The sequence below is a fragment of the Dermacentor albipictus genome, chromosome 4 (assembly GCF_038994185.2).
Source record: "Dermacentor albipictus isolate Rhodes 1998 colony chromosome 4, USDA_Dalb.pri_finalv2, whole genome shotgun sequence".
Taxonomy (NCBI): Eukaryota; Metazoa; Arthropoda; class Arachnida; order Ixodida; family Ixodidae; genus Dermacentor; species Dermacentor albipictus.
The window spans coordinates 116,961,470-117,022,417 of record NC_091824.1 but is presented as its reverse complement, the minus strand read 5'-3'; the positions used below and the strand labels follow the sequence as shown (position 1 = coordinate 117,022,417).

At 46.1% G+C, this 60,948-nt stretch overlaps 4 protein-coding genes and 1 long non-coding RNA gene across 10 annotated transcripts in view; 3 read left to right on the top strand and 2 right to left on the bottom strand.

Moving 5' to 3' along the window:
• Positions 1–4,572: 4,572 nt before the first annotated feature.
• On the bottom strand, positions 4,573–9,770 carry LOC135914682 (zinc finger protein 658B-like). 2 transcript variants are annotated; one of them, XM_065447627.1, is made up of 4 exons: positions 9,567–9,770; positions 9,128–9,204; positions 7,907–8,463; positions 4,573–7,545 (listed from the first exon to the last, which is right to left on the bottom strand). In XM_065447627.1, exons 3-4 carry the CDS (start codon positions 8,424–8,426, stop codon positions 6,404–6,406), a joined length of 1,662 nt encoding a protein of 553 aa, XP_065303699.1. In that variant the 5' UTR covers positions 8,427–8,463; positions 9,128–9,204; positions 9,567–9,770; the 3' UTR covers positions 4,573–6,403. The 2 variants fall into 2 exon arrangements, with proteins under 2 accessions (XP_065303699.1, XP_065303700.1); XM_065447628.1 differs by lacking the exon at positions 9,567–9,770 and adding an exon at positions 9,271–9,473.
• A 3,604-nt stretch (positions 9,771–13,374) lies between these two features.
• LOC135914698 (acid-sensing ion channel 5-like) lies at positions 13,375–36,309 on the top strand. The gene is made up of 12 exons (XM_070537980.1): positions 13,375–13,559; positions 15,007–15,061; positions 16,780–16,913; positions 17,567–17,679; positions 18,560–18,720; positions 19,919–20,017; positions 20,161–20,275; positions 27,811–27,889; positions 27,989–28,034; positions 34,290–34,309; positions 34,374–34,446; positions 36,076–36,309. Exons 2-12 carry the CDS (start codon positions 15,059–15,061, stop codon positions 36,307–36,309), a joined length of 1,077 nt encoding a protein of 358 aa, XP_070394081.1. The 5' UTR covers positions 13,375–13,559; positions 15,007–15,058.
• A 9,059-nt stretch (positions 36,310–45,368) lies between these two features.
• Positions 45,369–47,183, top strand: LOC135914660 (uncharacterized). Its single transcript, XM_065447592.2, has 2 exons — positions 45,369–45,734; positions 46,385–47,183. Exons 1-2 carry the CDS (start codon positions 45,390–45,392, stop codon positions 46,664–46,666), a joined length of 627 nt encoding a protein of 208 aa, XP_065303664.1. The 5' UTR covers positions 45,369–45,389; the 3' UTR covers positions 46,667–47,183.
• A 3,286-nt stretch (positions 47,184–50,469) lies between these two features.
• Positions 50,470–60,948, top strand: part of LOC135914658 (uncharacterized) — a 79,541-nt gene continuing 69,062 nt past the window's right edge. For all 3 annotated transcript variants that reach the window (XM_065447589.2, XM_065447590.2, XM_065447588.2), the window contains exon 1: positions 50,470–50,678. In XM_065447589.2, coding sequence (XP_065303661.1) covers positions 50,490–50,678 — 189 coding nt within the window. In that variant the 5' untranslated portion in view covers positions 50,470–50,489. The remainder of the gene's footprint in view (positions 50,679–60,948) is intronic.
• Positions 60,074–60,948, bottom strand: part of LOC135914659 (uncharacterized) — a 77,142-nt gene continuing 76,267 nt past the window's right edge. For all 3 annotated transcript variants that reach the window (XR_010568369.2, XR_010568371.2, XR_010568370.2), the window contains one exon: positions 60,074–60,538. This is a non-coding gene — a long non-coding RNA (uncharacterized lncRNA). The remainder of the gene's footprint in view (positions 60,539–60,948) is intronic.

Sequence of the window (60,948 nt, the reverse complement as noted above, 5' to 3'; positions counted from 1 at the left end):
AAACTATACACATGATACAGATGATGCACCAATTTCGTTATTTCTCAGTTACCTATTAATGATTGGAATTGTAGGACACAGCTTCTACACAGTGTGGACATTTAAGCAATTTCAGTACCTGCTCCTGTAGAAAGGAGCATCACGTTCAACCAAATTCAGTGGGTGAATTTATGGAAAGCATGGAATATTGTGGTCGCTGCTTGCCTGCGTCTTCTATAGATGCCAGTACACAGTTTGCCCTCGAATTGTCAATGGGTCAAACTAGGCGCTCTCCATGCAAAGCATGTACTTTGCACCGTCAGACTATCTGAGTAGACCGTGAACATTTTGCTGTATTCTTTTTCAGTCCAGAGTCTATATTCAAGGTATGTTGAGATTATGTTTAAGACTACTCAAGACACGTACCAAATGGCATCAAAAAATGTGGGCGAACGCTACGGGAAATAAACCCCTTCCAGTGTTTGTGGTTTTCTGCAGAGTTCAAGGATGCTAACTGAGAAAGGGATTATCTTCTGAAAGCATTTTCTCATTGAACTGTTGTCTGGTGTACAGCAGACAGGCTGTAAACAATGCATGCACCCAAGACCACACAACCTCTGCAGGAAAGCGCGCATGCAGAGAGGCACAAAAAAAAGGAAGATACGGGTCATAATTGCCAAATGTTTTTCAAGAGTGCAGATAAACTGCTGTAGTCTAATCAAATGTGTGAGAGAAATTTGAATACAGGCAATCTTGCAAGGTAACCTTACTTTCAATCTGCAAATTTTATGGAGCGTACTGATGCAGTGGGCAGCTCAAACGCCACGCCATCAACGCGTGCCACCTGCTATACTGAGACATTTCATTGTATGCTATCGCATGAAAAAGTGAAAGCATTGAAGAAGGTGACAATGCAGACGGGCAAGAACTAACAGCGAGCAGACATCCTGCAGCCTGGCCAATCTTTTTGGTCTTTCAAAAGTTACGCTTGAAGCTGCCTACTTTTTAATGTAACCGGTATAATCCACAAATACTGTTCTCACCATGCTAAGGCAGAGTACTGGACAGGGTTCTAATGTGTCATTACAGGCTACAGTAGCAATACATATAAGAGCCATGACTACAGCATGCACTTAACCAACTCGCATGGTTGCACCAACACTGGTGACAAGAAAAGAAAAGAGAGAGAAAGAGAAACACTCATCTTTAAACGTACACGAGGGCTACTACAGTTTGAGTAGGCATGAAAAGCACACCGTACTTCATAGGAACTTTTTTCATATCCGATAGGTACCCAACCGTCCACTTGCTGGACTGTTCTCCCTCTTCACTCTAAAGCACGACTTCCCTGAGGGGGCAGGTTTGGCTACACAAAAGCCTGCCATCCACGAATGCCACAGCTGTGGAATCTGTGCAAGCAATGAACATTTCAGTGTTTCTGTTTGTTTTGTGTTTCTTTTTTGCAGCTGTGTGCCACCAGAAACACACAGCTGTTGCTGCAATGGTGTACAAGTACAGCGCACGCACAAAACAATAGGCACATTTTTATATAGTTGTCGCAATGAGTGTAAACACTGCTGGAGGTTTTGGCTTCAGCTTTCGTCTTAGTTTTTTGCACACACTATTAGACACTGTACGTGCACCTGGACAGGTCACGACAACATGGGAATGTTAGGTTAGTGTGTTTCATAACGAAATTTTTGTGAGCATGTAACTATTTCCTGCGAATGTATAGTTAGATATCAAATTTTTAGAATTTTGCAGATGAAGTATTATGACAAGGCAGTACATTAGCTGCAAACAGCCTTCTATTTGGAACTGTCATCAGAGTAACATGAAACATGCTTAGATAACGTCTCTGAAAGATAATTTCTGGTGCTCTAAATAATCTTTAACCATGTGCAGATAATTATTTGTTTCTCGACACTGCATGGTGCCTGCCAACTTTTTGTGAAGAGATTTTGGACGTTAGCAACACTGAGACATTCAGCAAGTGCAAATGACTCCAGCAGCTTCAGCAATCACATTTTCCACCTGCTTGCAATGATTCTCTAGCAAATGAGAAGTGAACAGGGTAAATATGCAAAACGTGACACAAAGCGTCTTCACTACTACATATGACGGAGAAAAATAAAGAACACTTCACAGAAAACAGTCATGCAGAGAAAGCAAAGAGACAATCTATCAAATGGCAAATAAGTTTGGCACTGCAAACTATATCCCTAGAGCATCAAAAGGGACACGTTTATCGGAACTTTCATGAGGTAGAGCTGTATCTTTGGTCAGTATCCTTAACCTTGTTGCCATAAATTTGGCACACATACAGACACATATGACAGCACAGTTAGCACACACATGGACACAAGTCACATTACTGTTAAACAAAGACAAGACACTAAAACAAGTGGCAGGATAGGATGCACATTTCTCTTCTATGCAAGAGGAACGTTCACACAAATGCGGACACCCGTACATCTAGTGGAATGTAAACACCACTTCCTTGGAACGCTCGTGAACATTCAAGCATTCCAGTGTCTGCGAAGCACCCAAGAATGTTACAGTAGGTGTGACAAGTATCATGCCAGATTTGGTACACCAGGGCTCAGAATGAAAACATTATTCTTTGCAAAAATCTGCATACTACGCTTCACCTGCTTCACGACTAAAGCAGCTACAGAGCCGCAGTTGCTCCGTTGTCACAGCAAAATACATTATGCTGTCCTTGCTGGATAAAAGTGATTTCTGGTTACAGTCTTGTGATCGTGTTCAACGTGCAGTGTAGCAGAAAACAGCACAGTAGAGCGATTATGCTACATGTCCACAGTGAGACAAGGTGACAAAGCTACATGACTGACTCATGATATCCTACGGAGAACAGCAAAGCTACCCTCTGCCCTCATTACATAGATCTGCTAAGGTATCGCAATTTCTCTTAACAAAAAGTTATTGAATGCAACTTTTACACGCAAAATCATTGGCAATCAAATGCCAACCTTGCCACACCTCTACAGCCATTCTCTCCCTTTAGTCACTCTTACAATGCTCATAGGTGTCCCACTATGGATGTAGAAAAATGTCTACCATGCTATGACAATCGTCATGCTCAGTTTTGGCGTTGTTGTGATGGTACTGTCCTGGACACATTTGAAAACATAGACAACCTCATAGCTGCAGGCATTGAAACTTGTCAAAACCTCCGTAACTTCTTGGAAGCAACACATCCAATGTTGAACCATGAGCTGTGAAAGGCCACTTCCCTCACTCTAGCAGCCACATTTATTGTAAGTCACGAAAGATAAGGAACTCAAAGATGTGAAATCCCTATTTTCCTTCTTGCAAGTTCAAATTAGTACTTGCAATCTGAATGCTTCTTTTTAAAACTGCTCTTTTTTTTCTCTCTCTGATGCACTGCAGTCAATCTTCTGTGCAAAGCAGCCTGAAACAACTTAAAAACATTGCAGACTAACTGGTGATGACAAACAGCAGGTGCCAAACCAGACAAAAGTGGGTGCAATGTCCTGTCTTACCTCCATAGTTTGTATGATTTAGCCTGGTTCCTTACGATATGCAACACTGCAGTCTAATGTGCCTTCCACAGCTCAATGAGAGGATAATTCACACCCGCAAGGACGATGACAAACAAGAGTGACAAACAAACACTGGTTTCCACACAAAGTACCCTGAGTAATGTGCAAGCGCAAAAGTCTCTCACATTTGTGTAACGTGGCATAACTTCTCCACTGACTGGCTCCCTAATAGGACCAGTGTCAACGGTCATTTCATTATGTTGCAAAATAAAGTCGGTGCTCTTTGCAATGAGCACAAGATTAAATTCTTCGGTAATTTAATTTTTTGTAAGCCACTGCTGCTTTTATCTGGCAGTGGAGCTATATCAACAACGGAAGCCTTGCTGCGTGAAGAGATGTTCTCGCTAGCCATTTGTACAGACAAAAACTCAATATCATGAAGATGGATATGATGAATTATCTGATATAACAAGGTAAATCTAAAATGTTTTGTGCCGGTATCGATGCGCAATTAATATATGCTTACAATGAATATTGGATGTGGCAAATACATTTTCAAGTGGATGAACCTTCATCATAACAAGGGTTTGACTGTATTAGCAGTGTGTGGAAAATTTTAGCACACTTGTACTAACAAAGTGTGGAAACAGGCACAATGCATAATTTTTTTTTCCAGATGTTTCAACAAAAACAGTAACAAAAGCAGTCTCAGTGAAAATGCTGGATTGAACCAGAAGCATCTAAACATTAAGAGGAAAGCCACATTCAGGAATGCACAACCTAATTTTTTTGGTTTACTAACTGTGCACTATTTGCAGCAGGCAGTCACTTGACTTTCATGTCATTACTTCAGGATTCAGTTTAACACAGCTGAACAAATTCCAGGTTTAATTGTTAATATTCACGCACATCTTTAGGTGACCAGATTGAAGCGACAAACAAGATTAAACAGTAAATAAATCAATGGAAGTACAAGAAAAAGGTAAAGTCAACGCACTACCTCTATAAAGTGCATCTGTGCTTACAAAATGGTAATTTCACTCACACAACATAAACATTTCGGCAATTACACTCTCAAAAAAGTAAAATTATATTAGATTTGAATGCATTTATACTATAACACAGCATTAATGTTTGATGCACAAGTTCGAATACCACAAACGTGTGACACATAATTGGGGAGCATCTCATGCTCATAAGTTACACCAGTCCATTCATGGAGGCCAAATACAAGAACTCTAGCAGACTAGGTAAGTGCTTTTGATGACTTTATATCAACACGTTGCTAATTTCTTATATTTTCTTATATGTTGCCACTGCATTCCTATAGGGAGTATTCACATGGCATCACATGTGCCATTTTGTTGTCCGTTCATAGCTTTCACTGTGCAGTTAAGTGGATCGAGATGAAGTGCAGCTTTTCGCCGTGCTGGCTGTACAGCAATATGGCAGCCTTGATGATGTCAGTGCATACCTCCTATACCATAGAAAGAAAATAAAGTATGATGTACTGCATTTACCCAAATAGAAATCAACCCATAAATGGCAAATTTTTTATCTCTGAGGGCTTGGGGAGGGGGGGTCAACGTGGGGATTCTAGGTCCAGGTGAGCCTGCATTCCCTACTGTTTGAAGCTTATGACGGGTTGTTTGTAATATTCATGAAATATTATCAATCACAAACAAAATTTGAGACTTTTGTGTTTTGCAAAGCATTTAGAGAAAGTAAACCTATAAGCATTTTTGGTTCATTTGTTGCATAGCTTCCAACAAGGGCATTTTAACTACCTACTGCATGCTGCTTACATGAGCTATCCTTATTTGTGCAAGTAGCAAAATGTGAATGAGTAAACATTCATAACTTGCATGAGTTCTCCTCTATGATGCAATTTTGTCAATACCCGAGTGCGACTGCCAGCCAAAAGGAAAGTACACATAGTCCCAAAACAAAAGAAAGCCCTTATTGCAAAATCAAACAGAGTCCGCATAGTGCACCTAGAAGTAATTGTAAACACATCGAACCTGACTACGTTAAGAATGCTGACGCAACCAATGACCCACAAATAAGCTACAAGGAAGCCTTTCCACATTGTTTGCCGAGACCTCGAGAAAATGTAACTAATTTAAAATGTCCACTACAGTACAGCAGCGACATGCACAACCTGCACAGAAACAACCAACTCAACTACATCATCATATTTACATGCAATTTGCCTTGAGTTTCAGCAACCATCCAAATCAAAGTAGTCGATTGTTCTGTGTTACTGATAGCCTATGGTTGCAAAATAAATAAAATACTGGTTTGTCTTAATGTTCTATTCCACTGCAGTTATCTATAGACTTATTCAACATGATGCCAAAAGAATGGCTGTCACCTTTCTACATAGAGCGAGCAATGCCTCAATTTCCAAGAGGAAAGTTAATAGGCATTATGGAGGCCTTCCATCACCAGCCTTGAATCAGCCAAATACAGTTTCTACAAGCAGCATAATTCTTTTTCAAATTGGCTTCAGTTCTGCTAAACATTTTGTCACTCACCACTGTCACAAGCAAGTCAACTTGCCTTTCAGTTGACGTTTAAAGTATTTCTCTACTTTGGTTAATTGGCTAATGAATAAGCTCAATGATAAAAGTTTCACCAGCATAACTCCACAAACTTATGACCAATTTATTAACAAGATCCAGAGTAGAATTTTTCAAGAGTTCATTTACACATTTGTTAACATATTCCCTTTTACAGCATTATGAAGGAGCGAGCAGGATTACTTCACTTTGAGTTGAATTACACCTGGGTAAATACAGTACATTCCTACTTTGGCTAATTGGTGAGCCATCTTCAAAAGGAATAAGAGCTCAAATGTGCCACAGTCACGCAACAAGCATCAGTGGGAATGGTGCCTAGTCAACGAGTGCCTTCTCGTTGCTGTGCAGTGCCATGTGTGCCTTGAGCGCTGCAAACTGCAGGAAGTGCTGGCCACATGCCGAGCACGAGTATGATGGCTCACCCATGTGTGCCTTGAGGTGGCTCTTTAGGGTAGAAAACTGCGAAAATGCCTGGCCACACACCTCGCATTTGAAGGGTTCTGGACCCAGGTGCAGCTTCATGTGGTTGCGCAGATGCGTCTGTCGCGTGAAGGTCTTTGAGCAGATGCTGCAGCGGAATGGCAGCGCAGGCTCTAGCGGCTGCGGGGACAGCTCACCGAGGTGGATCTTGGAGTGCGCCTCGAGGTCCGCCGCCTGCGCAAAGGCCTCACCGCACAAACGACAGGCAAAGGACGCTGCCCCCCCTTGCTCGTGAATCTTGACGTGAGTCCGCAACGTTGAGGCCTGGGCGAAGCCAAGGCCACACACACCGCAAGCGAAGGGACGCTCGCCTGTGTGGATGCGCATGTGCGTTTTGAGCTCGTAGGGGCGTGAGAAGGACTTGGCACACAGGGCACAGCGGTGTGGTCGCTCGCCTGTGTGGATCTTCATGTGGCCCCGCAATGTTGATGCTAGAGTAAAGTCCTTGCCACAAACATCGCAGGAAAAGGGGCGCTCGCCTGTATGGGTGCGCAAGTGATTGCGCATGGCTGATGACTGGAAAAAGCCCTGGCCACAGACGTCACAGACAAAGGGCCGCTCGCCAGTGTGGATTCGTAGGTGGCGCTTCAGGTCATAAGAGCGCAGGAACTGCTTCTGACAAACATCGCACTTGTGTGGCCGATCAGAACTGTGCGTCTTCCGGTGGGCTCGCAAACTGTTGCTCGTGGAATAGGTCTTGCCACAGAGCTCACACTCGTGCGGTGGCTCTGAGGGGATGATGCCATGTGGCAACTCTTCTGCATACAGCCGCAGCTCCTCTTCGTGCTCCTTGAGGTGGCCCTGTACTGAGCAAGGAAGTGTGAAGGGTCGGTCACAGATGCGACACAGGGAACTGTTTTCGAGCTTATGTGTGAGCTGGTGCCTCTTCAGGGATTCCAAGTACAGGAAGTGCCTTGGGCAGAAAAGGCAACGGTGTGGTCGTCGTTTCCGATGGAATTTTGTGTACTTCCTCGACCCTGAAATTGAGACAGCATTGACAACAAAAATGGTGAACATGAGAACCTGTACAGCACAAGCTGTGTAGCATCCTAGTACATGACTGAAGGTTGTGCAGAAAAATGTTCTAGCTTTGAACAATCAGAGCTAGTAGCAACAACATTCAATGCACTCAGGGTTAAAACTAAACTGCTATGAGATGCGTCTGATAACTTGCACAAAGCAAATTTCACACTTCCTTTCTGGGGTAAACTAAATATAAAGGCTGTGTGATGATCTTCTGTAGCCACCGACAAGACTGTGTTGTGAGCACAAAGAAATAAAATTTCTGTAAACACTTGCATGAACTCATGTACCTCTTTTGTGTTTAAAAGCACTCACCAATAGCTGCTTGACGATAAGGGCCACCATGCCGCAAATGAAAGACGCTGTGAATGCTGATGCTCTCAAAAGTTGGAAAGAAGCGGCCACAGACATCACACTCGTGCTTCCTGGAAGGCAAGTGAGATGTCCGTGCATGCTGGAGGACATCTGATGCAGAGAGGAAACCTTTTCCACAGTAGTAGCAGTAGTGCAGGGTCTCCAAAGACGTCACAACTTCGTGTTGGCAGAGCTCTAGGCGGAAGCGAAAGTCACTCTTGCATCGATCACAGTGAAGTGGAAGCTTCCGTATGTGCTTCTCTGTCACGTGACTTCGGAGAGTCTCGGGGATGGCAAAGCGTTCTCCACACTCAAAGCAGCAATATGGCTTGATGCCAGTGTGTATGAATAAGTGCCGAAAAAGAATGGCTGCACTTGTGGTGGAATACAAGCACAATGGACAAAGGTAACTCTCTTCCTGGTCGCCATTGAGCTCGTCGACTGGAGATGGTGGGAGCATTGAGGTACTCAGGTCTTCCATCGCACGCTAAGGTGGGCTGGAGTGCCTCAGCTTTCTCCTGGAGAGGAGGCATAATGCAAAAGAAAAATGAGTAAGTGGTGTTGTTTATGCTTTCCCATGTAAGTGCAGCAGAAGCATTTGGCTGAATTCAAGTAGATTGCCATTTAATCTGCATAGTGCTACTAGTAAAGCCCACTTGAGCACTCCAGATTTTCTAATTAGAAAAAGAAGAAAGACAGCCGCAAAGGCAGTATGTACTACTGTACGCATATCTAGCCTGCATTACCCAATCGCTACTGTTGTAAAGATTTTCTCGTAACTGCTCAAACATATACATTTGCAATGCGTGCCTCAACACTCGAGAGGTAAAGGTGGAAGGCAACGAAAAAAATTTAATAAAGCGGCATTTTCCCGGTGGTTACGCTACACAGCTAAAGAGGTACAGTGCACTTCCGATGGTATCACGGCAAACCATTCAAAATGGTTACCGCGCACAAGATAACCTCCAGGCAACACAAGAACGCGTCACGTATTTGCTTTAAAAACAACTCATCAAAGTCCAACTCCGTGCGGCCCGTCAAGCGGCTGACACAAACGAATCGGTCACATGCGCCGGCAAGATCGCCGGCGATCACTAAACCAATCACGGCAGCCAACGCGCATCGAATCGATGTACGCCAGCGACGAGAGGGACAAATCAGCACAAAGACGGCTGCGCTTACCTGACATGTACTGGAAGAAAATCCGCCAAGTTCGAGTCGGAATGGAGTTTCATCCTATCGTTCGCTTCAATGCGACACTGGAAATGGAGAAGAAAGGTCGGGGTTGAGGATGCGAACCCAAATTTTCGACGCGTTTTTCTCACAGCCTGACACCAAAAGCAAGAATTTCTCGAGGCACGAAAGCGGCACAGTTTCGTTGCCTTTGCACGATTTCTATCTTATCTTCCGAAACTTAGAGATAAGAACAGGGGCAAATCAGTCTTCGAAAGAACATGCCGACAGGCCAATATCACAGAGAAAGAAATGACGCGCTAGACGCCTGAACCCCGCTCCTGCAACGAATAAAAAAAAAACGGCTCAAGGGAGACGCATCGGAAAAGAAAAAGGAAAAGCGCAGCAGAAAAAGGGAAGAAAAAAGGATGTGGGGAGCCTGACTCACAATTTTTTTTCTTGCTTTTCGGACGCTGCGACGTGGTGGCGCTGTTACCGCACCCTAAGAACAACATGCGTTTTATCTAACATTCGTTGAAAGTTGTAGGCAAAACATGTTGGAAATTTTTCGTATCAGAGAAAGGGTGAAAGCCAAAGCACATCTAATTCAATCGTCAGCGCGTCTGATCGCCATGACAACTGCCTGCAGCGCTCCCTCGCGCCGCGCACTCGTGCCGCATGGTAACGAAAATTGCCTCCCTCATCGAAAACGAAACTGACTCTCAGTGCGCTTACCTGTGCGTTTAGGAATTCGCTGCTGTGGACAACGGATGCCCAAAAAGCTTCTCTTTATTTTTCTTCAAAACTCAATCCCTCTCAGCCGTTCGATAAAGTCGTGCTTCCAGGCCGTGCAGTAAGCATGTCTGACTGAGCTTAGTTTGACCGCTCAAGACTGCCCAAATGTGCTCTCTTTCAGATACTTGCAGTAGTATCACCTAACCCTTCCTCGTAATGCTCACATTTATCGATCAGGCCTGAACCCTCCGAAAGGAGCACCACCTGCAGTATCTTCCGCTTGCCTCTTTAAATCAATAGAGCAAGAGGGTCGAGCGATCTTCCTAGCAACGTTGTTTGTTTCGCTAGCTTGATCGCAGACCTTCAAATGTTTTGGCAGCAATTAAACCATAAATTTTACAAAATTCGCATACAATCTCGGCGTACGCCGTTCGTGCTATCCAGTGGTCGAGTTTAAATTTGTCCTTTTTTTTATTTCTTTTTTGCTTACCTCACATGTGGAACCGAGCCCTGCAGGCCCTTGAGAGAACGTACGTGCCCTTAGCAGGCGACGTCTACCTTCACTTTTTTCAGTGACAACCAAAACTCTGTATACTGCGAACAGGTGTTAAAAAATAGACGTGTTGACCGAGAGTTCGAATAAGTGAATCCAGAGGAGAGTTGAAAAGTGAGGATTAAGGAGCCCACTCAAGAGAGGGCACCAAAGGTTAAGCACCAATAGGTTAAGGCCTGCTATTGCTGCCGATTTAGAAGGCGTTCAATGGCGGCGCGCTTGTGGCGGCCTCTGGGGCGCGGTGCGCAGACTGCTCGCCGCAAAAGGTCTATATGTCATGACACATAGAGTTAATATAGTATCCTAACTCTACCATGATAACAAAAAGAAAAAAAAACCTGTCCGGAACAGCAGCGGTGGTGGCGGCGTGTTGTGGCGCTGTGATCAGTTATATTGTTATAATGCCTTACGAAGGCTCTTGTGTTGCGGAGCCAGACATACTCTCGGCATAATTATTTCGCAGTCGATATAAACCGCTGGCGAAGCGCGGCGATTGAGCGCAACCATCACGAGATGTAGTCACCGGCGCTTTTGCTCCCGTCTATGCCGGCCGATATGCCGGTATGCGCCTACGCATAGTACGCCTGCACTGGGATGAAGGCTTTCCAACACATTCACGTTCCGCCCGTACATTGGCAAACGCGGATGCAAATTTAGGGCTGGTGCCGTTGTCGCGCACTCATCTGGACGTGTTTGTTGTTATCGACCGCGTGTACGACAAGGCAATCTGTGCGCTTGGTGTGCATATAGAACTGAAGTCTAGTGGATCGATTCTGCAAATTCAATCCAGCTGCAGAGAGGATCCACAAATGCGCCTGTAATGTGAAATGCTGGAGACCATGCTTCGCATGTTAATAAGCTCGATGGTCGTGTACGCACAAGTAGTGTTCCCGTTCTAACTTTATTGTGTCGTCATACGTAGTTCTGATTCGGCCATCTTTTCAATCAATCACGAATGCATGCAAGTTGTGGTAAACCACAATAGGCTAAATCCTCAAAAACGCGACAAGGCTGGCTGTTTGGTCTCCATCGTCATGAAAGCCCTGTGTTGCGGCACCACAAGGTAATATCTCGGGCTTCTATTGTAGTATCTATTGTATCTTAAAGTGTAGGAATACGGTAAAAAAAATTATGTTTGGACGTCCCGACGCAACACCTATACGTCGCCGTGGAGAATTTCCAGGCTTAATTCTGACCACACGGCGAGAATAGTCTGCAGAAACCTCTTCACATATTTCAGTGACCTGCCGACGGAAAGTCTTTGTCTTGAGCAGCCAATCAGCTGCAAGATTCAAAGTAACGATGAGATCTCCAACATGGCTATGTACTGATGTCGTCGCGGCCGTTATTATTCTGCGCAGTTAGAGCAAGGGAAAAAACTGTGCCTTGCCCCGACCTATCATCACCGTGGAAGCTTCGCATATTGACATCGCGCATTATATGCGTGAAGTCACGTGAGTTTTCCCAATATAGAAATGGCACACTGTGCTAATGTGGCTGTCTGATGTTGCGCGGCGATCACATATGAACGTCACTGAACGTTTCCGGCGATTCACGCTCGGTGGTATCTTATCACGGTGAAGAAACATCGCTGCGTCCTGTGCCCTAGCTTTAGCTACCTTCCCGTGTTCTCGCTGTTTCTCTACCATGACCAGTTTTTGTGCAGTGTCAGTGAAAAGAATCTAGTTGAAAAATACGAGAGGCGCATGTAGCATCCCATACAACGTTCGGGAAACGCGCACGCCAAATGGCAACGATGCACTTGCTCACTATGGGACCCTCTTATTTAGGTTACTTCTCGTAAACAACTAATTTATAACTAATAAAATCTGATTTGGTTTGTCCACGAAGCCAAAAAAAAAATTTCGTTGAGCCAAAAGAAGAAAAGCTTCCTTTTCTACCAGTTCTCCTTAGCTTGCAACACAATTAATGACAGAAACTTAAAAATGAACAAACAATAAGTGTAATGAAGAAACAATTACGATGTTTTCGAGTGATGTGCGGGTGCATTACTGTGTGCATATTTTAATACATAGTCTAGGTCTTTACTGCTTAATACACCCATTTGCATGCTAAAGAAACGTTGCCGGGCCACTCGTAACTAGACAGTAGGAGACGGGTGGAAATGTGCACGGTCGAGCGGGAACATGCATGGTCGCCATGTCTTATGCCAAGTACGCTGTCGTCGACATGGCTGGGCTTTTCCTGCACCCAATCATCACTTAAATTTCTTTCCATGCGGAGGATCTCAGGGTATCCCTTCTCTGAGATATTCGCGAGCGCCAAACCTCGTGGCTCCTTAAGCGATTTCGAGTCCGCTGCCTCAACGGTGACAATGGTCATTACCTTGCCGTTGTATCGTCGTTACTGCTCGAAGCTTCTTATTTTATCCCCTATGGTACCGTTTCCCAGTGTGGGACGTTTAAAACGACATCAGGACAGGGCTTAGTCTCCCTTCAGTAAAGGAAGAGGGGGGAGGGGGGGGCTCATAGGGCGGAAACCAATTTAGCGCGCGCACACTGACACACGCTCCAATATATATATATATATATATATATATATATATATATATATATATATATATATATATATATATATATATATATATATATTCCCGTGGATTGTCCAATCACTTGGAAGTGCTCTAAACGCGTCGTTCTCGCATGGGGTCGCTCAAGCTTCTCTGGTGCCGCCACAACCTGCGTGAGCTCTGGAGAGCGCATGCTTCCATCAGTTCCATGTGCTCCTGTTTGCCTATTGAAAGGCGGCATAAAGTGAGCAGGATGGCGAGTTGCTCCAGCTCTCTCAAGCTCACGAAAAGGTGCTGCCTATATCCTGTCGCCGAAGACTTGCAAGCATGCTTCTAATATTTCATCTCCTGCCGTCCGAGCATTTTGTAAACGCGCAGTTGTGACTTTATGATGAACTCGCTAACACTCGAACAACACGTTCACGATTTACATGCAGCTCTGGGACACCGCTCGTGCGAAGACTGCTCCAGCTGCTCATAAAGGTTGGCTGCTTCACCGGTTGCGTGCTTCAGTCGTCGAAGATTGTCCAGTCGTACTTTGATTATGGCTCATCTGTCGTCACTTCGGATGTTGCTCGCCAGGGGATAGTCTTTCCCTCCGTCACAATTTGCGTGGATGCGTGGTGAGTTGCTCAGTTGATGAAGACAGTCTAACACGGCTCATGAAAAAAAAAAAAAACTCGCTCTTATTCCCTGTCACACAAATATGCGCTGGTCGTTAAAGCTCCCGACAATATGATATTGTGTCGTCTAAAAAAAAAATGTACTCATTGCACGCTGTGACACGTGTCACAAACTGCAATGTCTACATTTCTCTAGTAAACAAGTGCAGTTGTTTACTGGCATTTGCGCGAAATTGGATGCAATAAAAAAAGCAGTCTTCTTTCTTTTACTTGAAGGTGCGATAAACGTGAAATATTAAGAAGCACAACTGCGAGAACATTTTATCGCACGTATCATGATACGTACACTACAATGAGAGTACGCAAGTTTGATAAGCATTGACCATTGTGTCATGGAAGTATTGACGAATGCCAAGCACGCAAGCGATCGCTATGATATTTTGGATGCTGTTCAAACAAAGTGAATGTGCACTATGAGTATAAAGATTCCAGCCAACGTGTTTTGGCGAGATGGCCGAAAAACGGCCTTCGTTTACAACTAGCTTGCGCCTGTTAAGTGGATCAGCGTTGCTGCTTTGAAAGTATGATACACTAGAGATTAACTTGTTAGAGTTAGGTTAAAACTGGCCGAACAGCTAAGAGTAAGCTTTAGCTTGAGGTCAATTCCGATTTTCTTATTTCAATACATATAAAACGCAGAAATGCTTTTGTGAGACAACCGCTGGATCGATTTGAATGAAATCTGTTGCATTTAAGAGACAAAGTTAAATGCTAGTTACTCTAGAATGCAAGATTTTGATTTAGGGCCTTGAATTCATTCTAACGAAAATTCCCTAATATTTGTAAGTTCAAAAAGTATTGGAGCACGACGTCTGCAAATCCGCAACATCGCACAGGAAACAGATATCGTAGTAATGTAAACTGCAACCTTTAGAACATTTAAAGCGGACAAATTTGATTCATGAATTTGCAGCTTAACATGGAATTATTACAATGTTTACGAAGGTTTTGCGTAAGTCCTACTCATATATTTGTGGTGTATTGCAGAGCAGTGTATAAAAACCAATTATTCCCCCTTGAAATTTATTATTGGGTGCAGTTTACAGAATTGTGATGTAGTTTTTCATTGCTGGGTTACAGAGTTGTAAACTAAATAGATGAGTTTGTTTCCTTTTGCCATTTTCCTAAACCTTTCTGAAATAAATGACAGATTAAAAAGGCATATACTGCCTATAATAACTAGATTCTGACGTTTTCGTTTAAATGCAACAAATCTCATTAAGTCTGGTACAGTGGTTGCTGAGAAAAAACTATTTATCCGTGGTTGATAGGAGCCCTCGAGCTAAAGCTTCCTTTTAAGCAAAGGTTTCCCACACCTTAATGTTTCTCACTCACCTTGCTTTTCCTTTTCATTTTTTTTCTGTACTTTTCTTACTCGTGGCATAAGGACGAACAAGACAAGACTTTGCGAGGTCAAAGGAAAATGTACCAGATCGTCTATGGTGAGCTGACTGCCCATTCCTTTCTCGCGTCATCTTTTCTTTAATTACCCTTCACTAAGAGTAACAGTAACACCCATTCCATACATCTGAAACTTCAATGTCGTTTTTTTTTTTTAATGGGATAAGTTCACCGTACATGCATTTCACTTCTGTGCCTGGCTTATAATTAAAAATAACGACGTTTTTACGTGCCAAAACCACTTTCTGATTATGAGGCACGCCGTAGTGGGGGACTTCGAAAATTCAGACCACCTGGGGTTCTTTAACGTGCACCTAAATCTAACTACACGGGTGTTTTTTCGCCCCCATAGAAATGTGGCTGCCGTGGCCGGGATTCGATCCCGTGACCTCGTGCCCAGCAGCCTAACACCATAGCCACTAAGCAACCACGGCGCGCCCTGGCTTATAAGGATAAGCAGATAAAAGCGAAGCAAAATGCCCCGTGAGCAATATGACACCGAACACCCAGATTAACGTTTTTGAGGCCAGCGATTCAACAAATACGTTGAGCATAGAAGTGTTCACAGAGACCTGCTGTTCAATGGAAAAGCTGTCTACTACATATTCACGGTGTCAGATTCGAATCCACCTTTCACGGGCGATCGTTACTTGACAAGGAAAACGGAAATGCGATGTTCCATTTCAAAATAAATTTCCGCTCACACTGTTGGTAACTGTACGCGCTTGAGGCAAGGTGGGCGTCAGGGGATGGAGGGAGGGGCGAGGCAGGAATTAACGCACACAAAGCGTATTGACAGGGAGCACCCGTTTCCATTTATGCGTTTGCCGCTATTTTAAAGATTCCCTGCTGTATTGACGGGATCAAAGAATGGTGGTGTAAGTGCATTGAATTGTTTTGTACGTACAGATTGAAGCTTGGGCAAGGTGATTTTGCATATTCACATGTTAGCGCGAATGGACGGTTAGCCAGAGACGATGTGACCATAGCCTGGAGGATATGGTATGAGACACTTAAAGCCCTTTTGTGGGTGTCAGAGTGTGTCATACCGTCTTTGTCATCCGCTCTCGCCGTGTACCTGAACGTACGTACGTACGTTCGGTCTTATATACATCCCAAAAAGTCAGTTGCACCTACCGCTGTGAAAGATCAAAGAAGAGAAGAAGCCTTAAGCAGAGTGACTTGAGGCAGCTACACGAGGTTGGCCGCAGCTAAAGTACAACATTTTCTGCGACGAACATAACCTTACAGTACGATCATGCTAAACAACAGAATTCCGTTGTTGTTGTTTCTTTCGCGGTGGGCTATCGACACCCCATTTTTCACAATAAAACGTTTACAAGAGCTAAAGTTCGCGCATCAGCAAATACCTTGAGGCTAGTTAGTCGGCGGGAATAACTTGCGAATGTTCTGAAGAGAAGACTCTTCCCTGCTGGCAGTGGTGACAATCCCAATCAATGGGTATATATTTCTCCAAACATTTTCGCCGAAGCTCAATAAAGGCAAACCTTTCTTTTATTCAAAGTCATCTGCCATTAGCGTACGTTGCTTGTGTAGTTCATGTTGCATTATGCTAAAAACAAAACAGAGACACGAGAAGAAAAACACACTCTGCTGAACTTCCAACGCCCAGGGACTCTCGTATAAAAGCGGAGCGTGCCTTTTCTGTCATTGTCCTTGACATTTAGTGCTGGAAAATTCACTGGAGACGAATGGAGCCCCAGTGAAGTGTGTTTATTCTTGTTTGCTTGTTTTTCAGAAAGTCGTCGTAGCCGGCTTTATCCAAACGTTCGACCTTGAGCTCAGGAACAAGACGGCGTTCGAGCCTCACGAACTCTTCAGCTGCAAAATGCGCTCAAAAGCGGGCTGCAGCGACTTCGACTGTTCGCGCATGTGCGTGGAATTCTATTTAAAGTCGCACATGTCGAGCCACCAAATACAAATGTTTTGCTGCCAAGGTAGCTATGAAACGTGCGCTGATAGAACCTTACCCTACAACGAGATAGAGATTGAGATAGTTGAGTGCATGAGACATTCCGCGCTTCATCGCATGCTGAATACATGCACATAAGTTTTGATTCATTTATTCACTGATTATATTGTTGTGTTCAATGCCCCAATGCTCCGCATGAGCTACGAGGAACATCGTGTTCGGTGTTTTTTTTTCCCTTCTTTTTTTGGCTTTTAGATTTTGTAGGTTGTAATCAGGCATTGTTAAAATTGCGCTGAAGCCCTCCGCCTAATGAAAGAAGCCATAGTATTTTTTTTTTTCGTCTGACGCTGGGGTAATTACATGAGGGGGCTCTGGATAAGTTATTATGGAATAATTAGTCATTGATGAGCGCATTACTAAACTATCTGGAGCCCTTCATTGTAGTTAGAGCCGTTGAGCCTAATTTATTTTGGATTGCAGTGTAATAGTTACTCAGAGCTCCGAGCTGTTTTTGACCGCTACATCTTTTTGACGCATGCGGGTATCTCAGCACACATGATTATCGCTTCCCTTGACACCCAGGATCACAGTACGTGTGACGCATACTATGCAGGATGAAGAGGACATTGTTTCGAAGACCCTTGCAGAAGTGCTACACATTGGACCTTAGCCAGCCCGCCGAGAAGAACGAGCAGGCACTGCTGTGCAAGGAACAGTGGAATTGGGGTGACGTTGCTTAAATCCTGTCCTAATGATTCATAATGCGCTCGCACTGAAATTAGACATGGCGCGCCGCTAAATTTTGTACCACGATACTTATAACTTACTAGCCCATCTTTATTTACTTCAACCTACTAAGTTTCCCAGCTAATGTTTGCTTACGTCCAGTTGGTAAGTTAAACATGTTGATGTCTTCAAAGCTGTGGACACCTACCCTTTAGCGACTTGAGCAGTTCCTTTCTTGTTCCTTTATGTTAAGACTAACTTCTTCCAATTACAGAGGACAAAGCAGTAGAGTACTTTACTCTGCAAGAGCGAGTGATTGTGCTTTAAAACACGAGATAGATTAGATTAAATTCATGGGCTTTACGTGCCAGCGGCACGATTTGGTTATGAGTCACGCCGTAGTTTGGGTCTTCGGATTAATTTTGATCATCTCGAGCTCTTAAGCGTGGGCCTAAATCTAAGCACATGAGCGTTTTTTTGTATTCTGTCCCATCTAAATGCGGCCGCCGCGGCAGGGAACGAATCCGTGACTTGGAGCTTAGCTACGCAGTGCCATAGCCACTACGCTACCGCGGCGCATCAAACACAAGCTAGACGATTCAGTGTGTTTAAAAAGGAGCTCCTTGTGACGACAACGACAATTCATCACTGTTGTCATGTGGTGTCGATGAACGCAATTATGCTCAATTCAACTGCAGTATACGACATTCCCGGTTTCCCTTTGTGAAGCCTCTGTGATGCATGTTCGGGCAACCAATATATTATTCGTCTCGGAACATGGCTGAGAAATGTACGTTATAAGCACTTAGTCGCGAGTTTTGCGAGCCTTCCACGGTGACGAAAACTGTGACATTGGATGCCAACAACCATGTATGCACAGAACTTCGCCTGGAGTCGAAGCTGAACGCAAGCAACAGCCTGGTATTCATGCGCACAGACCTGTTCCCGCTCATAGTCAAGGCACCGTCCACGGCACCATTCGATACGCTGACTCAGATTGCGGCGCAGATGGGACGTGACATCACAGTCACCATGAAGCAGGTCCGTGTTTCTCAAACTGGTATTTTTGGGCGCGAAGGGTCTTCGAGAGCGTTCAAAGGCCAGAGGGCACCGCTGTCATTCGCGATGTTTTGTCTCTGTGACTTAGCAGGGTGTGTTGATGTGGACGATTTGGTAAAACGTGACCTACATACGGCGCGACACAAGGCACGTACGAACAAAGAACAAATATATTTAATTAAGGCACTAGAAGTCACAACCTTTGGTGGGAGTCGCACCCTCAACCTTCGGTTGGAGTCGAACCCACGACGTTTGGTGTAATTAGGGCGAAGCAATTAACGTACAGTCAATTAGGGCACAGCCGAATCCATGACCTTTGGTGGGAAAAAAGTAATAGAAGTAACAACGCATTCGAATGAGAATGTCTAGTAATTTCATAAATGTCTCTTGAGCGTGCAGGCTTTCGCCTTCATCCTCTCTGGCTTATGCTAAAGTTACTGTCAATTTTTGTTATGTTTTCCGTCTCATTTTTGAGTTATACGTAAGGATTGTTCGCTATCTATCTATCTATCTATCTATCTATCTATCTATCTATCTATCTATCTATCTATCTATCTATCTATCTATCTATCTATCTATCTATCTATCTATCTATCTATCTATCTGTCTGTCTGTCTGTCTGTCTGTCTGTCTGTCTGTCTGTCTGTCTGTCTGTCTGTCTGTCTGCCTGCCTGCCTGCCTGCCTGTCTGTCTGTCTGTCTGTCTGTCTGTCTGTCTGTCTGTCTGTCTGTCTGTCTGTCTGTCTGTCTGTCTGTCTATCTATCTATCTATCTATCTATCTATCTATCTATCTATCTATCTATCTATCTATCTATCTATCTATCTATCTATCTATCTATCTATCTATCTATCTATCTATCTATCTATCTATCTATCTGTCTGTCTGTCTGTCTGTCTGTCTGTCTGTCTGTCTGTCTGTCTGTCTGTCTATCTATCTATCTATCTATCTATCTATCTATCTATCTATCTATCTATCTATCTATCTATCTATCTATCTATCTATCTATCTATCTATCTATCTATCTATCTATCTATCTATCTATCTATCTATCTATCTATCTATCTATCTATCTATCTATCTATGTCTGTCTGTCTGTCTGTCTGTCTGTCTGTCTGTCTGTCTGTCTGTCTGTCTGTCCGTCCGTCCGTCCGTCCGTCCAGATCACGCCCTTTATTGCAGCACATGATGAAACGGCTTTCCGCACCGTTTCGGTCTCGGTGCCTCAACTACACGGCGAGAGGCTTGCAGGCGAATTTTCTGGGATACCACACGCTCGAGGTGAGACGTCCGCTGACCGTTTAAACTGGTGGCTGTTCGCATCAGAGTACACAAGTTAAGCATGGCCTGTTTGTAGCACGAGCAATGTTGTTTTGACGTTATTGTTTTTCTGTAGCTGCATGCATGCGTTTTTCTCTTTCTAGTCTTGCGTGCAAGAGTGCCAAATGAAAGTGGAAATGGCTGTCTGCGGTTGCATCACCTTCACGCACGAGTTTGCCGAGTTCGCAAACCTTCCTGTTTGCGTGGACTTTGCTAAAGGTAAAGACGTTCTTCAGCGATTTTGTTTTGCTGGCCGCTTCTGCGTTTGGAAAGCGAGGGCCATCCCTAGAGTATGTCAGTGGCATCACCTTGCTGCTCTCTACAACTGTCGTGCAAACGTGCCCGGCATATCAGACTGTTACTGTGCAGTAGAGAATGTCTAGGCAAAGAATATGCCATGGCGAATTTCCAGGTAACACTTGAACTGTGCTTTAATTTATACCTGCACTTAATTTTGCCAAATTTCACATACAGGCTCAAAGCGCTGTCGTCTAATTAATGCAGATGCCCATTATGACTCGGTTGCTTCGTACCAACTTTCTTAATCGCTGACATACAGTTGAATAAATGAGAAAGATCTTAAAAAACGAAGTCTGCCGAAGACTGCTTCTCACCTCGTATTGTTGCAGTTTCGGTGTTGCAGCTATCTAGTTGCAGTATAAATATCTTTATTCATAAATGGCTTCAAGGCCTGCTTCAGGCTCAATCTCCTACAACATATAATTCAGGCCAGACTCCATGACGTAGGAGAGGAGCGAGGTATGGTGAGCACCACAGACACCCGTGCTCGCCGGCCGTCCTCATCACTAGGCGAGTGCTGTCGTCGAGGAAGGTGTCCTGTGATGTCTTCAGTTCCAGGGCACTTCCAGAGTAGGTGCGCTGTGCCGACAGATTCATATGCGCCGTGACACATTGGACAAGCAAGCCTGCCTACCAGTGCCTCGCCTTCTCGAGGGCACCTCGGTGCCTCGTTGACGCTTTTTCCCCAACCGTCATCTCCTTGTACCTTTCCTTTGCCTCACATCTCCCACGTCTGTTCACTTATTCATCACTTCGTTATGTCTGGTCTCGTGCTGGGAGTTCCTTTTAAATACGGAATCGCTTTGCAAATAGGCCTCACCGCATGTTTGTACCAAAATTAGAACGTAACTTATCTCACCACTGGTACAAATTGAATATTCGCGTTCTCTCAGACTCGTACGCTTGCATTACTTCGGTGTATTTTCATAATGATTAAGAGCATAATTTATGCGTTCACCTGCTTCGTTTTTCAAGTCAGAAAGCACTGCATTCTTTCTTTGGGCAACCTTGCGACTCTTTTCATGGCCATTGTTTTTATATGTAGTAAACGTAAACATCAGGTTTCGTTAACCTCACCGCTTCTAGAAATCCCCCATGTCTGTGCAACTTTTGGTTGGACAACACCCTCCAGTTGGCTGTACAGTCTCAAGACAAGTAATGCGTATGCTTGTGGCAACTGTTCACTACGATTCATGTTGTATTAGACAGGGATTACCACCTGTAGTAGTAGTAAACCTCCCTACCTTTCATTTATCATTTGCTCTCTCTCTCTTTTGATGATGGCGGGTTTTCGAGTACCTTAGTTGAATCCTTCGCTGGCTGCGCCTTTCAATGCTTCACCGATGAAATCCACCAGGTATGTAGGTTCAGTAGTAGGCTGTTGCCTGAGTCAGTCTTTAAGCAGCCGGTTTGGGAAGCGTGAACTACAAAAATTCATTCTATAAAGACAAACACAGTTTTACCCAATAATCTAAAGATTATACGCGACGCTTCCAATGGTCTCGAAATATCAATGTTTTACACAGCCTACTGACTATCAATCGTTACTTGAATTCAAACTTGTGTAGCAGACTAATTCTCCGCGGACGCCGTCAAAGCTCGGCATTCATAATAATCCGCGCGAAGTAGTGCTGCCAATTACCTTCAAGCCATCTATCGTTGCTCGAGCAGGCCACAGCTCACCAACTCACAACAGGTGTACTGGGATAGCACCAACACATTGACAGCTGCGACTCCATTAAGTACCCTACCCGTCGATTCTAGTGAGCCCTTGCAGTCTTCGCCCACTTCCACAGATCTCCAGCTGCCCTCGGCGCACAGCCACCAGCTTTCGTGAGCGCTCCTGACGTTGACGCTGTGCTCAGCGAGTAATGGCACAACCTTGACTGACACGTTTACGAGCCCGTTTGTTATGACTGCGTGCTTCTTTGCACTACGACCCTTAATGCGAGGAAAACCGCTTTACAGGATGAAAGCAACAATGCAAATCGAATGAGCGACAGCGAGATGAAAATATGTATGCGTCTTTAGGCAGCGCTCGTGCAGCTAAAAAATATGGGGTTTTACGTGCCAAAATCACGATTTGATTATGAGGCACGCCGTAGTGGGGGGTTCCGGAATACTTTGGACCACTTGGGGTTCTTTAACATGCACTTAAATCTGACTACTTCGGTATTTTCACACTTCGCCACCATCTCAATGCGGCCGCCGTGAGCGGGATTCGACCCTGCGATCTTGTGCTTAGCAACAGAACAGCATATGGTCACTAATAAACCACGGCGGGTGCTTGTGCAATACACGCGCCGCTAGTTTAGAACAAAAAATAATTTACCGTTCAGCGTGCACATGCAGGGCAAATGAGTGATATCGGATGTTTTTGAGCGACCTAGTTTCTTGCCAGTTGGGGAATGGGATGCGCAATAATGCGGAGCTGTACCGGTAGCATGAATATACTGAGCATGGGTAAGCAAGTATTCTTGATCTTTAACATGAAGTGAATAGTTTTTATGGCTGAATTCTTATAAGAATTTACTATATTATTTCATTTGGAATATTATTTTATGGCAGAGTGCCTGGACTACTACTTTCATTGGAACTGGAAATGGTGAGGTCTCCACAAGGCGGTGGATGCTCGCCATTAAGGAATTACGCACAGAATCTCCTGTGGGTGTTATCTAAATGGCGCGTAAGCATATGTTACCAATGACCTGCTGGTTCGTCGTCGTTTGCTGCTCTGTTCGGTAGGATTGCGGGAAACAACGCGAAAGAATCGTGAAACGGAGAAGCGCGGTTGCAAAACCGAAATGTTAATTGAGACCAGCATGAGACTACGAAGGAAAGGCGTGTAGTAGCAATGTTCCCTCATGTTATGTGATGGTGCTTCACCATTATCATCATCATTATATGATTGTGCGTTTGGATGATGCCACTGCTTTGTGGAAGGTGATCACTGACCGTCGCCTGCTGCAGTACGCGGTGTAACTAAACGTTGTCACGTTTGGTAGACCTCGCACGTAGACTTGCTCGATGACGCTTCCTCCTCTCTATGCGAGCCATTATCAGCCGCGATCAACCGCACTCCGAGGGCGGGTGCGTATCTTGGAAGCGATCTGCGATGGGGAGACAGTTCGCCGAGTGCTGATAGCTTCGTGTGCGCTGTGTTCTCGGCGCTTAGTTCGCGTTGAAGCGAGAGGCAACACGAAGGTCAATTCACTCGCTGCTGCGGGCCCTATCTTGAAAGCGATCGTCTTACGTGGTAGACAGGCAGGTTTCGTCATTGGGTAGGCATTGAAATGCTCACCCATTGAAAAAGAAAACAAAAGAAACACCACCTTCCATTAAGCAGATGCCAAGAGAAAACTTTAGCTATTCTAGCAAATTCTGCGGACAGTGAGACATGCTGAACCGGTCGTTGGTAATTTGAGGAGTAGTTTACTTTTGCAGCAAGCCAGTTCAATGTGGATCGCTTCGACGTTACACGTGGATATTTAGTATTATATCATTTTATGCAGCGTTGGGCCCTTCACTTGCGCATTTACATTTACACATTACTTTTATAAGCTTCCGAGGTCGGTGTCCGTTTAAATTATTGTCACATTTATGCCGCCTATAATTCATATAGCAGTTATATATATGGCCGCCTGAGTAAATATACATACTTCAACCAATGGGAAGCGCAGTCAGAGAAATTCAGAAATGATATAGACTGAAGTGATAAACTTGAAACGACTACTTCGTTGTAGCGGCCGAGGTCTCGGACATTCCATAAAAAAGTTTACGAGGAAGCAATGAGATTATTTTGTAAGTTAATAAGAAGATACAAGAACTGTTTTAGTGGCAAAGCAATAAAAGTTGGCTCTGATGGCAAAGGAAACGAGGTTGGTTTAATATGAACTAGAAAAAATTCATTATTTAGGAACATTTGAACAGCAACTAGCTGACAGATGGGTCGGCGACTAATACGGGGACGTAAAGGAAACTCTACGAATAGTGACCCTGCATATAAAAGGGAGAATAGCTGACAATAAGATCAGGATACGTAGAAATAAGCAAACATTCGATGAGCCTGATTAACTACTGACATATTTTGGAAAGGCCTTCGCTTTGTAGTGCGCTTGATTAGCATGTCGATGATGATTACGATGACCATGACGACGATAAAGAGCATGCTTTTATGCGTGTTGTGAGCAATATAAGGTCATATCTATCCTCATTTTTCGTTTGATATTTAGAGCTGCATGCAGTCTTGCACGGGCGTAGAACGGACACAAAGTTTCAATTCGCTCATAGCTTAGGTGCTTCTAATTTTCTTTTTCGGCCATTGAATAGCACTTGAAGTGCTTGTTTAATTTTTTGTATATATTGATATTATGACTTTATCTTAACTTTTAATGTTGCCCACTTTTTGTTGTCGTTGTACTTAAGCTGTTGCTATCTTGAATAAAGCCTCATTTGCAGATGTATTTGCATGCACAAAATATGATTCAGCTGTTATGTTGGCTTTCTTCATTCAGTTTTCACCCAAGTTTTTAAAAAAATGCACATTCCCAATTTCTTGCCTACTTTAGAAATATATTCTGCGCTTGATTCGCAACTGCAAGCACGTTTTGTCTGCATATTGATACACGATGCGATTCAAGTATTTTCTTATTTAATTGTATCTGATTTCAAATAAAACGGAAGAGTTCTAATTTACTTTCTCACTGAAACGACTTAATTGGTTTTTGTTCAAGAACACGAAAAAATAGTAACGGACATGAGATCATCGCAGTCACTAGTCGGGTATCTCCGCACTAGTGTTAAGGTAAACAACCTAGTAAGGAAATCGTTCAAAGGAATATAAAAGCAGAATATAGGGGAAAGCAAGAAGAATAGGCACAGATAAAGTATGAGCTCTATTTGTTTGCAGATATATGTGAGGAGTATGCGAAGAAATACGTTTATCTAGGTCTATTACTCACAGGGGACCCTGATCAAGAGAAGTAAATTTACGGAAGAATAAAATTGAATTGGCGTGCATGCGGCAGGCATCACTAAACACTGACTGCGAGCTTACCGCTGTCGTTGAAAAGAAAAGTGTACAATCATTGCATCCAACCGGTGCTAACATATGGTGCAGAAATTTTGAGGTTAACAAAGAAGCTCGAGAATAAGTTAAGGACCGCGAAAAGAGCAATGGAACAAAAGAAAATAGAGATAACGTTAAGAGAAAGGAAGAGAGCGGCGTGGATGTGAAAGCAAACGGGGATAACCAATATTCTAGATGAATATAAGAAAAAGAACTGGCGCTGGGCAGGCCACATAATGCGGAGGGCAGGTAATTAAACGGTGGACAGTTAGCGTTACAAAATGGGTGCCAAGGGAAGGGAAGCGCATTCGAAGATGGCAGAAAAATAAGTAAAGTGATGACGAAATTTGCAGGAACAAGTTGGAATCGGCTAGCGCAACACATGGGACTGCTGGGAGGGGCCTTAGTCCTGAGGTGGACATAAAGAAGCCACAGGCCCGCGCAACACACAGAGCACAGTCACGGCGTAAGCCGGAGGAGCAGCTCCGCAGGACCTCCATTTTCGGTAGCATGCACCGGAGGATCTTCGCGGCGAAGTCCCTTTGCGTCGTTTTCACGAGAACGAACTGATCTGTCCGCCCGCTGTCGACGACAAGTTGCGGCTTGTGCTGCTCTCAGCACGGAGGCCTACTAGGCCCGACGTTGTCTGGTTGCAGCCGCGTGCCTGGCTCTACGACTCGCTTCTTCAGCAGCACTGCGTGCCTTGAGAGGAGGCGCCATAACAAGCACCGAACAGTAAACACGTGGATAGAGACTACACATTGCACATGTCACATCCATTGGCTCGTGGGACGATACGATGCAAGTGCCACGTGTCATGACACCTTGTGGAACACAACGCAGCTGCAGTGCAAAGTTTGCACGTATCGACGCTACACGGCGCGCATCTTACATTGCGTGACAGGTGACACGATAGGATGCTGATGGTGATTTATTGGTATCTACCTTTGAAACAGGGCAGTGAGAAATAGTCACCTAGCCTGCTTGATTTAATTAGGCTTGCTAAACATGTTCTATATAATTCTAGCATTTTTGTGTACGTCCCCTTAACCTTATACTGCTTACTCAAAACTTCTTTATTTACTTTGTACTGCTACCTATGCAGCTGCTACACAGCGTGCCACTTGGTACAGTAAAACGCAACTGCAATGCAAATCATGCACGTATCAACGCTACGCGGCATGCACCTCACATTACGTGAGTCCTAGCACGCTAGAACGCGTATATAGGGCATGTTTCCGCGGCAGCTAGCAAGTGCCGGCGGGGCGCAGTGGTAGAGTGTACTCCCGCAGAGAGTGCCCGGGTTACATCACGGTGGGAACTGAGTATATTTTTCCCTCATTCGTGGCGATAGCGGCGACGGGCACCGGAGGGGGTGAATAATGCTGCTGCTGCTGCTGCTGCTGCTGACGACGACGACGACGACGACGACGACGACGACGATGATGATGATGATGATGATGATGATGATGATGATGCGTTGTTCTAGAATCTTCTATTCCCTTTCCTTATACTGTCGGAGGCCTTTATAACGACGGGCTTGGGACATCCAAAATCGTTCCTTGTAAAGGTCGCTTAGCGCACAGCTCAACATGAAACCGGGTCACAGTTATTCCTTCGCTATACAGTTAATTTCGCTGTAGAGGCGTTCGACTGTAGGTTGTGCTTGTGAAAGTCGTTTCGCGAATATGCACCCTGTCCGTACTATACAGGTGTTTGCTGCGACCATGCAGCGGTGCTGCCGCCTCAGAAAATTTCGAGATACTAAATTACTACAAGGGCTGCAGAGAGCGGTATCCACCACCGCACAACTCCCTTAGCAGAGAGGACTCTGTCGCGTGGAGGCAGCTACAAACGGGCTCGTACCCGAACCTAAACGTACTAAGCAAAATTTATCCCACACAATACAATGACAAATGCCCCTGGTGCCACGAAACACCCACGCTGTATCACATAACGTGGGCGTGCCAGAAGATAGACGTGGTACCCTTTATATCAAACCCGAGTGCGGAGCAATGGGAGGGAGTGCTCTCCAGCGATCGCCAGGTCGACCAAGAAGGTCTGATTCGGTGAGCACAACTGGCAGCAACATCCAGCGGAGCGCTGGACTAAGGGCAACCGACCGTTGTGCTAGAAGATGGATGATTCCATCTGAAGACCGCAGAAGACCAGCGAATCTAGAGCTGATAAAGTTTTTCACTCACTCACACTCAAATCAGCAGCAACCCTCTACAAGAAAAACAAACTGGTTTGATTTGAATATTCAATGTTCGTTCATTTGCGCTTGGCAAGTCCTGATACATTACTAAATCGCTTCTTGGCGATACGATTTTATGTATGAATGGTCTCGGCAAAATCATATCAATATTTTGTGGCTTGTGCGCAGGTTTCGAGTACTGCAGGGACGTCGTCTATCACACCCGCGAATACCGCAACTGCCTCGACGTCTGCGGACCCCCATGCGAGTATGCGCTGAGCTTTTCCTTCTATCATAAGGCGCCTTTTTAATTTACCAGTCTGCCACATATGCCGTGACCTTATGCCGTTATGTGAACTCCTTACAGAGAAATAACCTACGATGTCAGGCTTTCCAGCAACACCGAATATATCGTGAGTACTACGCGAACGCAAACTCGATGCGCTGCATTGTATCGTGAAAGTGCCAATAAAATAAAATATGGAAGAGTCTCAAGAACACACACACACATATATAAATATATATTACAAATAAGAGAAACACTCGATCTTCTGGCAGCTGCGACCTCTCGCATGCTCTATGGTAACTGTAACCCCTCTTCCCTGCATTCCACTAGCTGCGTGTTTCCATCTTATATTTATCACGCCTTTCCCTTGTGGGCGCAACTGAAATTACCGTGCGTTTGTATTTATAAACCACCTACGGTTCATTTTTTTTATTTGAGTGAATGTACACGCGTTTGTATTCGTATGCTACCTATACGCTTTCTTTTTGTTTTCTCTCTCTTGTTTTTTTTTATTGTACACATGTTGGTAGTCATGAAATCATATATTATTTTTTTCCTTCTTCTTTTTCCACTCTTGCAGAAAAAATGTCTTAATTGAACTGTGTGTGCTTGCAATCGCACTCACAATCACTCCGGCTTGTTGGTTAGTCGTAAGGATCGGTATAGGAACGGGAAAAATATGGACATAACGAAAAAACGGACAGACAGGCGCGCATGCCTCCCTTTCTGTCCGCGCTGCTTTACAATTCCTGACAAGTTTTAAAATCTTTTTTTGTCCTCGATCGTGAAACTTCAAAAGAGGTACATATTTTAAGGCGATAGGGTTAAGGAGCCCGTGTTGCAGAAAATCCGGCGTCGGCGTCCCGCGTAGGCGTCCAGCGTCAGACGTCGCCAAGGCAAAAAATTGTTTCGGTCCAAATTCCGAACCACGCATACCCAACCACTTCTCTACCACCGAAGTTTATCATACCTTGTCTTTCATTATTTACAAAGTTATTCCACGGAATTTTGAGAACGGCAGCCCACAAACAAATGTAATGAAAAAAAAAAAACACCGACAGCGCATGTCCTGTTGTGCCATCACCACAAGCCCGGATTCCGAATCTGCAAGATGCAGAATCTATCCTGCGAGCGCCCTAATTCTCCCTTCACAAGTCAAGATGCTGAGCCGTCAGGCAGCGGTGTCCTGCGGGAGAAGCCTCGGCGAGCAGCATGTTTGGACGTGTCAGCGAGTACCAGACAGCCCGGCGCCGCACCTCCTCTTGCATGGAGGTCACCACGCGCGCGAACTTTGAACCGGGTGGCCAGCGCGGTCGCTGGTTGGACCCCTCGGACGACCGTCGTGTGCTGACTTTGTATTGGGCCGTTTGAGTGACAATGGTTCTCGGGGATTATAAAGCGGCGAGGAGGCCGCCTCGAAAACAGGATCCGCCGACCCACCGGGAGACAGTGTCGCTCCCGACTGGGGTGAGATGTGTCACGCGTTTTCGCCGGACGTCGCCGTGCGAGAACAGTCGCGTTTGTTGTGAGCACTCGGCCCCAGTGCCGACCCGTTCATGTCCTGTATGATAACCTGTATATAATGTATAAAGTCCCTTTTGTCATTCTCATCGACGCCAGGCTCGGAGTCTTCGCTACCAACGCTCTGTCACGAAACGGGTGACGAGCGCTACGGGACCACAAAGCCGTAATCGTGGTGCAGCGGTGCAAAGTCCGTAACAGTGGATGGCAGCTACGGGATTGACCGGCATCAGCTACCTCGGCGCGGTGAGTGCCTGAAGTTTACCTCAAACACCAGACTTTCTCTGACACAGGTTATAGTAGCTTAGGGAAGGATTTGGTGTTGCATTGTGATAACCTTGTGTGTTTCAAGCCTAGTAAGAGTGTTTTGAAAACCAGGGGATGCTGAGGGGGTAAACAGGGCAGTGTGTGAAATACTTGCATATGTCTTACTAGTAGTGTTATAGTAGCGTACGGCAGGTATATTCAAAAAGGGTAAACAGCAGGAGGACATTGTGAACGATGGAGAAGTACAAGGTGAAGGAACTTCTCGAAATTTGTGAGGAGTTGGGCATTGAGTTGGGCTCAACCAAAAGAAAGAATGCGATCCTTGAGGTCATGAGGACTGGGGACGTAACGGCTGAGGAAGCCGCAGAGGCCTTGGCGGGTATCAATGAACGTCGGGAAAGGGAGGAGAAGGAACGTTGCGAGCGCGAAAGGAGAGAACAGGAACGTCGCGAAGAGGAAAAGGAGGAAAGGAGAGAAAAGGAACGTCGGGAGTTGCAGGCAGAGAGGGAGCGACGTGAGCACGAGCTTAAAATGAAAGAGTTGGAGATCCGAAATAACTCGCCGGCGCCTAGTCTCACTTCTAATGTTCCAAGAATACGCGATCAACTTCCACCCTTTGTCGTCGGAGAGGATATGGCCAAATACCTCGTGAAATTTGAGCACGTGTGTGAACGGAATAGCATTGAGCGATCCCTTTGGGCACAGAATCTGTTAGCCTTGCTTCCTGGGGAGGCATCAGACGTAATAACTTGCTTATCGAAAGAGGCGTTTGAGAGCTACAGTGATGTGAAGGAAACGCTACTGCGGAAGTACAAATTGTCGCCCGAAGCTTTCCGGCAGAGGTTCCGGTATGCAAAAAAGGGCAAGGAGTCGAATGTTGACTTCGCGTTTCGTCTAAAAGCCGACTTGGTGGAATGGCTGAAGGGCGAAGAGGTTTACGACGACCGCGACAAAATTGTCGAATGCATCGCGTTGGAGCAGTTCTACCGTTGCATTGATGAGGATGTCCGGCTCTGGCTGCAAGATAGGCTAAAGGATGTTAAGCTAAACAAGGCAGCAGAGTTAGCGGAAGAGTACAGTGAAACCTCGATATAACGAACACGCATATAACGAATTATTGAATATATCGAACTCTTCCGAAATATTTTTGTCAAACACATGTATTTTTAACTTCCTATAGCGAACGCGGTTTGGCATAAAACGGATATAACGAACTTCGCGACGCCAAGCCCTACCTCACTTTAATAGCAGGCGGCAGGCTTCGTTGCACTACTAGTGTGTTGAGCGGCGCAGCAAACGTTCAGGACAACCTCGCAGGCGCTGGCAGCACCACGGATGCCATGTCGTCATCCAAAGTTGACAGCCAAAGAAATCGTCCGCACATCACAACCGCCAACGTGGAAGACACTGTGAAACTGCGACCACGGCCTTACTGACCGACGCCGAAATCGCTGTGGAAGTCTCTGAACATCCCGCAGACGAAGCTCAGGCTGACCCTGTAGACGATGCGAACATTAAGACTTCACAAGAAGCACTTGCTGCGTTGGATTTACTGCGCCGCCACTGCAGTGCTATTGAGGGCAGTGGGTTTGCCCTTGTTGAGTGTTTGCAAACTGTGGAACAGGGCGTGATACGGAATGCGATCAACACCAAGAAGCAGGCCGCGGTAACGCAGTTCTTTGTGCGTAAATAAATGAACGTGACCCAAGTAGGCATCGTTCGAGTTGCTGTGCCTTCTCTGATTGAATTTTGCTCCTCTTGCATGTATTTTTTACGAAATTTTATATTACGAATTATGGATATAGCGAACTAATTTCCGACTTTTTAACTGTTCGTTATAACGAGGTTTCACTGTATTACACACGCCGCAGCTTGCACAGCAAGGCAGTGCGCGTAGAAAAAGCTGATAGGAGAGATTGGTTTTCCGGGAAGCCCGACGAACGGAAGCAAATCACGCGTCGCGAGTTTCGGGACGACGAATCCCTTACCAAAGAAACTGTAAGGGAAGGACAGAATGCATCTCAGAATGATGAGGATGGTCCGAAACAGCGAAACGAAATGACGCGTTCTTTTGAAAAACGGAAACCGTTAACCTGCTACAATTGCAAAAAGCAAGGGCACATCGCTGCAAGCTGCCCAGAGAGAATTGCTTTTGCAACGATACAGGAAACTCACAAGAACATACGTCTATTGGAGCCCTATGTGCAGGAAATTAAGGTAAACGGCAAGAAGTGCCGAGCACTGCGGGACTCTGCAGCAACTATGGACGTTGTTCACCCGTCTTTCGTCTCCTCGAGTGATTTTACGGGAGAGTGCGTTAGGATACGGCAAGTGGCCGAGAAGGAGAGTGTCTGTTTACCGATCGCAACGGTTATCATTGAAGGAGAATTTGGGAAACTTAACACCGAAGCCGCTGTGTCAGCCGCCCTCCCGGAGCAATTTTCCTACCTCTTCTCAAATAGCTCGGAGCAGCTGCTGAGGGATCACGGCAAATCATTCTTTGCCGACGTGGCGTACATGGCCCTCACGCGATCCAAAGCGCGCCCGCTGTCGAGGGAACTTGACTTAGCGTCGGTGAGCGAACAGCGGTGCGGTACAGGGACCGATCAGGGTAACTTGAGTGGCGAGCAGTCACGGGAGAGGCAGAGCTCGGAGGCTGGCCTAGGCGAGCGGGTTCTGGAGGTGAGTGGGAGTGACGCGTGCAGTGCTAGCCGCGATAGAGACGCGACGCCGCAATTAGGCGACGCGGGCTGCACACTCGCTCCGGTTTCCGCCAGCTGGCAGGAGCAGGCTGCAGTTGAAAGGGAAACTCGGATTCGCGAGCAACAGGAAGATTGTTCACTAGCCGATCTGAGGAAGAGCGTCAAACGGGGAGTGAAAAAAAGGAGGGTTTCATTTGGCAAGGAATCTGGCTTATTGTACCGCCGCTACACGGATAAGCAGGGTCGCAAATATAAGCAGCTTCGGATTCCGCGAAAATATCGCCGGGAAAAATGAATGACCTCATTTGCTTCCTCAGAAGTATGTTTTCGGTCCAAGTGATTTCAAGGGGACCATTCTATTTGTAATTATTATTGCTGATTAATAATTGTTTCTATTTTGTTGCGTTGTTAATTTGAAAACTGATTGTTTGAGCCTTGTGTGCTAGATCGGACACCTGCCTCTTGTTGCAGCGGGAGCAAAAGGGGATAGCGATTTAGTTAGGTTGATTTGGATTATGGCCTTGTCTGGTGTTTGACGGGGGACAGAGGGCACTTGTTCGTGTTGGGTGTTGCCTTTTGCCGGTCGGTTTTGCAAGCTGCAGAACGACCAAGCGGGACCAGTGGCGAGAAGCAAGGTCTTAGGAACGACCCGAGCGGAGCTGGTCAAGGTGCCTTGGCGACGACGCGGTGAGCAGAGCTCCTGTCCTGGCGAGTCGGAACTGGGCACGTGAAGTTACCTGGCGTGCCGACACTGGACGTGAACTTGGACGAGCCTGACGAACGTGCGCGCCTGGCATCCGGGCCACGTGGAGGCAGCTCGTCTTCCCGGCGCCTTATCTGAGGGCGGGGATGCTGTTGTGCCATCACCACAAGCCCGGATTCCGAATCTGCAAGATGCAGAATCTATCCTGCGAGCGCCCTAATTCTCCCTTCACAAGTCAAGATGCTGAGCCGTCAGGCAGCGGTGTCCTGCGGGAGAAGCCTCGGCGAGCAGCATGTTTGGACGTGTCAGCGAGTACCAGACAGCCCGGCGCCGCACCTCCTCTTGCATGGAGGTCACCACGCGCGCGAACTTTGAACCGGGTGGCCAGCGCGGTCGCTGGTTGGACCCCTCGGACGACCGTCGTGTGCTGACTTTGTATTGGGCCGTTTGAGTGACAATGGTTCTCGGGGATTATAAAGCGGCGAGGAGGCCGCCTCGAAAACAGGATCCGCCGACCCACCGGGAGACAGTGTCGCTCCCGACTGGGGTGAGATGTGTCACGCGTTTTCGCCGGACGTCGCCGTGCGAGAACAGTCGCGTTTGTTGTGAGCACTCGGCCCCAGTGCCGACCCGTTCATGTCCTGTATGATAACCTGTATATAATGTATAAAGTCCCTTTTGTTATTCTCATCGACGCCAGGCTCGGAGTCTTCGCTACCAACGCTCTGTCACGAAACGGGTGACGAGCGCTACGGGACCACAAAGCCGTAATCGTGGTGCAGCGGTGCAAAGTCCGTAACAGTCCATTATGTTAGCTCTTCTCAGACTGAAATATTTAAAGTGTGAAACAATAACAGGAGATCTACCCACGCAACAGGCCGCATTTCCACCAGAAAGCTCGCCTTCGTGCATAGCGTTCGCAGCCAGCGTTTCCCGGTAAACGTTATACGGCTAGAAGCTGCAGTTGCCGGGAAGCATGAAAAGCAGTAAGGGGTCTCTGAACGCTATCGCGTTCCACCCTTAAAGGCGGAGCTTAAGCGTCCTCCAGATTTTTTGTTGTGCACGTAGTCGGCAGTAACTGCATAGGCAATATCTCACTAGGGCTACATCAATGCATGACGGACGCTCTTACTACGCCACACCTTCTGAATTTCTCTTTCCTACTTTTTTTCCCCTGCTATTTCTGTAGTCTGGATCTCCGGAGGATAAGTAAGTACGCATGCGCGTAGAAGTAAAATAGGCTTGGACTGAATAGACGTGTTTTGCTCTGTAGGAACCGCTTCGCAGTCACATTGAAGTTCGCCTCTGATTCGGTGGACCTCATGGAACACTACCCAATGATGTCGGTGAGTTGATAACGAAGCAGATAACAATGCATTTGTGCAGTTACCCAGAGTTACACGGAGCAGCATATGCCACTTTTGAGACTGTTGATTTCTCGGTTCCCCATATAATTCAGTCTTTAACTGATGCCATTTATCAACATGTGCCCTTTACCAATGCACATTGTTTTGGCGTCGAAATAGAAGGGTAATAAGAGTGAACTAATAAAGCACTGCTACTACCACCGCCGTCACGCTGTTTTAGGATTTCGAGTTACTCGAGGATTGATTGATTGATTGATTGATTGATTGATTGATTGATTGATTGATTGATTGATTGATTGATTGATTGATTGATTGATTGATTGATTGATTGATTCATTCATTCATTCATTCATTGTTTATTTGCTCAAACAATGTCAAAACGAAAGAAATATAGTAGGATTAGAGAAGAGAAAACACTATGGCCTCGGGCACCGTAACTTCCATGCTGGCTTGCACGACTATGAGCAAAACGAGAACAAGGTAGAAGCGGGAGCCGCTTTTACCTTGTTCTCGTTTACCTTCCTTGTTTACTTTGTTGTCGTTTACCGTTCGCACTTTTACCTTGTTCTCGTCTTGCTCATCGTCTTGAATTTCCACCTCCCGCCTTCCCCTTGTTTATGCTGGCTTGCAGGCGCTTGAGCTATCTCTCGGTCACAGATGAGCAAAAAGAGTATCAAGTGAATACGGTGCGTGGAAGAGGTTGGTCTGGATTAAATATGAATGAAGGAACTAGGAAGGAACATAGGGAAACGAAGAATCTGAGTGCTACCTTGAGCGCACCAGATACACTTAAGCCTTTCCCCTGCTCATATTCCTTGTCTATGCATGCGCGTCCAATAGTTGGGCCCACGCAGGTCGCTTTGCTAAGCGCCCAAGAGGCAGCACGGACAGTGCTTTAGGATCCTCTGATGCGCCCGTAAGCGAACGACCCAGTCTAACGTCACCACACATAGCGGGCTAACTAAGCATAGACAGCGAAACCGTTGAGCAGATGCTGCAACGATCGGACGTGTAGACCCTTCATCCAGACTCAGTCTACGCGATGCGGGTTTCGCCACGACGAGCTCGATTCCGTTCTCCCTGACATCCCGATCAGTGAAGGAGCGCAAAAAAAAAAAACGAAAACGAAGTAGACGGTGAACAAGGGGCGGACAACTCCTCGGATGCGTCTCACCGTCTTCGGTTGCGAGACACAGCCGAGGAAGACGAGCACACAATTACGCAAGAAGCCCCGCGAGTCCCGTCTTTGTCCAAGCCCGCTCGCGGGCGCCGCTATCTACTCCATAGCCTAAAACACCACGCACGCCAAAAGAACTGCGTCGGGTAAGAACAGAAACAAACAAAACAAAAGTAACAACGACAACAACAACAAAGAAAAAAGAGCCCTCGCGATCTCGTGGGCCGCTGCGCCGGCGCTCAGAGACAGCCGGCGAGACAGCAGAAAACACCCAACGAGTTCGTGGAGACGGGAGGGGGGGTATAGCCGTGTGCCCGATCGGATGTGCACGCTCTCGGCCGTGGCAAGCAGCAGGCAGGGCCCGGTGGCGGCAGCTCTACTGCTGCTGCTGCCGCTGTTGCTGCAGCGTCGCCGTCCATCGATTTGCGCAGGTCATCGAAGTGCTCGCCTACTTGGGCGGCACCGTGGGCACTTGGCTGGGCTGCAATCTCCTCACGCTGCTCTCCGACTTCGGCAATTGGCTGCTCGCATCGATCGACCGACTCTCGCGCTGCGCACTCGGGCGCACACGGCGTGGCGGAGCGGCCGCGCGACGGCAACACGCCGCCGCCGCCGCCCCGGCTGCTGCGGCGCGGCTGCTTTCCGCAGCCACCGCTGCGCGCTAGGGTTGTCTGCGTGACCCCGCAGCTCGTTGCCACCTTTGCCATCTATTTTCTGTTTTTCTTTAACTTGTTCTTGGCTCTCTTTCCATGTTCGCCACTTTCCCCGATACCACTTCCTTCGCGCCGCAGTTTTATTATATTTTTTTCCCGTTCTTATTCTGCTTTTTCCCCTGGGGCCTTACACCCTATACGTCTCTCTCTCTCTCTCTCTCTCTCTATATATATATATATATATATCCGTCATTTTTTTTATCTTGTTTTGCTTTATCTTTGGGTTTCTGCTCTTTCTTCTTAACCGCTTTCTTGGCACCCTGCTGCAAGGTGTTCGTGGCGTTGACGGCGCCGGCCACTTGTCACGCGACTGCACGGTCAGCAGCTTGGCCGGAGCCAGAAATGACCGGGGGTGAATCGAGCGATCAAGACTGCAGGAAAACAGTGGACGAACCTTTGCTGTGTATTTCTGGTTTCTTTCCCGGGTTCATACGACGCTGCGATCGAAAGAAAACAAAAGAAGTAAAAGGAAATGAAAATAAAGAAGGTATAAATAAATAAATGAATAAATAAATGAAATCGTGCAGAAAACCTTCGATAACGATTGTAAATGTAAACGAGTAGCCGAATGCTTCTGGAAAGCTGTTCACTTTATTAAAGTAATGTTGCACATAAAGGGGTATGTTTGTTGCCGTGTGGATATTCGGAAGGATAGTTTGCTGCGGGTGTTAGTATTCCATTCTTGAGGCGAGCAGCACGACAATAAGACTTGGAACAAATTTAAGGAAGCCAGCGCTGTGGTCGTCTTCCTTAAGGCGCGCTCACACTAGCGGGAAAGCGCGCAACGCAGAACGTTTCCCGCACGCCGCTTCCCGCACAAACCGGTTTTTCTCCCGCAGACAGGCTGCTCTGCCGTCCCGCAGAGCGATGGGTCGGTACCTTCGCATCGGGTCGTCTGTTCACGCCGCTCACCTGAAGGAATATTTGGTGGCTTTTGTTGCTTTAGTGCTTAAGTGCGTAAAGAACACAACCGCTAACCAGAAAATTTGCAGCTGTAGTATATAGCTGGCTATATGCATAAGCAGATCCGTCATATGTATGTAGTCTCCAGCAGTGCCAGTTCCTGCACAGAAGGCGACTGCCATCCTCCTCTCTCACCGACGGAGCCCTCTACCGCAGCCGCCACAAGGGGGAAAGGGTGGAAAGGAGAGCTGCGCTTCCCAATTGCTCCACCACAGCGTGTAAACGCTCAGATTCCCCAAAAATTTCGCGCCGCAGCACTTGCTTCTCAAGGCAATAACATTTGCCTTGGGAAGCGTTCCCCATTTGCAATAACACCCCTCCCCTTTCCACCGCAGCGTCTTCGGCGCATTTTAATGCGGGATAAACGTGGTTTCATTCATTCATTCAAGGCGCTCTAATAGTTGTTACCCACTGTCGTGGCGCAGTGGCTTTGGTGTTGCACTGCTGAGCCCGGGCGCGCGGGATCAAATCCTGGCGGCGGCGGCCTCATTTCTATAGGGGCGAAATGTAAATAAAGAAAAGAACCCCCGTGTACCACGCATTGGGTGCACGTTACAGGAACCCAAGTGGTCAAAATTATTCTGGAGTTCCCCACTACGGCCCGATACTAATGCACGCTATTTACCCAGACACATACACAACAGACAGATGCGAAGTGTGTGACACCAGAGCCACGCTAGAACACATACTATGGGAATGCCAGGAACTAATACAGGACAATGCGAGCGAAGCCTCCGTCGACAGCCTCCGCGCGCGATGGCAGGCCGCGCTGCTCAGCTCGAACCTGGAAGATCAACTCTGGGCAGTCCAGTGGCGGGCCAAGGAAGCCGCCGAGAGGCAACAATTCTTGGCCGTAACCTCGGCGGGTGCCCCAGCCCACTAAGTCGCCGGACGCGAATCGTTCTGATTCGAAATAAAGTTTTCTAACTCCCTCATTCCCCACTACAGCGTGTCTCATAATCGGATGGTGATTTTAGCATGGAAAACCAAAATTTATATTAAATTTTGAATAAGTCAAATAGTTGGCGTTCCGCGAGAAAAGCGCTCCATAAGTCGGTTTCGCGATAGGAAGAACCCTTTGCGACGGTGCATTTCTTTTTCGGCAATTACAGTCCAGCCACCACGAAAACGGGCGAAATATCTAAAAAAAGATATTCGCTTTGAAAAAAAGAAAGAACTGGGCCAGTATAATGTACCTATTCCTTTCACTCGTTTCTATTCCTTTTTTTTTTATCATCCACCGCTCACGACCGGCCGATCGTTATGACAACGTAAGTGGCGCGCCTATAGAACCATTGACGAAGTGGGAATAGGGAAAAAAATAATCGAATCATTACATTGTGCCTGCCCAGGGCATGCTGGAAAAGCAGGTAGTACTACTGGTCGATAGGCAGGGGCACTTCTGAGCAGCGCTGTCAACTGTAGAAAAAATTGGCTAGATCTAGGAATATTGAGCCCCGTTTGGGGAAATAGAAAAATTTGTCCAGATCTAGGGGAATTTCGCGTTAAGTCATTAAAAAGGTGAAACCGCTGACGTGACGACATGTTTTTAATTTCAGTCACCTCAATTTACCTTCACAATATCATCCGAACTCTGACTTCTGATCTTGCAGCAGTGAAGTGAACGCATTTAGCCTTGTAAACGACAGGGCGGTGATGCCCCGGGTCCTTTAACAAATTACTGCTACTGTGATTTTTGTTGCTCCTACCTGTAGCTGAGCTGTCGATGTATTTGCACTCTGAATGAAATATTTATCTGTAAGCGGCGAAACAAACGTAAGCTGGAGCACCGAACAGAGCAGCATTTGCAAATCTGAGCGTAAGCGGACACGTATGCCTAGCGCCATGCATGACAATCCGGCCTGGCGCTAAACAACCGACTACGCATGCGTGTACTAAACCTTACCATAAACCACCCATGGGCGGGACGACCTTGGTTAGAGTCCCAGAATTGCTATGTTAGAGCGTGTTTTGCTTTGTAGGGAAATATAAACATTAAGGCTGCCTATTTTCGTGCTTCGCTGCAAGGGACGCGCAAGAGCGTAAGCGTAGTGGTGCTAAGTCAGCACGCCGCATTAAGGAAAACTTGCTCACGTCTTTTACAATGTTGTCGTAAAGAGACGCACTGTTTTAGCTCTGTTACAGTCTGTAAAGAAAGTCAGGGCCACCCATCTTCCTTACATTTCGAATAAGATTCAGTCTAACCGAGGCTCTTTGGTCTAGGTGCAAAATAACATTGGTCAACAACAAATTATTTCCGCGATCCTATCTTCTGTGAATAGGGTTTCAAGCACAAGGCTGTGTTGTTAGCATACCAACCTTCACTGCTAGATCATTGTGGCTTGTGTCCAATGACTTCATTATTTGAATATTTTAAAACGACCATACAAGTACGTTTAAACTAGCAAATTTACATTCTGTTTGCGTAGCACAAAGAAAAATTCATTGATATAGAAATCGCGTTGACGAACGGAACCACATTTTGCAAAAATATGCAGAAATGTAGGGGTGCTTTTTGTATGAGTTAGGGAAAAGCTGGCTTTGGACGTTGGCAGCATTGCTTCCGAACTGCTTAGTTCGTGTTTCATGCGGCCACGGCGGCCGCATTTCGATGGGGGCGAAATGCGAAAACGCCCGTGTACTTTGATTTAGGTGCACGTTAAAGAGCCCCAAGTGGTCGAAATTTCCGGAGTCCTCCACTACGGCGTGCCTCATAATCATAAAGTGGTTTTGGCACGTAAAACCCTATAATTTTTATTGCTTTTTACCGCGTGGGAGTTCTCTTAAGATGATTTTAGGGTTAGAGCTATAAGAAAGATTTAAGTTCATTTATCGCGCCGTTGAACACAAATCACATCGTTTCTTGCGGCTGTGTAACAAGTTTCCGCCAGAGTATTCTCTTGTCTAATAACTTAGAAAATGCGGGTGATTTCTATCATACATCACAGGTATCGTGTATAAAATACCCTTGAAGTGCGGGCGCTCCTACGTAGGACAAACGGGACGCTGCCTCAGTGATCGCCTCCGGGAACACGCCTACAACATAAAACAAAATTACAGCAGCAACCTTGCTCTGCATTGCGGGTCATGTAAATGCATCCCGTATTTTAGAAAAGTCACTGTCATCCAAAAGCACGCTGACCAGCGCATGCGTGAAACTATCGAAGCATTTTCCATCACCCAACGTGGTCCTTCATGCATCAGTTCACCATCCATCTAGTTATTAGACAAGGAAATCACGTATCTGAAAATTTAACCGATCTCCGCCCACATGTAATCGCAAGTCATTCTTTTCGTGTTTCCATGCCATTTATGTTTCTTTATTATTTCTTCCCTGCCTCTATATTCTGCGCTCGAGCAATAAACTTACTTGTTGAAAGTCAGCGCCTGTGTCGTGTGCCTCTTCCCGTGTCCCGCTATTCGCGCTGTTCACAAAAGAATGTGTTCGTACCAACAATCCCGACTAGCCACTATTCTGAGGAGATATTAATGAAGAGAAAGGAGGAGAGGTCGGCCTGGAGAGCGTGTCCCTAGCCTGCTACTCCTCACTGGGGAAAGGGGAAGTGGGAAATACAGGGAAAGGTAAGTGGCAGGTGATTATGTTATGGTAAAATGAGCTACCACACACACGTTGTCCAATACGCGGATGCACGCTGTGTACACAATACACGCAAGGTTAATATTGTCCGCACAAAAAATTATCGCACAAACACATTTCGCACTGTCTGCACGTCTCACAGGTTCTAGAGGCGATCGTCTAAACCAGTCTCACGTAGAAAGTTCAAGAGCGACCTTATGGCACGTTGGGCAGGGTCAACTCTTCTCCAAGCGCCTAAAATCTTTTTCTTCCGAAAAGGGGCTGGAGTCCAAGCAGTCAACACTAGACTTAAGTGTTCTGCGCTCGGCCACATATTGAGGGCACACGCAAAGTACGTGAGCTTATTGTCTCTGGAGCGTGACAGACGGTACAGTAAGGGTCCCGTGCTTGTCCAATCTTGTGAAGGTACCGGCGAGTGTACGCCACACCGAGCCCTAATCGATGGATGAGTGTTTCCTGGCCTCTCCCCAACCGAAGTGGAAGCCGAAATCGTAAACCAGCGTCAAGTCTATGGGGGTGCTCTTGTTCGGGAAGTATCAACTGAAGCGAACGGGTGGCTCTGTCGACCACGTTCTGTCGTCAAGAGTAGCGATGACATTAGGATTACTTGTACCTTCTTGCAGTGAACCTCGAGCACGATCGGCTTCTATAGCATTGGCTAAAGTTCGCTCTCTGTCGTCTGCAGTAGCACTAGAGCGTCGAACTTTATCTGGCTGCCGCAGTGTCTGCAAGCGTCTTCTTCTGGCCTCAAGTGAATTGCCTGCGCATTGCGACCCGGCTCTTTTTCTTGTTTTGTTGACCACATTTTATGGCGCGAAGAGCTTAACGCTTCGGCGCCATGATACACGCAGAAACAAAGCACCTTCAGAATTCGGCTGAGGCGCGCTGATGATGATCTCTGATGGTTTCCTCTTCGAAACAGGGCAGCATAATCAGCCTGCTTGAGCTAATCAGGGTTTACTATACAACTACTGCAGATTAGCATGTTGTCTATCTCTACTTTATATCGTTTGTATTTATTGAAACCTCTATATATTGTAAAGTTACCTATGCCATCTAACGACCTAAACTACATTTCTTCACTGTTTCCTTGAATTTTTTTTCCACCAATGCTCTAAACTTCCCTTGATTGTCTCAACCGCTGACCTGTTAGCCTTCCCACCAGCTTCGAAACCAAGCGCTCCTGGAAGGCGGATATTTCTGTGGGTGAACCCACGAATAGAGTCTCCGAAGAGAGGATTACAGGCACACATCAAATCAAGACCGTAGCCGGGGTTGTAATAGGTCGTTGTATTCCTATTGGGATCGAGGACTTGCGGAGTCGCCATCTGTCGGAAGCACCTGCCTTGAGTAGTATGAGGGATCACGCGGCGCGCTCCTCATAGGTTTCGCTTACGGCGCTCAATAAAAACACCATGCAGCTGCCCTCCTGGACATTTGCGTAAGTACTCTCAAAACGAGGAAAGTTCTTCACTGTCGACATAGTAATCTTGGGCAAATTGAAATAACAGAATCGTTTACAGATGCTATTTCTTTACCGAATGCGTACAGTGAACGCCACTGCGCGCGGTCGCCGCGATGCAGTGTACCGAACCGGCTTCTTGCGTGAAAGGTAGGCAAACTGTGAGAGTAAACTATGTGAAATATGTTCTTATAGTGGGTTGTCTGTTTAACTAAATGGAACATGACAGAATGAAGCCTCAATGCAGCGATCGCACGGGTTCGCAGCGACCGACTGCGCGTCTGCACGCATGTCCGCGCACAATGTTTTGCTTTCGCTGTGAGCGCGTTTTCGCACCGTGCCGTGAGCTTTAGGCCGCAGCATATAAGCATTTGACAGTACACTAGCAACCATTGTTGCGTTGACGCTATCAGAACTGTTCGAAAATAACTTCGTTATAGAGACTTCGACACCTGCGGCGACTGGGAAGTGTCGTCGCGACGATTCAACCTGATTTTCGTATTCTAAATTCTTGGACATTTCAATGTTATTTCTCAAGTTGCGTCGCACTGTATGTTTATCGGTCTTCTCAGCATGCGATTTCCCTCTGCTTCTTCTTCGTAATCATTAATTCATAACACAAACATGACCATATGTCATGCCTTTCTTTAATGTGCGTCTTACCGCTCCCTTTCCATTCCAGTGAACTCGCCAGTATCTAGCATCAACAAGTTCATAGACCAAACCGTCATGACATTAGCCGGGCAGCGGGCGCAGCCGAGCGCCTCAGTGCGCGTTTTCTGCCACTAATTGAACATCGCGCAGTCCCGGCGCCGTAGCAGAAATCTTCCTCGCGGCTGTGCTTGCTGCATTCCCGAGTTGTAGCCAATGGCTGTCTGCCGGTTCTAAGTTTCGCGAGCCAAGCTTCACACAGCTCCTTGTCCTGCGGCTACGCGTGAATAAGGCTGACACCGGGCTCCGTTGCGTACGTCCGGCACTGCGGCACCGAGCAGTAGCCTACCATGCTGCACGCTTCCAAAGGCAGCCACTACCTGTTATAGTGATCTGAAATGTTGTCAAGCAGACACCCAAGGCGGTAAAGACTCACCACTTAATCAGAACCACAGCGCAGCTGGGGCTTTAAACTTTCGTTTCCAGCTCGCTTCGGCGCTTCCGAAGCAGCGGACGCCGCCGCTGTGTCCACGTGATCCCTCATGCCATGGGTACCGCCGACGGTGGCACCAGATTTTCCAGTGGTGGAGTTCGTCCCCAATAGCAGAGAAACGCCGAGAAGACAAAAAAAGATGTGATCTATTGTTTTAGCCTTGCCACAGAACGAACATAATCAGGGGAAACCAGTCCACCTGTGCAAACAGTGGTCATGTCCTGATAAGACGAGGTCTTTCGTTAGCGCCCTTCGCGATTTTTTTTTAGTATTTGATTTGAAAGCTCTGCGCTGTCATTCTTCATCCCCACCTTCCTTTTTCTTTTTCTTTTTCTTTTTTCTTTCTTAGCGAATTGAGGTCGCAGCCGTGTTGTCCTTTGCGCTCAGGTTTATGTGCAACTATGAATATTGAATACCATGCGGTATATGCACACACGAAGGGACATGTGTGGACTCACTCCTCCTGTGTTATGGATGACGTCCCAGGTGCTGGGTTATGCTTTCGGTGCCGGTACCCATGTGGTGGCGTAATTTGTGTGCTTGTGACTCGTGATTGTGTGTCCAGCGTGCGTTGAGATTTTTTTTTCTTCCTTGCTTCTTTTGATGCGAAAGCATGAAATGGCCCATGGAGCGAAAGGCCAGCATCTGTAGCAGCGAAACAGAACCTAAGTTCCCATTGGTTGCGATGCCACGTCACGAACACTCCTCGACCGAACAGAGCGGGTGAAAGGGTACATCTGCTGCAGCACTGGCGCGCCAGCTGTTGAGTGAGGGGAGAGGGCGTCGCCGCGACGCCACGTCACTCTCGCTCTCGCAGGCCTGTGTTACCCGCGCGTTCCTTGCCCTTCCAGGCTGTCGCCTGCGTTCTAGCTTTACCTCGGTAATCGCTATAAGGAAATTAATGCGTAAAAAAAAACAGAATGCATTCGAAAGGGAAGGTGTTGGCGGCAGTGGGTTCCGAGCCTACGACCCCACGCTCAGAAGCCGAGTGTCTTTCCCACTGGCCTAAACCAGCGCCTCCAAGATAGCAGGCCTGTGCGCTCTGCTTTACGACATCATGCTAATTAGATTGAAATTTCTGTTGTCAAGCCCGGCGCGACGAAAGCGGTGGCGTCAAAATCACCCCGGCTTACTCGGGAGCGTCATCATAGGATTCTATGGCAGTCGTGCAGGGTAGAATGACGTCACGGATCGAAGTGCACCGTCCTTGGGCTATCTAGGAGGCGTTGGCCAAGCTTCCCAACGCGCTTGCTTGTCCGTGAGGAGTTCTTAACTCAAACGACTGTTCAGCGGCATTCAATTAGACATTAATGCTTTCGCATTTACAAATTATAAGAAGTGCTTAGGTGTCCTCAAATTATTTTCTTCATTAACCTTGCTTGAATAGCGTATTTCGGATTTCGGTATAGCCGGAATATTGAGAGGCTTACCTGTACAATTTTTTACACTGAAAAGAAAAGAAAAAGAAAACGATAGCGCAGTATTGGGATGGAAACGTAAAGAGGGAGTACAGATTACTTTCTTCTTCATCATCAAACTATAAAATTCAAATGCCAAGAAGACAAATAAAATAATAGTTCAAAATCTGAGTTACCTTTTGCGTCAATCTTGGCTTCAGTCTATTTCTTTACCTTACATAATGTTAATTTTTAAAGTTATTTTTTATTTCTTGTTAATGCATGGCTGACTACTCCACTGCTCAGCATATTAATTTATTTATAATTCATTTCTTTCCTACTTTCACCTATATTTTTGCTATCACAATACCACTCGGTTGTTGGCCTATCCCCCCGCTGTGGCACTGCGCCATTGTCGAAGTAATTATCATCATCATCTGCACACAGCCGCAAAGAAGAACAGTCATAATGGCGGCCGCTGCACCTGGTGCACAGCCGAAAGACCAACCTTGCTACGGCTGCGCGCAAGCTGCCGCGGCGGATCCCTCCATGGGTTTACCGACGAGCGGCCACTGCGAATGTCGTTTCCACTACGTGCCTGGCGAGGGCTTGGTCACCGCGCACCTGTGCGCCTACCACGGCGGTCCGGAGGTCGATGCCGAGGATTGGCAGTGGTACGACGATCCTGAAGAGCCCCACCCGAGCTTGAACTACTTTGAGCACGAGCCGGACTACCAGTACCAGAACTGGCCGGTGGGTGACTCGAAGGAAAGCAACCGCGCATGTCTGGATAGGCGCAAGGCCACCTTGGCGGTAAGTATATAACGCGCAATGAACTCTTTTTTCACGTCATCCTCATTATAATCATCACCAGCTTATTTCTTAAGTTCAGTGCAGGGCGAAGGCCTCTCCCTGCGATCTCCAATCGCCCCTATCTTGCGCAAGCTGAACCCATATCAGGCATGCGAATTTCCTAACTTTATCGCACCGTCTATCAGGTGTGAGGAAGCAGGATTTAATTACATTGAAGGGGATTAGGACGACGAATACACCGGATGACTGCTATTTTTTTCCGGGAGCGTGAGCGGATGATCTTCAGACAGACCTCGTATACCACTAATTTGCAGTAATTTGTGAATAGGAGTTTTAGAAGCTCATGTAAACGAGAAAGCGATTTCACGTGGAAACACATGTCTTTAGAAGCTTGGAAGCTATCAAGCTTCCAAGCTTCTAAACTTTGTAACCTCGTATGACTTCATGTTATAACCGCACAGCACGAAATAACGTGGACGCGAGGCGAAGGAAGGGCGGGACTTAGTCACTTGTGTTTACTTATCCGCTTTAGACACTCTACTATGACGAGTTTGCAGAAGTGTATGTGACATCCGTCTTCTGGGTGCGGAGTTACGAAGTGCAGCAGATTGGTTGCATGAACTCGTTGTTGGTATGCTGCGGTTGTGCAGGCCGAGGGCAAGCCTGCCGAGATCGCTGGCTGGGGTTCCTGGTGGATGGCGACGAGCGAGCGCACCCTGATGCCCGTGTACGTGGTGCTGTTCGTGCTCATCGCCTGCCTGCTGATCGCCGTCGCCGCGATCAACGCGCTGACGAGCGCCTACGACGACGCCACCGCCACAACGATCGCCGGGATGCCGTACGAGACGCTGCCGGAAGTGCGCCTTCTGACAGCAACGCGCCCGACCACCACCACCGACGACAACAGCTCGTACACCACGGACGTCTACTAGGAATTGCGCACGAGGTCGCCGTGGGGCGTATGCCGCATGGCCAAGCGCCCAACGATTGGCGTTATTGTTGGACTTCATACGTACCGCACACCACCTTTTGTGCTGATGTTTCACTCCTCTCGTCGCGTATAGTACATATCGAGTGAAGAAGAAAAAAAAAAGCTTTATATATGCGCCACATTTTGCGCGAATGTCATAACTTGCGTCGTCGTATCGGTCGTCTTTCGCCTGACCAGGAAGACGACGATAGCAGTAGTGAGCAGCTTAGAAAGCGAGATTTCAAGTTCCTTTCCCTGCATGAACGCTTGTATTATATCGCAAAGTTGGTCTACGTCTGTCAGCCGGAGCATATAGACCAATATCCAGCGCCGAGTGAACGATCTGTTTGTGTAAACAAGCACTGGAAATATTGACATCTTTCCAACCGCAAATCGTATTCTTGCAATTACAGGTAAATTTAACCTATATATTCGTATGTAAATTATAACTTATAAGTGACTTAAATCGTTTTTCTTTTTTTGCTCGCAGCTTCATCGATTTAGCCTCGTTGCGCATAATAATCAGTCCAGTGGCTGAGTATTATGCACTCACGAAAAAAAAAAAGTTGACGTATCTGAAAGCTCTATTTCACTATACCTTCTTTCACAAGCAACTGTGCAGTTTCGGACGTTAAACCCGACACTTTAGTTTAATCTACATACAGGATCCTATATAGGCGAAACTTTTGGTCGCAGGAGCTTCGAGACCTCCTGCAACAAAGCTGCGCAAACGACATATGCGCGTGTACCCGTTAACCTCTCACAATAGTGTGCGTATAGCTTGGCCACGTGGTCACGGGCACATGAATTACAACGAACGGCGTTAATTATTGGTAGAAAGCAATAGAATAAAAATTAAAAAAAACATATCGAAAGCTGAATTTACACGTTTACTCGTTACTCGTTTACTTACCCGTAAGCACACACATGCATGCATTATAGGGCGCCGTCCGGCAGCTTTTCCCGCAAAGCGCCATTAATGATGGCGTCATACTTCTTGAATGACGTCAAACTCGGAGCGAGCAGTCATTCGCCTGTGCAGGTCCCCGTGGAGATACGACGGTGCATGCAACTTTCCTAGACTCCATGCAGTGCATGGAGTCTAGGAGACAATGGTCTGTCACTTGGAGTGCCACTTCGGGAAGAACCCACATTAACGTTCACTTGGACCAATGTGTCTGGCATATAGACGCTGCTGACGCATGGCATATAACAGCACTAGGCATTCTCCTCTTCAGGGAATCAAGCAATATACGATGGATGTATGTGACTCTACTCCTCTTGAGCACCAAGCCAAAGAAGCAATGAAGGAATGAAGCAAGAAGCAATGAAGGCGCTTACACGTGACATGTAGTGGTTCCGTGCGTTTCATGGCTGGCCCGCGACAGGCGTCTAGGAGAGGAGGAAATTAATAGGATTACTGCGCGAACTCAACTGCTCGGTTGAAGCGGACAGCATTCCTTTGTGCAGCGATTGCACAGCTGAAGAACTGAAAGCTGGGCGAGTTGATACGTATTCATATATTATGCAATACAATGGGTTTCGCATAATACACACCGACGACGGAAATACCCAGGCGACACGAGTGCAAAATGGAGCACATCTTGAGTTCGTGTATTCTAGGGCTTTCTTTTACGCATGCGTTTCACGCTCAACACAAAGTATGAATATGATCACACGGTTGGAGTGGATATTGGGTCTGTCCGGCGCAAGGATAACGGAAGCTGAAGATTGGGAAAAGGAGGGGAGAAGGGGGCTTGCTAATGCACTTGCTGACGCCGATCCACAGCATGAATAAACACATATGCGCAGATTGACTTTGGTGCAAAAAGGTAAGGCTATATAGCCCGTTTCAAATTTGCTAAGGCCGTGTCAATTACCTGCTCTGGAAAGCGATGGTTTGACGACATCACTCCCAGCGCTTGCTAATGCACATACTGATGCCGGTTTACGCCATGAATAAACAGATATTTGCAGACTTGCTTCCGACAAAAAAAAAAGAAGAAGAAGCAGAAGGCTATAGCAGTTTACTTTGCAATGTCGCCGGAGCGGTGTCCATTCCCTTCTCTGGAAAGTGATGTCTACACCGATACATCACTAACCGTGTTGAATACGTGCTGACGCCGATTTACGCCATGAATTTACCGATAAGCGCCGATTCGCTTTCGCACAAAAAAGCTAGGTAGGCTATAACCCGTTGCAATGTCGCCGCGTAGCGGTGTCCATTCACTTTTCTGGAAAGTGATGGCCCAATGGATACATCACTCCCCTTGCGAATGCAAGTGTTGACGTTGATCCACGCCATGCATAAACGGATATGAGCTGACTGGCTATTGCGCAAAAAGAAGTAAGCCTATAGCCCATTACAATATCGCCGGAGCAGTGCACACTGACTTCTCTGGAAAGCGTTGGCTCGACGGACACATCACTCCCCGTGCTAATGCACATTCACCGCGAAATTTCTCCGCAGCACCGATAAATTTGTTCTGCAGCGATTTAACAATTGACCATAGCGAAACTGTTGCCCGCTTACACGAGCTGGATGTTGTGCCCTTGGTAACAATTTGCTTGCTGCAGAATGTAACCATATTGTTACAGTGCATTTGGGCAGGACCTTGCGCGCAAGAGAAAGACGAAAAGGAAGTGGAAGACTGTCTCCTGTAATTGCTACAGATGCTTCACAATGTGAAGAAAAGTCAGGTGTAGGAATATTTTCCCCGATTATCGATTGGACATTTTCTCTTCGGCTGCCAGATTTCATACCGATTTTTTTAGCTGAATTCATGGCCGTGGTGCTGGCATTACGCAAATTAGGACCATCAATTACGTCAGCCGTGATAGTCACTGATTCTTTATCATTGTGCTCATCCCTTACTGCTTCTAGTGATTCTCGCGTGGTGAGGACATTTCAATCATTGGTACCTGGTTACTTGAGAAGCGTGCGTTTGATGTGGGTGCCTGGCCATAAAGGATTAATCATTAATGAAATTGTAGACTCTCTAGCCAAGGCATCGATAAGTGGCCCGATTCTTCCTTACTGCCCTTTGACTGCTTATGTTACTGCAGCTAGATTTCGTAGGAGTATCATTATACAGTCAGTATAAGGCTCCGCAATTACCAACTCTGTGGATTACGGACATCTCCTGCACCCTTGCAACAGAGATTTTTGCCGAACGCGGAAAATTGAAGTGTCCATCACGAAGCTGCGCTGCCGTATACCTGCATTGAACTTCTACCTCCACAGGTCTGGTCTGGTCCCCTCACCATTATGCTTATTCTGTGGCGAAGCGGAGACAATCGACCATTTCTTGTTGTCTTGCAGACGTTTTTCTATTATAAGAAAACGACTACTCGAAATCCCGCTTCGCTCTATTTGTCTAACTTTATCAGTGCCTGGGATCCTATCTTTTGGAGCCTCCATTGTTGGGTTCAGCAACAGAAATGTTTGCTTGGCGATCCAAAATTACCTCATTGAAACTAATCGATTTCCATGTTAGATTGATCGTTCTCCCTCCCAGCCATAGCTTTCTTTTATTTCTTATCTTTTATTAATTATTATTGTTATTATTATTATTATCTTATACCCGGTTTTCATCTGATTATTTCCTTTTTTCTCCAAACACAAAACGTTTACTTTTAAACTCGCACGCCCAAATTGTTAACTCCCTTGTTATCATTATTATTTTAGGCACCTAATTAAACCGCCCGATTCTTGGCCAATCCCCCACTGTGGGTATGTGCCACGGCCACTCAGGACAACAACAACAACAACCTGGATCACACGGATGCGTGTGTACGACAGTCGACGCAGGCGTTGCCGAACTATAGGCACCGTCTCCTGCGACATCGGTGAAGAACCAAAGCGGCGGCCACTGCGAAGCTCCATTCCGAGTCGTTACCCAGGACTTCCACCAAATGTTACGAAGAGGAAGCCCGATGCACAAACGTATCTACAACTATTTACACGTGGAAAAGTAAGTGGTAATACCGCAGGCTGGTACGAAGGTCCCAGCTCCAGATGACAGTGTATACCACTTCCTCTTCGTCTTCCTCTTGAGCACACGGTCCAGTCCAAATGCACCGTAACAATTTTGAACTGGCTGACTAAATAACTGGCTTGAAAAGTTAATTTGATCTTGTAATACCGCGCTATAAACACACGGACAACCGAAGTAGAGATGGACAGGACGCGCGCAGTCTGATGTGTTTCCTCCCTGCGCTCGTCCAGTACAGTATTACAAGATGATCTTAATTCCACCAACTAGCCCAACTTGCCGCTCTACTGCAATACCTTTATTTGATGAGTCAAATTACTACTAAAGAAGTACAACTGTTTACAAGTAATCAATCATATTGAACCTGATGCACAGTTCTGAACAAGTCCTGAATCTCTAAATTTAATAAATTCTGAGGTTTAATTCAACGATATAACAATGAGGTACGTCGTAGTGCGGGAACCCGGATTTATTTTGACCATCTGGGATTTTTAAACGTGCGCCTAAATTTAAGAACACGGGCGTTTTTGCATATCGACCTTATCGAAATGCGGCCGCCATGGCCGGTATTGAACCCGGGACCTCGAGTTCAGCATCGCAACGCCATAGCTGTATCCACTTGGGTACTGGGGGTACCTCGGTGGGTCTGCCTAATCTAACACTAGAGTCACCACAATTTCCAGTGACTCTAACCCGGACGCATCGCGACACCTCTTGCGAGACGAAGTAAACAGTGAATGCCCGCCAATATTGACAAAGGTTTGAACCACACCTAAAGCAGACAAAAGGCTTGAACAGTCCCAATACGCCCGAAGTTCACGACTTTATATTGCACTGCATACAGTGCAGATACAGGGAGCTGCAACGAGCATATCTATACTCCATTCCATATATACATAGCAGTCAACGCTGTGGAGGCTAGAGAGACTTCTTGCAGTGACTTCGTTCGTACTTCGATATGGTTCGATGTTTTTTTACCGCAATTGTGTGCAACTGCGTTTTTTTTTTTTTAATGTAGGCTCAGTATTGAATGAAACAAGTTTTGGCCCTTAGAAAAAAACTCACTGTGGTATACGGCTGCTAATGTGTTGTTTTAGAAAATTTTTATTTTTGTTGTTCTCTTCGGGTTTTTTATTTGGAACCCCTCGCGATGGGCCTCAAGTCCATGCTCGTGCGAGCGAACGCTGTTGGCGCGCAGCCAACATATATATATCTATATATATATCTATAGCTTCCACAGCGTTGACTGCTATGTCTAGAACGGAGTATAGTCTTTCGTCGAGGATCCACTGTCTAAAACCTCGATGCCTTTTAATTTAGGGCGGCCGATGTACATGAATGGCAACAAGGTAATATATTGGTTCCTTATGATGAACCCCTCAGAATCAAAGTTCGTTGAAGGTTCTTTATCTTACCGCACTTCATGCTTGAATGTGCTTGTTGCGCAGGCTGGGGGGTATATATGTACGTGTCTTTTGTAAAAAATAAAGTAGTTGTGAGTGGGTGCTCTGTCCCATCGTCCTCTAGCGTGAGCACATACAGGAACACTATTGCCCTCTTGTGTGCTGTGTGTTGTTTTTTGGCGCCTTTAGTATAGGTATTGTCGCGTATTAGTGACGGTGAAGAAAGCAGCAGAACTGTGGGTGACGAAACTTGCTTTTTATTGGGCGAACCTGTGGCCCTCAAAAACAGGCTACACGCAAGAAACAATGACGGCGGCCAACACAGTCGGTGATCACCGAAAATCTGATCGCCTGGTCAAGCACGTCGGTTTTTATATATGAGTCATCGAATGTTTCGGAGTAATCACTGGTGCCCGCGTGTCTTCCTGAAAGTTCTACATAATTCGCGTCGCACATGCAGTCAGATTACTCAAGCTTCCGTGACAACAGAACCATTGATAACATTCGAGAAACTTCCGATACGTGCGGGTGCGTCCAACGCTGAGCGATAACATTTGTTAGACGGTGAAAAGCGGTCTCCCAAAAAATATAACCAAGTACAGGTGTCAGTATGATGAATCGATACCAATTCGCCCAGCAAGTTCTCTGAAACCCCTGGCTAATAGCAATGTATACTGCCAGACTTCAGTTCTGCAATTACAGCATAACTCAAAAAGTCATCAGTTAAAAAATTTACTTGCGAAACTGCTAATAATCATCTCGGAAATATTCGCTGGAATTTAAATGTTTAGTAAAAACTACAATTTTTGTCTCAAATTTTGTATTTTCAATAAGCTGACACAGTCGTAGAAAAAGAGCCCTAGTTCCCCCCTCCCTTCTTTTTTTTGTACATTGGAAACTGAAATAATAAAGGTCGTCGCAAGAACACGTGGTATATACAAGTCCGATTTTTTAGCGATGACATTAGGTCCGGTGAAAATCAACTTTCCTCTCAGCATCACCGCAGGAACAACTGATTTGCGCTTCTCTTTTGTAGAAGAATGACCTCTCAGTAAACAGTAAACATCACATATATTCATCCGTCCATTACTTACGCCCACTCAGCCACTACGTAGGTATAGGTACAGTAACTTCTCCAGATTTAGAGGTTGGGAGCAGCGTGACTGCGGCTGTTCCACTTCCCTCATGAAGCGAGAAATCGTTCTGTGGCTCCTTGTGTTACTCATGACGTGAATGCAGCGCAGAACACCGCAGTGCATGAGGAAAATAAGTGTGTTCTAGACGTACCGCACCATTATTTGTTCCCGCACCTCACGCGCGCATTTTTCTTTCTGCATTTTGGTTCTTAGGCTTCCATTCGCGTCATTAACTTCGACCAACTTGTCCAAATCTTATCCTAACCTTGAGGTTACGTTGAGCGCATGGCACCACTCGGTTACGCGCACGACGCGCTCCCACGACATGGTAATTCCCAACTACTCTGATGGTTATTACCTTGGTTATTACGCGGCCGTATCTGACAACTCTTTGTTTCCTAAGGTGCCAAACGTGCCACGCGCTGCTCGGGAGTCTCGACCACACGATGATCGGCGACGTTGGCGTGGTTCGAAACCTCCTTACCATCAGGCTATTGCGCCGTGTCGCTTCCGACGCTGGTGCAGCGTCTTCCTCGAGCCGAACTTTCCCCGGGGCAAGAAGCAGTGTACCAAACAGCTTCGGCACATGGTCCACGAAGCGTCAGCGTGGCGTTCAAGCCAGTCAGTGCCGCTCCAATAATGTCAATTCCACTTTCCTTATTTTTACTCCTCAACCAACAGGCGGCGTTCCATGACCCTCTCCACCCAGGTGGCGTTCTTTCTCCCAGTCATATAGCACGCGCTCACTCTCCTCTCCACAACGTCGAAATGGGTAAAGCATTTTTCCGACACACAGACATACCCCATTCGCGAAGCACCGCTACATTTTTCTCCCCACAAGGTAAATATACATATGCAGAAATTATCGACAATGACTCATCAGAGAGCTTTAGTTTGTCTGGCGTTCCGGTAAACGCAGGCGATCTGGGCATCTTACCGGATAGGCGGGAAGCGTAACCGTGAGCGGCTTGATAGGTGCCCGGTCACCTCGTGGGGCAGAACAGAGCCAGACAAACGCAGATTTAACATTGCATCAACCGAGTATTTTCCAATTCGCTGTTGGCATAAATGTCCGGCAGCTGTGAATCGTGACACAATTACGTCTATTCGAAACTTTCGACCAGCAGCAAAAAAGAATGCATTTGGTTACTGCAATATTAGCTCTGTGTTTGTCTAGTTGAGCTCTGTGCCACCACTTGGCTGCACAGCTCCGGCCGCTCACGTGTACGCCTATGCCCCTCCGGTAAAACGCTCAGTCCGCCTGCTTTAACAGGAGTACCAGACAAGCTAAATATCCCTATTGTAAACGAATAACAGAGCGTTTCCAGAAATCTATTCGCTTTCTGACGCGCTTAATGGCATATATTTCTTGCAGTTTAGGCTGTTCATCCCCCGAGAGCTTCCCCTACAGCATATAAACGTTCCAAAGCTCTCGTGCGATACCTACATGTGTCTCAGAGGACTAATATAACTGGCACACAGCCTAGCGGCGCGCGATGCCACGCCCGATCTCGGAGGCCATGGCTGGCGTGCGGCGACGACCACGTCCCGCAACTCGGTGGCACGGCGGCACGCGCCCATTGCATCGGCCCCTTTGTACCGACGGTGAAAGTCCGATCGACCGCCACTGACCATCATGAAAACGGGCGAAAGAGACAAACAAAGCTATTTGCTGTAAAATAAACAGCAACAACAAAGAGACTATCATGCTTCACCCCTCCCTCTAAAAAAAAAAAGAATATGAACTGCAAAACAAATCCCGGACGCCTCACTTGCGGAGGCGATTCTCCAAGCCCCAAATCCCGAACAGTCCCTATGTCTCGTGCTTTAAAACATTGGCGAACCTTACGCCGCAGTCTAAACTCTCTAAATGAGGATAAATAAAAAACCAACATCCAAAGTGGTTCCTGTAGACCAGCGGGTAACGGGCTTAGTTCGTAGGCGTAAGTACGGTTGTTCGGTTCAATGGCCACGATAGCAATCATGGCGCAAAGAAAAAAAGAAAACCGGCAGATCCCACGCCCTGTTGGATCCGATGATATGCGAAGCTGTGTGCCGTGTTAACGAAACGACCATGAGAGCACCAAAACGTAAACGGCTGTTTCATGACCTACATGACACGCATGCCATGACTTATCATTTATGTTCGTCATGCACCCTTATCCTACTGTGTCAGTTGTGGTACATACCAAGTTTACGAAACGACCATGCCAGCACCAAGACGTAGGCGGCTGTTTCATAACCTACGTGACACGCATTCCTCGACATTCATGTCATGATCTATCATTTATTTTCGCCATGCACCCTTATCCTACTATGTCAATTGTGGTACATACCCAGTTTACGAAACGACGACGAGAGCACCTAGACGTAGACGGCGAGATAGATAGATAGATAGATAGATAGATAGATAGATAGATAGATAGATAGATAGATAGATAGATAGATAGATAGATAGATAGATAGATAGATAGATAGATAGATAGATAGATAGATAGATAGATAGATAGATAGATAGATAGATAGATAGATAGATAGATAGATAGATAGATAGATAGATAGATAGATAGATAGATAGATAGATAGATAGATAGATAGATAGATAGATAGATAGATAGATAGATAGATAGATAGATAGATAGATAGATAGATCTAAACTGGCAAGTGTTCGCCAAGAAATGCTTCCCATTTAAAAAAAAAATTTCAGTGCTGCGGTGGCCGAGGCTCCAACCCTCGCCGTGTTATGACCTGGGCCCATTTTAACAGTCTACAAGATCGCTCAGTATGCGAGTTCTCGTCGGGCTTTTTTGGTACGACGCTTGTGAAAGCGTAGCCGAATTGTATGTGATACTCAACGTCACCCACTTATAGAAGTACTGACAGAAATCTTTTGTCATGTTTTTATTGCTTTATTGGAAAGCCGTCTACACAATAATTACGCTATGGTGTCTCCATTCCCCGACGCAACAACAAGTAATTCGTTATGTTACCTTCTCTTGCGACCTTATAAAACGACGTTTTGATGTTGGCTAGTTGATCCATCTTCGACCTTCGTGTTTGAAACGGAACTGAACTGAAGAAACAAGAGAGGAGTGTACAGACAGATCGGTATGTGCAGTGCCTGTCAGTTTTCCATTTTTCCCCACCAATTTTTTGCGCTGTTTAAAGGGCACGATCGCAGTTCAAAACGCGCGCCAAGTCGCGCCAAGTGCGACGCAGCTTCGGCCGTGAAAAAAGCAAACCCATCACATCATCGAAATCAGTTGTGGCTGTCTCTTGTACCAGATACTACTCATGCCTACGCATGGCCGTGCTGCCAAAGTTGAGTCCATTCAGCTCTGGACGGGAAAAGAAGGGAGCTTTGAGCGACATGGCCATTGCATAACCTTCAACCACCGCACCCCACTGACCACCGCGCTCTTGAGTTTGTGATACCACGCGACCACCACCACCTCTGCTTTCGATGACGTGAATTGCCTCCTCCCTTCCCGCCCAGAACCGCATTGCGCTTGATGAGCGTTTTGGATTAGTCGTGTAAAAGCAGCTGTACTTAATTACTTTTGGCGCTCGCGGCGAATGGAGGCTTCGTACCGTAATCATGGAGTCAACAGCTACTTAAAAGCGATAAATAAATAAATAAATAAATAAATAAATAAATAAACGGCTCAGACATTTTTCGTTTCATTACTCCTTTAAGAAAAATAGACAAAAGTGAGCAAGTGCAAGCAAAAATTTAGGCAAAAGCCGTTAATGCCTTTCCGAGACTACTACACATTTATTAATAACGCATGTGATTCGGAGACGCGAGGAGAGAGAGATGAAGAAACTCTTATTATTATTATTTTTTTGCCACCACATGAATTTTTATGAAAAACAATCAATCCACGACCTCGCTTGCTGCGTTTGACAGGGACGAATATTTAGATTATCTGCAGTTTATTTCATCAGACATCAACAGCTCTGTGCTACCTCTTGGCGCACATATGTACAGTCAGTAACAGTAACAATAACTGCCTAGTAAGAAGCTGTTACTAAAGCTAGCGTTACTAGCTGCAGCTACTAACACGTTGGTAACATATTTTAGAAGCAATCCATGACTTATACTGATTAGCTCGTAATATCATGGAACCATAGTTTTTTTAGGAGCATTCATGAAGTCTGGTAAAGACAGCGAGGACAGAATTAAACGAGCGCTAGCGCACGTATTTTGTATCCTGATGTTTTCTGTACCAAAACATCAAAGAATTACCAGAGTCGTTGGGCTCCGATATTTACCAACGGGGACAAAAATCAACTCTCTGCCAGCTTTGCCCACCGCGTGCCATGACGTTGAACATTTCTCGTCTAACAGAGGCGCCATCCCACGCCAAGGAAGCAAACGAGCGGTTTTGCAGTTCCTCCCGGTTGCACAGGTGGCAGCAGAAACGTAATCTTCTTTCTGCGCTACGAAAGTTCATTTCGCATGCATTAGAATGTTTGAACCACACCGTTTGCTATGTTGCACGCATACGCAAAAAAAAAACAAGTAATGACAATTCAGTATCGACCTTTTCGACGATTGATTGGTCAGTAAAGCTTCCGCAGACGTGTAGATGGTGCGCGAATGCGGGTGTATTCCCGACTGAGAATTTAAATAACACAGCATACTTAAGGGTCAGCGTTTTTGGTTGCGACTAAAACCCGCTGACACTAGTACACCAAAGTTTGCTTTTCTCAATTCAAATTTTTGTAATGGGCGGTAAAGGCGAGTATTCGAGTTGAAAAGGATGCGCGATAAAAATGAAAAATACCGTTCGGTCACTTCTCGTTTGGTATTTACGAGCATGTGAAACTGAAGTACTACCGCGCGAAAGCGCCATGCACTTGCTTCATGATTGACAATCATCAGGAATTTAGCAAGCAAAGCACGCTCACAGTTGTCACAGAGGACGTCGGACTTCTCATGCTAAATGCACATGTTCTGTTCAGAGACAGCCGAAGCTAAAGAGACTTGGGCTTAATTCAGTCCTTGAGAGAGATACCACTTCACAGTGACAGATGCTTATGGCTGTTTCTTGTTGCATTCTTAGAGGCATTTACAGTTTCATAACTTACATGACTAAGAAAGGAATGGAGTGGTTTCCTTCGAAAGCCACTTCTCCCCCTTGAATGAACCAGTTGTGATCAGCAATAATACTAAACTATGTTAAAGCGCCTCTAGTGTCAGCGTGTGCAGTGTGAGGGCGCGGAAAAATTTTCTAAACGACTGTTTTTACATGTTGTATGTTATATATAAAAACGATTATTATGAAACACAGACAGACAAAGAGAGAGAGAGAGAGAAACGGAGGATATCTTTATTGAAAGGCAGAGATTTTTGCCGGCACACGTGACCACTGACATGCTACTTGAACATGCTAGGGAGGGGAAAGAGGATCGAAAGGTGCTAGAGGAAAGTGGCAAAAAAAGAAAAAGGAAATAATACGGTAGTATAGTTAATAATGATACCTACTGGTGAGAAAATGGCGAAAATTACAGTACTTCAGTACATCGGCAAGTTCAGCACATTGTATACATTACTTGTAGTGAGCCCTGTAGATCCATGGATGACACCTGGAGTATAATGTACTAGTTCACTCTACCCGGGGTGCACACGTGTAATAAGAAATCTTTACTGAGACAAACGTAATTTTGGGGCATAAATATAGGCAGACTATGTCACGAAAGCATGTCTGCAGCGAAGCTGAATTGTACCTTTCCATCGCTTATTTTACTTATTGCCTTCACATTGCTTATATTCACGACCTATGCAATACCCCTGCATGTTTAATGAAATTTTACAAAGGATAAATTTTACCGTTACGAATGCCACGTCTAGAGCTCATGTGTTTGTGAAAGCTTTGTGAGAAGTTGTTTTTTCCAACTATGTTTTCTGTTTCTTGTTGGCGTTTGCCCACAAACTGGCCACGCCACTTGGTTACGTGGCGCCTTTCTTTCCATTGGTGAAAGTTCATCCACCAACCACCGACCACGAATGCGGGCGAAAAAAAGTCAAAGAAAGCTTTCCGCTTTAGAACGTGTCTGTCCCTATAGGCTTGATAACAACGTTCGGGGTTTTACACGCTGTAAGACTAACAAATGTGCGCTGCTTAGCGTGCGCTATACTATAGCGTATAGCGTACGCTATAGCTGCGTGCGCTATACTATAACTGTCTCATGAGTACTCCAGAAAGTGGACGGGAATAAGGCGCACGGTAGCTGAAGTGGAGTTTGTATTCCACGTGCAGCCAGTCTTTGTTTTGATGTTGTTGATCTTGTCCCCTTTCCCTTTTTATTTATTTATAATTTCTAGATTTCAATTAAATGACTGAGTAGTACCCCCTATATGCTTTCCTTGCATTTATTGTCTGTTGGCTCTAAGGGTTGTGATCTTAGTATGAGGCATGCCGTAGTTGTTTGTCAGCCCCTGGGTTTCTTTAACGTGCGCATAATTCGCGGTTCAAGAGCGTATTTTCATTCCGCCTTCATTGGAATGCAATCGTCATGGCCGGGACCAAACCTGCGACTTCGAGGTCAGTGGCGCAACGCTCTAGCCACTGGGATACCACAGTGGTTTAGCTGAGGCGATAGGCTAGTAAATTTGTGAAGGGGCAGCAAATAGGGATGACATAATTATGTGCAGCTGTAGTCCGTCTTTCTCTTAATAGTCTCGTTTTTAATGCGCCCGAAAAACGTCTAAACGTTAACGTCTAAACGTCAAACGTCTAAACTTCAAACATATGACAGCTAGGTTGGTGAATTATGTAGTTAGCTTAACATAGGAACAAGCAACAGGACGCAACAATAGAGAGGGACAGGAGCTCAAGCTCCATTAGAGTATTTTATTCAGTGATGCATGCCACAATGTATGTACTTGATGATTTAGGAAGCATGAGATTATTCACTGAGAAGACGGCATGATGATTTTTTTTTTTCGGAAGTATTGCCGTTGGGCGTAAAGAATGAGAGGAAGTTAGATAAAAGCTTCCAGCCCTGCATTGTGCAATAACTGCAGCAGTGCCTTTCCAGGTTTATTATCCATTATCCAGTGTTAATAGTTTTCGGATAGGTTTGGCTTCAGTTTAACCTTTCTTAAATTCTTAATTCCGGTCACCCGAGTTCCAGAACACATCCAAAGCAGGCGTCTAGCATCTGACGTTGACATAGCAGCCAAGGACTCGGGGCACCTTCCTTGGTCGTCTTTTGTCGATCCCCAAACACAGGTGACCGGTGGTGTAAGGGCCACTCCATCCCAAAGCATCCAAAGAGATACTTCTTGCGCCTGGAAATAAAGCAGAGACACGGGGAGATAAAGGCGCGGGTGTCCCATCGGCGGTAGACTTCAGTGTTTGGTGTAAAGCACAGGTAACCGACGGAAGGGACACAGATGTCCCAGGTAAGGCAGGTGATCGAGCTAGTTAGTCTGCCGTGTCATGCAAATTATTTCAACCATGTTCCTCCACTCATTGCACCTCGATACTAAGGAGTGAAAATTTGGGAAGTCTATGTCCTCTCTTGACATATTTGTAGGGTTCTTATTACTTGCTTATGGTGTTTCGCTACACTACGCGAGTCAGTGTAAATTGGCACTCTCTTTATGTTGGGTACATCACCAATTGTCTTGATGGCGTCCTGTTTGGCTGGCCATTAAAGTACGCCAAGCCATCTCCTGCCTACGTTATTTCGACAGTA

Excerpts from the sequence above, each read along its gene's own strand:
- LOC135914682 (XM_065447627.1), bottom strand. The coding sequence starts at position 8,426 with ATGGAAGACCTGAGTACCTCAATGCTCCCACCATCTCCAGTCGACGAG. Across the intron at positions 7,546-7,906 it reads TTATCGTCAAGCAGCTATTG|GGTCGAGGAAGTACACAAAA; the intron begins GTGAGTGCTTTT and ends TCTCAATTTCAG.
- LOC135914698 (XM_070537980.1), top strand. Across the intron at positions 20,018-20,160 it reads TGGGATACCACACGCTCGAG|TCTTGCGTGCAAGAGTGCCA; the intron begins GTGAGACGTCCG and ends TTCTCTTTCTAG. Across the intron at positions 27,890-27,988 it reads GTCTGCGGACCCCCATGCGA|AGAAATAACCTACGATGTCA; the intron begins GTATGCGCTGAG and ends AACTCCTTACAG.
- LOC135914660 (XM_065447592.2), top strand. The coding sequence starts at position 45,390 with ATGGCGGCCGCTGCACCTGGTGCACAGCCGAAAGACCAACCTTGCTAC. Across the intron at positions 45,735-46,384 it reads GGCGCAAGGCCACCTTGGCG|GCCGAGGGCAAGCCTGCCGA; the intron begins GTAAGTATATAA and ends GCGGTTGTGCAG.